Below are 69,260 nucleotides of genomic sequence, written 5' to 3'. Positions count from 1 at the left end.
CAGGCATAACAGAGATACCCTGCTGGATAATTAACATGGAGGTTTAACCAATAACTATTATACATCTAATGCGAAGCAGACCACCAGGACTTCTTAAAACAGACGATATTTCCCCATGGACGGTTAATTACTATCTAGAAGCAGTTATTCCACACGTATCTTATAATTATAACAAGAATCTTATAATTATAACAAGAATTAAGGTCATGGAATACCTTGACCTAAGGTCATAAACTTCTGGGATGCCTAGAAAAACACACCAAATTATTAAGGCCCTGAGATACCCTGAGCAAGGACCATAATACTGACACTAGGGAATGCCAGGGGATACACATACTGCATTGGTTCATAAACTTCTGGGCTGCACGGAGAAACGTACCAAATTATTACGGTGCTGGGATACCCGGGGATGGGACTATCCTACTCATACTAATGTGTATCATGGGATACCTATTCTGGCCTAAATTTCTAAAACACAGCCAATATACCTAGCAAAACATACAAATCTGAGAAACCATGGATTTTGGAAAGCTTGGCGGACAGATGTACGTAGTTTCTGCATCTTTCACAAGGATAAACCTGGGATGCCCAGAAAGCTGGGAGACCCCAAACGGATGGACACAGTTTCTGCGTCTATTGCCGGCTTTGCATCTGCTGACCCGTAATTGAAAGAGGATCCAAAGAAAGCAATCCATGACCTGGAGGCCCTTTCTTCAGGCCTCTAGCCCAAGGATCTCTATTGCTTAAACCAGACTTGTCCCACGACAGGTCCCGAAATACCAATTCACATCTGGGAGGGAGTCATGCTTCAACCCACGTACAAAGGATGTTGTGTTTAAATAAAGGAGATAAATCGATTTTGCCGCCACTTAACCAAATCTAATGAGTAAGTGTTAGCAAGCCACAACCAGACCCATAAGTGGACTCTGGCACAACGTGCTCCTACTGGTCTATCCATCAGAACAGGAGACCTGAACACATCCAAACGACCCTACACAAAACCCCTCCAAGCCGATGTTTCCATAATTGTACCATAGTGTCAGAAGCAAGGCCCATACTGTAATTGTTGTCATAACCCGACCCTTTTCCCCAAGATTGTGCACAGAAAGTGTAGTTTAAACTACCAATCTCTGAATGAAAGTATAAGTAAAAATGATCCCCAAACAAGGGCATAACAGTTTGCGACGCAGGACAAGAATCGCTCAACATATATTTGTTCCATAGTTGCTGCCATGGAGAAGGACTTGACGTACACGCACTTAGGTTGAATACGGGAAGATGGAACCCTGGTAGAGAAGGTGGTACCGAATGCAATGACACGGTTTCTAGTGGCGGCAACCACCAGGCCTGTATGCCCTCATGACCTAGGCCAAACAAGGATAAATTAACTGTTGGTTCCCAACATGATTTAAAGGCAACTGCTTATTGTGATTGAAGGGCAGCTCTTGATGTTGAATGGGGTTGCTAGTATGAGGTCCCCAAACCTTTGGAAGGAAGTGGCCTCCAAACTTCACACAAGCGGCTTCACTTTAAGTAACAATATTCCTAAATATTGTTAATTTGTCTCCGATCTTAGGTTGCCTAGAAACCATATTTGCCATCAAAAGAGTTACCTTTTTTTAAGAATTTGCCTTCAGACTGGGCAAATTTATTGTACCATTTTGCTTTTACCTACTAGAGTTACATCAATTTCACTTACAGGATATCTTACTTTGAGGCAGTTCCTATAACTATTTTCTTGAACTACCATCAATATATACAGACAGTATTACAGAAAGTCAAAGTATTCCAGTCATGACCAATAGTGGTTACCGCTTCCATAGAAGCTATATGTACATAGTATACTCCGTATCGACAGCTCTATCACGTGATCTGAAACAGCTAAACATTCTCACTACACTGCAGAGAGAATGCCTCTACAATGAGTTTACAACCATGTCAGATTAATAACCACAGTTAATCTATTTCTTATCACTTGCTAATAAATACAATATTTATTTTTAATATCTTTACAATATTTTACAGAAAATTACAGAAATGGCCTCTAGTAGTTCTCTGAATTGGAGTAAAAAATTAAATGAAATTCCAAAATTTACTATTTTACAAATTGCAGATTATATAAAAGAAAGAGGAAAAAACAGGGCATTTGAAAAAGGATACAATTTTTTTATTGAAAGTTATGTACATGATGCTTTTGTTTGTAAAACAGACAGTAAATTTCTTGTCAAAGCAAAATGTTGGCGAAGTCAGAAGAAAAATGAATTGCCACATATATTATCGACAGAGATATGTTTAAAAGAATCAAACGTTCTTGATAGACAATGCAGCTGTATTGCTGGGTGAGTGAAAATTATGTACTTTTTTAAATGATTGAAACTTAATTTGATTTTTGTGTGTGAATTATTTTGTCTTGTATTCCATTAAAACTATACTGAAGTTTTGAAACAAATGTCACTAAAAGTATAATGAATATTATCAAATAAATTCTAATTATATGATTTCATTTATGCTTTCAGAACCGGAGGAGTTTGCAACCATATAATTGCATTGTTATACAACGTAAATCACTGGAGTAGCAAGAGAATGACAGAGATCCCAGCAGATATGTCATGTACAGAAGTGAGCCAAATATGACATAAGCCACGTGGGGACAAAATTGAACCAGAACCAGTAATGAAGCTCACCTTTGCCAAAGCAGCAACTGACAGACAGCTACGTAAAAGGGAACCTGTGAAATGTTATTTGTATGACGGGCGTGCCAAAAAAGTAAAGGAACTTTGGCACAATCAAAAGAGGAGGTAGCTACTATACAAGAAATAGTTGGAGCACGCAACAGTAACATTCCTATAGTGTATTTAACTAAAGACCACTCAACAACACACTCAACTGACACATTATTTGGAGAAGTTCCTACTGGTTCCCCACTCAGCTATCAACTCCAAGACTATCACAGCTCTAAGTCTGAATTTTCAGCGTACATTCCGAGCAAAGTAGATATTGTTTTGCAAGACAACCTTCGCTTCCCTGATATACCTGTACCAAATTCAAGTCTTAACATAGACTTAACTCAACTTGATGAAACAAGCAAAACATTCTTGCAATCACTGGACGTAACTAAAGCCAGGTCTGAGGAGATTGAACAAATCACTATCGACCAGTCTCAGAATAAACTATGGCATGAGATGCGTAAAAATAGACTTACAGCATCAAAGTTTGGCGACGTTATAAATAGAAAAAGTGAACCAAGTGAAGCATTTGTCAAAAATTTATTTACATGCAAAGATTTATCAAGTGTAAAATCATTTTCACATGGCAGAGATAAAGAAGATACTGAACGGAAATTGTACACTAAAAAAATGAAAAACAATTGTAAACATAATGTTTCAGTATTTCGCACAGGACTCCTAATAAATCCAAGCTGTCCTTATCTTGGAGCTTCCCCAGACGGCAAAGTTTTAGACAGGTCATCTTATGATCACTTCGGGCTGTTGGAAATTAAGTGCCCATATAAATATAGAAATACTACACCCGCAGAAGCAGCAAGAAATACAGACTTCTGTCTTGAAATAAGAGACGAGGAGCTGCATTTAAAAAGGTCACATAGTTACTTCTACCAAGTGACTGGACAGATGGCAATAGCCGGTGTAAATTGGTGCGACTTTGTTGTTTTCACGAACAAAGGACTATTTGTAGAACGTATATTTTATGACAAAATCGTGTGGGCAAGAATTTTCCCAAAGCTTGCTCAATTTTACGTCAACTCAGCAGTGCCTTATCTTAAAAACAAGCAGACGGACGTTTAAGTGAGTACTTTAGTCATCGTCAGTTGAAGTTTTGGCAATAAGAGGGTCCTGGAAATTTGACAAAAGGCAACAATCAGTCCATATTTGGTTTACAACACCAGCAGATTTGATAGGTAATCTTCTGTCAAATATATGGAAGTTTCTAACTTTTCCTATGGCCCTTTCAACATGTATCCGATGATGAGCTATTACATGTGTATCCTGTACATTTGCAGCAGACAATCGTTTTCTTTTTCCAAGGAACGGAGGAATGTTTAGACAGAGACCTATCTCGTTCAATTCGTTTGCAATTGTAAATCCCTTATCTGCCATGATTCCGTCTCCACGTTTTAATTCGCCAGCCTCTATTTTTTGTTTTAACAAATCAAAGAGACCACTGCGTTGACAAATTACTTTGTCTGAAATTCCACCAGTGTATAAATGTGACACAAACATTATTCCTCCACGACTGTCTACTCCAACGAGGCCTTTATATATGTTTGCCGACTTGTAGTCAGAATACGTTTGTGACTTTCGTACTAACGAAGAAGGCATTTGTATTTTTAACTCAGTGCAATCAATAATTAGCATTACATTTGGATACTGCTTTTTAAAATCATGTGTCATATGTTTTGATATTATATCACGATGAGGAAACACTTTCATAGAACCTAGTCTTATGTAGATTAAATTTATCCATGTATTGAAAATTCTTGTCACCATTGATAACGAAATTTGAAAACGGTTTGCCAAGTCCTTGTTAAATAACCCCAGTCTAAGTTTCATTACAGTCAGTAAGAATTCATCCTCCAAAGAAAGTTTGTAAGTCCTGGATGCTTGAGATGCATCAAAATCTTCTTCATCACTGCTTTCACTTTCTGACATTTCATAGTCACTTTCAAAATATTCAGCTCCAGATGTGTATGAACTACTTTTGCGTCGATCCCAGTATGTTATTGAACTTCGGTCCTTCTTTGGCACAATCAGTTCTAAAACAGTATTGAAAACTGCAATAGTTGCAAAGCCTATATAAAAACGTAACAAATTCAGCTTAGGATTGGAATGTACGATGTTATACATTGAGAATCTATGAGTACACGGCATGACTATATTAGCCTGTACTTCCTAATGCACTCTCTCCTCGCCTTCTGATGCAGTGTCTGTCTCATCGCTGTCCTCAAACTTTCTCTTTTTCGGTGACTTCCGCTTTGATGTGTGAAAAAAAAAAACAAAGAAAAATATCAAACAGGGAATGCCACGCACCAAAAACGTAGCCTCCTCAAAACGAAACCACCAGCACGCAGACGCGTGCACCAAACACACACACACACACACACACACACACACACACACACACACACACACAATCCATGTGAAAACAGATGGAACTGCATCACACTTTAAACGTTTCTTTGCTGCATCTGGGCAAACATAGTCTACAGATTGGAAATGTTTCGAACAGACTCTGGTGCTGGTTGTTACTCTAAAGTCATCCTTTGTAGCCGATGACCCTGACCTACATATCCTGTCTTTCCATACCTAAAAATAAAAAGAAAACACTATTTATCAGAAGGCACTCTTAACAAATCTTCACTTTTCCTTGTAACAGCAGCTGGGATTTTTTTTGATGAATTCTGTATGTTCTTTAAACAATCAACATTTCTATCTTAATATTTTGAACACTGAACTATTTTTATAAATAAAAAGACAAATGAAATAGCTTTCTTACCTTAATTTGCCTTTCATCATTTGGAAATTTATGCATTGATACATTTTCATCAAATCCTGAAGATTTACAATTGGGAACACAGCAGTAAAACACCATGATTTCAAGATAATACTAGATAATCTTTGCAATGTGTACATGCGGTATGTATATAAACACACTGGCTGGGAAACTCTCTGTTTACCTGTTTCGGGTCACGTGATAAAAGTTGTCGATACGGAGTATATCTACTTAAAGCTACAGTCACACATACGGATATGTCCGTGTGCGTTGAGGTACGGTGCGGATAGGATTAGTCTGTGGGTGTATAACTACGGAGCAGTACGTCTTAGTACGGGAAAAATGGTGAGAAACAGGAAACAAACAAAACAATACAGGACGCGAATAAGTACGGATAGGTACGAGGTACTACGTGGAATTACGTTTTACTGCGCCTTGCAGCTTGCCCAGCGCACGGACGGGTCTGCGGTAAACTACGCTTAAGTACGAGCAGCCACGGATAGCTACGTTCAGCTACGGCGAGGTACGTAACAGCACGGATAACTACGTTTAAGAACGTTTAACTACGGATGAATAAGTTTCAGCCAAGTTGGACTAAAGTCACGCTCAAATGGCTACGGTTCGCTCAAACTTTTGTGCATGTTCAAAGTTGGAGAAACTTGCAAGTTTGGAATAAGTTTTGAATACGTTTTGACCACGTTTTGGTACGGATTAATACGAATGACTACTCTGAGGTACGGCTCAGGTACGGATCGATACGGATTACTACGTTTCTGTCCGTAGCTAGACGTAGCTGTCCGCGCCGTATGTGTGACTGGGGTATAAGGATAAAGTCGGGATTGACAACATGTTAGATGAAGTCTATGTTGATGAATGAATCTACTGCACATTCAAAAAAGTCACAGTTACAACATACAGCAGTTAACAAAATGTACAATTTGTATGCATAAACATGAACTAGATTACTAAATATAGTGATATGTCTGTTTCAAATTTAGCATCAGTATAGTGCACTGTTTCGGGCAATGTCTGTTTATATTTTAAGTATGTCACTACAATGTGCTAAAATAGCTGACATATATAGGTATATAAGTATTTAAAAAAATTATGTGCGTAGTATTCTCGTGAAGATGTAATCATAGGCCATGTAAATTAGGTTCTAGTTTCATAGTTCGATTGTTAAATGTATGTGTTTAAAACTGAATACAAAATATTTGAAAAAATGTAAGTTTGCTATTTCTTTAAGATAAAGTATGTGTTCACATTATAGAATATATGAAAATGTATAGTTTATATGTTAGGTAACGTAAATTGTAACATAGATTGTTTTTTAAATACATGTGTTTAAAGTTGCAATGCAAAGTTATGTAAAAGCATATTTTGATTGAATTGCAAATATGCTATTTCTAACTGCTAAGATACATTTAAGGTAACAGAACACAAGAGATATAGTTTATGTGTTCGATAATGTAAATTGTAACTTAGTTTGATATATAAATACATGTGTTTTAAGTTAAACCTATTGAAATGCAAAACTATACTGTTAAAAACAGAATTGTATTGTAATTTTATTTTTTTTCAAATAATAAAGTATGTTTTAAAGAAACTGAAGACATAAACTATAATTTGTATGTTTGGTAACGTAAAATGTAATGTAGAATTCAATGTAACATATCTTACAAGTTAGAGGCTTGTTGATAAATAAATAATTAGTTGTATAATATCTATCAAAGAATGTTAATATAAAATTGATATGAACATTTTTAAGAAAAACATGTTTGAATTATGTATGATTGAAAAATAGCACATTTTGGAAGAATGACGTTACATTTTAAAAATCCCTAAAAATCAGCTTTCTCTCAACTTATACTGGCAATCTATACATCATTTTCTTGTTAAAATTGTATCATTTAATGGTAACTTCATTTTTAGCTCGACTTTTCGAAGAAAATGTAGAGCTATTGCACTCGCCCCGGCGTCGACGTTGGTTAAAGTTTTTGATAAAGTCAAATATCTCTGTTACTATCAAAGCTATTGACTTGAAACTTAGAATAGTTATTTACTATCAAAGTCAGCACCAGGAGAAACAATCCCCATAACTCTGATTGAATTTTGACAGAATTATGCCCCTTTTTAACTTAGAATTTTGGTTAAAGTTTTTGATAAAGTCAAATATCTCTGTTACTGTCAAAGCTATTGACTTGAAACTTAAAATACTTATTTACCATCAAAATCTACACCAGAAGAAACAATCCCCACAACTCTGATTGAATTTTGACAGAATTATGCCCCTTTTTAACTTAGAATATTTTGTTAAAATTTTTGAAAAAGTCAAATATCTCTGTTACTATCAAAGCTTTTAACTTGAAACTTAAAATACTTATTTACCATCAAATTCTTCACCAGGAGAAACAATCCCTATAACTCTGATTTGAATTTTGACAGAATTATGCCCCTTTTTAACTTAGAATATTTTGTTAAAATTTTTGATAAAGTCAAATATCTCTGTTACTATTAAAGCTTTTGACTTGAAACTCAAAATAATTATTTACTATCAAAGTCTACACCAGGAGACATAATTCCCATAACTCTGATTTGAATTTTGACAGAATTATGCCCCTTTTTAACTTAGATTTTTTAAATTGTTTTTGATAAAGTCAAATATCTCTGTTACAATTAAAGCTTTTGACTTGAAACTCAAAATATTTATTTTCTATCAAAGTCTACACCAGGAGACACACTTCCCATAACTCTGATTTGAATTTTGACAGAATTATGTCCCTTTTTAACTTGGAATTATTTTTACTGGCAAAGCTCTAATTCAGAGTCAAGCACTGAGAAAAGTCGAGCGTGCTGTCTTATGGACAGCTCTTCTTGTTTACCTGGTCATCTAAATTTGCAATAAAATCTGTATGCAAAAATGTGTTGTTTTTAGGGTAACGTATCTTTTCCGATATTTTTCTTCTTTAACATTATATTTGAGACATTAAAATTTAATCAAATTACAGCATCTAGTAAACACGTTGAAATAACAAACTTGAAATGATTTACTAGCATAATGGTACCATTTGTCTTTAAAGATTTATGAAAAATTAAAGGTTTTCAGGGTAACGTATTCTAAAGCGTGGTAACGGAGAAAAGCCCGGCTCGCCAGTTGCAAACTTTATGCCAAAATGTTCACCATACATTGGGGTTTAAACAAGATATGGTCCACAAAATTCCCCCTGAGGGGGAGCAAAACTCCCTCTGGGTCATGGTCTAAGTGGATCAAATGTCGGGGTTGCAGCGCCTTTTAGTACAAAAAGCGTTTCAGCTTAATAACTTGAGTACGCCTTGACCTACGATCGTCTTACTTACCAGGCACATTGCCTAGGAGCAGTGCATGAAAACTTTTGATTTTAAGGAGAGTGCCAGAGATTATAGTGACTGTTAGTACAAAAGATAAAAGGAAAGGGATGATTTCTCTAAAGCACAGAGCACCACAAAGACAGCCACAGAGCGACGCATTTGCAAAGTAGGTCCAAAACAAAAAGAAGCCGTAACGGAAATATATTATAGACGGGTTGCTTCAAAAATCCAACAAGTGCATTTTAATTTTATGCAAAATATAGAAAAAGGGAGGAAGGGGTAGAAAGGGGGCGGTTGAAGGAGAAAGTGAAACAATGATGACTATTCAAAAGGGAATGCTACGTTCCTTAATCACAGTTAAATTACAAAGGAAACCACAGCAGCACAGACACTCACGTACACAAGACACACACACGCACTCGCACACGCACAAGCACACGCGCGCGCGCGCGCACACACACACACAAACACACGCGCGCACACGCACACACACGCACACACACGCAACTAACTTACATAGATAAACAAAGAGATAAGTAAGATATTACAACACTGTAGGCCACAGACGCACAAGTACACACACATAAGCAGGAAAAAACAACAACTGTTATTTCAATATTGTTTTAGCAATTTGATATATGTTCCTTAAATTTTGCATACGCATTGCAAGCCGGCAGTAAATGTTCCTGTTAATCTTGATGTCAGTGTATTGATGATCAAGGTCACAGCGAGTATAAAAAGTATGTTTTGAATTATTTAACTTACAACACACAACTTGGAAGGCCCATTGCTCACGAGTAGTGATTGACACTAGTGATTTTGAGGTCAGTGGGTCAAAAGTTAAAGATCATCGTTAGTACAAAAATAATATTCACCATGGACACCTCTTTATGTTGAGGTTCTCATGGTCAATGTCTTATGAAGTTATCAGATGCACCTATTATGCGAAGATGCTAGTCATTCATATGTTTGTTTTCAATTAAGTTCCCATTCAGTTATAATCAGAATTTTGATCAATGACTCTAAAATTTTCAAATGTGGTAGGACATGGTCAGTCCATACTTTCCTTTAAACAACATGTCTGAAACCAGTTGGTGGAAGTTGATGAAACTTGGCTTGGATGTTCTGTGGGTGGTCGTCTTCCAAAGTTCTTCAAATTGTTCCGCTTGGTTGCATAAAGAGGCCGCCAGTGCTAAGAATAGAAAAACAACATCTCCTAATCGCTGGTCTGATTTGGAAATAATTACACACAAATTGTCTTTCTGTGATCCGCTACCAAGTTTGTTCAGATTATTCCAATTAGTAAAAAAAAACAAAAACAAAACAAACGTGGCCACCAGGGGGGTGGGGAGGCGTGATCACTTTCGCTATATGATTATAGTGGAAACTTGTATGATTCTGTGGCCTGATCTTGAAATAATTTCACACAAGTAGTCCTTGTGTAACCCTCTGCCAAGATTGTTCAAATAAGTACGATTCCTAAATAACATGGACGCCAGGGGTTGTGGTCTCTTTTCCCATATATATATATATATATATATATATATATATATATATATCGGGAAAAAAGATTATTATTATTATTATATATATATATAGCTGGAAAAAAGATTGAAGGAAATGCCTTTTTTGATATTACATGGTTTAATTCAGTAAAAATATAAGTTAAAAATCTCAACCGGTTTCACCATTAATATGGATCTTCAGGAGAATGTTTATGACGTCGGCGTCAGGCAACGACGTTACCAATAATGACGTCGCTTATTCATCTTTGATGAATATTGTTAAATTGTCGTTAGCATCATTGAAAAAAGTATAAAATATGAAATAATGCATAAATTCCGTCCTTGTAGATTCTGCAAATATTAATACAAGTAGTAATAATTATTTCGCATTCAGAGACGGTTTAAATAGATTGATGAAATATGTTTCTTTCATCTTCCGAAGGGTATCATTATTTTCTTTCGGCTTGTAAAATGGGAATATGTTGAAGTTTGGTATACAGTTTTTTGCACAGTTTGCTATATGTCTGCTTATCGGAAGTATTGCCGCGTCTGCTTGTCTTATATGGTGATTATGTAGTGTTACTCTGTTTCTTAGATTGATGGTTTCTCCTATATAATCTTCTTTACAACCAGAGCAGCGTATTACATATATCGCATTCTTGATTTCGCAGTCCTCATCTTCTAGAAGGTAAAAGATATACATTCAGAAACGGTAAATATTTCAAAATAAAATTTTCAGCAACCTGCGAAATCAAGAATGTGATATATGTATTTTTATTATTTAGGTTAAAGGTAGATACATAGGGGATGCTTCATTTTGTGTGTTTTAGGCACAGACACTTGGGGGTCAGAACCTGTTCCCCCTCTCAATCCGCTCCTGCCAACCTTCAACCAATATATTTTCGCTTTTTAAATCAAACTGAGAACATGTCTCCATCATACAACAACTTCTGTTACCATTTCAATATGTTTAAAAAATCTCCCATATATTATCAATGCTCAGAAAATCTAAAGACAACTTACTCCGAGCGTTTTCAACACAAAATAGATTGTCTAAGGAATAGGAGAATAGATCCCAGCTTGATGTTGCGAGGTCAAATTTACTACACAGAGCCGGGACACAGACAATATCGTTAGTGGTTAAAATAAAAATACTCGCTCATGATGTCAACTGCCGCGGTGGCCGAGAGAGTACAGACACTGGTTCTGTGAGCGTATTTTTGGGCAAGGCCGCGGGTTCGCTCCGCGCTATGGGCGATCTTTTTTTCTTTTTTTAGATATTTTTTATATCTTGAGAATATATTGTTTAAAAAGAAAATGAAAATATTATATTTAAAAAAGAAAAACAGAATGCCCGAAGCGCGGAGCGAACACGTGGCCCTGCCCCAAAAAGTTCTTTCAGAACCAGCGTCTGTACTATCTCGACCATCGCGGCAGTTGACTTTCTAAGCAAGTATTTTTATTTTAACCGCTAACGATATCGTCTGTGTCCCGACTCTGTGTAGTAAATTTGACTGCGCAACATCAAGCTGGGATCTATTCTCCTATTCCTTGGACAAGGAAATCGTGTTTACATTGCAAAGTAAGTTGTCTTTAGCTTTTTAAGCATTGATAGAGTATGGGAATTTTTCAAACATGTTGAAATGGTAACAGAAGTCGTTGGATGATCAAGACATGTGCTCAGTTTGTTTTAAAAATCAAAAATGTATTGACAGATGGTTGTCAGGCGCGGCATGGGAGGGGGAGGGGTGCTAACCCCCAAGTGTCTGTGGTTTTAGGTGGCACGAATGAAAGTTTAAGTATTGTTTAGTGTCAGTATCTTTAAAATATATATCTGTACTAATGTCAGTGTCGTGTTTAATGATCAGTGTCAAGAAATGTTAATTTTTGATCACTTTAGTCTATGGTAAAAGTAATATCTTCATGAAGATCATTTAATATATCATGAAATCGTTTGAGTTTCTCTTTTATTTCATTCCAGAATATGAAGCAATCATCAAGGTATTTTTTACCAGTTTTCTTAATGCGCAAATTCTATGTCATATTTCTGTTCCAAATTAGTATATAAATTTTCTCCTAAATAAGCTAAAACTAAATAAAATCTGAAAAGCAGATCCCTCGGAAGCACCGAGACCAAGGCAAACAGTGAAAATTGCAGACTCGGTTTGATTGAGTCTGTTCATGAGCAGTTATAGAAAATGCAACACTGCCCACGCCCCCTAGCACCGGCTTAAGCAGTATTCAATCTTCGAATCTAAATGAGTTGAAATCAGCTGTGTAAAGTTGGTTAAACAAACAACTTATAACATACGGCATTCGAGAAAAGTTGAATGTCGTGCAGAAAACGACATTGGACATACGACAGTCGAACTTTGACAAACAAAATTGAATCTCGTTCAGTGCGCGACATACGACATTCGAAAAAAGTTGAATGTCGTACAAAAAACGACATTGGACATACGACATTCGAACTTTGACATGCAAAATTTGAATGTCGTTCAGTACGCGACATACGACAATCGGAAAAAGATGAATGTCGTGGAAAAACGACATTGGACATACGACATTCGAACTTTGATATGCATTCAACTTTTTTCGAATACGTCGCGCACTGAACGACATTCAATTTTATTGTCTAAGTTCGAATGTCGTATGTCCAATGTCGTTTTTTTGCACGACATTCAACTTTTTTCGAATGTCGTATGTCGTGCACTGATCGATATTCAAATTTTGTATGTCAAAGTTCGAACGTCGTATGTCCAATATGTTTACTGAACGACTTTCAACTTTTTTCGAATGTTGTGTGTCCAATAACACGCACTGAACAACATTCAAATTTTGCATGTCAAAGTTCGAATGTCGTATGTCCAATGTCGTTAACTGCACGACATTCAACTTTTTTCGAATGCCGTATGTTGTATTTCGCGCACTGAACGACATTCAATTTTTTGTCAAAGTTCGAATGTCGTATGTCCAATGTCGTTAATTGCACGACATTCAACTTTTTTCGATTATTGTATGTCGTATGTCGCGCAATGAACGACATTCAAATTTTTATTTGTTACAGTTCGAATGTCGTATGTCCAATGTCGTTTTTTTTGCACGACATTCAATTTTTTTCGAATGTCGTATGTCGTGCACTGAACGACATTTAAAATTTGCATGTCAAAGTTCGAATGTCGTATGTCAGATGTCGTTTTTCCACGACCATCAACTTTTTTCGAATGTCGTATGTCGTATGTCGCGCACTGAACGACATTCAAATTTTGCATGTCCAAGTTCGAATGTCGTAATGTCCAATGTCGTTTATTGCATGACATTTAACTTTTTTACGACATTCAAATTTTGCATGTCAGAGTTCGAATGTCGTTTGTCCAATGTCGTAAATTGCATTACATTCAACTTCTTTCGAATGTCGTATGTCGTGCACTGAACGACATTCAAATTTTGCATGTCAGAGTTCGAATGTCGTATGTCCAATGTCGTTTTTTTGCACGGCATTCAACTTTTCTCGAATGTCGTATGTCGTATGACGCGTACTGGACGATATTCCACAAAAATTGGATGTCGAATGTCGTTTGTTTAGCCAACTTAAATCAATGATCCCGAAGGAGCAGAAAATATAATAACATTAAGATGAAGTCGGGCGACTTTTTACGTCTGCCACACAGCACTTAACACCCGCTGTTGTGAAGTATATAAAATCTGAAAAGCAGATCCCTCGGAAGCACCGAGACCAAGGCAAACAACGAAAATTGGAAACTCGGTTTGATTGAGTTTGTTCATGAGCAGGAATGGAAAATGCAACACTGCCCATGTCCCCTAGCATGGCTTAAGCAGTATTCAATCTTCAAATCTAAATGAGTTGAAATCAATGATCCCGATGTAGCATACGTTGGTGCAAATCATGTGCCCATAGCCGTACCCTTTATTTGATTGTAAAAGATACCATTAAATACAAAGTTATTGAATAGTTTATGATTAAATTTTGGGTGTTTGTTTAACCAGTATTTGATTGCTTCTATGCCTAATGTGTGCGAGATATTTGTGTAGAGTGCTGTAACATCAAATGAGACTAATGAATTAAATGTGTCTTTTATAATTTTCTTTGGAATATAGTTTAAGAAATCGAGGTCATCTCTCACATAACTTTTTACTTTAGAAATTAATGGTTTTAACAGAATGTCGATTAAATTACTGAGTGGTCGTGTTTCACAAACTTGACCTGCTACAATTGATCTAAATTTTAAATCTGATGGATTAATTAATTCTAAATATTCGACTTTCGTTTCTTTGCATTTGTCATTTACTAGCATACTTTTGTGAAGCTTAGGCAGGTCATAAAAGTAATAGATTTAGTTTCAAAGTCCAGTAAGTAGTTTATTTCGTCTTTGGTCATGACATTGCTATTTGAAGTGACTTGCTTTTTTATCTTTCTCATTGTATCCTGTATGCATTTATCAGTCGTTAGTTTATCAATCATCACTTAACATTTTTAAGTTTTTATTTTTATAAAAATCTATATTCATAATGACTATGCCGCCACCCTTATCAGCCTCTTTGATAATTATAGTCTTCTCCTCTGTTAATGATTTTAATGCTTTGCGTTCTTTTAAAGAGATGTTATGAAAGTACATTCTTAGTTTTGTCATTTAATAGCAAAGAATTAGTTGTAGAGATATACTGTTCAAGGATTTGATTTCTTTATTTCTGGGGCTCAGAATTACTATTGTTTCTTACTGATTAATCGTCCTGTACTGTCTTTATTATGAAAAAGATCCTTTCGTTTATATCTTCGATGAAATTCTGTGATTAGCTCTTGGGTATTTTTAGTTTCTGGTGAAGGTGTAAATTTGAGACCTTTAAAATACTTTGGTTTCATTGTCAGAAAGTTGTCTGTTTAAAACTTTGAAGATATTGTATCATAATTGTCAGAGTTATCAGCTAGATTAGTCAGTGTTAAGTTAATGTGTGGTCGCTTCCGCTGTCGGGAAATCATTATCAAAGTCGGACTGAATTAACACTGGTTCTTTGCTTTTTCTGTAATTGTTTCTTTGCTTCTTGTCGCCATGTTGTTTTGGTGTTTATTTCGTTCAATATGGCTTTCAATTGTATCAATATTAATCAGTTGTGGTCCATTTGTCTCCTTGTTTAACTTTGTCTGTTGTTGACCGGGTCGACAGAAGAACATTTATTTTTGTGTGTTGTCTGGAACGATTGTTCATATTTATCCAGCCACTTCAGTTTTTCCATCCATCTTTTACAGTAGATGTTTTCATTGATGTCTGTTTGTTGTTTCCACAAAGCTTATAAGGCTTTAATAACAGCACAACTGCATTTGTAGCCAAAGGCTCATGGTGAGCTTTTGTGACCGCTCAATGTCCGTCGTCCGTCGTGTGTCGTGTGTCGTGCGACGTGTGTCGTCCGTCCGTCAACATTTTCTAAAAGAATCTTCTTCTTGAAAACCACTGGGCAGAATTACACCAATCTGCTCAAAAATGATCTTTGGGTGGTCCCCTTTCAAAATTGTTCAATGAATTTAATTCCATGCAGAACTCTGGTTGCCATGGCAACCGAAAGGGAAAACTTTAAAAATCTACTTGTCCAAAAGCGCATGGCATAGAGCCTTGATATTTGGCATGTGACATCATCTTATGGTCCTCTATCAAGATGAAAAGAGGCCCTGTCCTGGGGGTTTCAAGTTTTACATAGACTTATATAAGAAAAAAAAATTAAAAACCTTTTTGCCAGAAACTGCAAGGCCTAGGCTATTGATATTAAGTATGTTGCCTTTCCTAGTGTTGCTCTAGAAACATTTTTTAAATTTTGTCCCTAGGGTGAAAAGAGGCCCTAAACTGGGGGTACCAAGTTTAACATAGACTTATATAGGAAACAATTCTTGTCTGAAATTTGAAGGCCTAGGCCTTTGATATTTGGTATGCAGCATTACCTGGTGGATTTCTAACAAGTTTTTTTCAAATTATGCCCCTTGGGTGAAAAGAGGCCCCGCCCTGGGAGTCACTTATTATGAGTTATATAGGAAAAAGTATCAAGACTGTTTGATTATAATTACCTGATGACCCCCAGCAATTAGTGATCACTTGACTGTGACCTTGACCTACTGACCTACTTTCTTGTTTTTTAGGATACACCTACTTTCACAGCCTTGAAATTTGGATGAAATGTACAGTTTTGCACACCAATCAGTTACCATGAATGTGAACTACTGACCTATCTTCTTTATGTTTTAGCATCAGTTTGCCATTTGAATCTTGTGTCTCATATTACTCAGATGAGCGATCAAGGGTCATCATGACCCTCCTGTTTATTTCATAATCATCTCAATTTCCGAATCTATCTTCTTGAATCGTTCTTCATGGTGTCTCAAATTCTTTTTTAGCTGCTTCTTCCCTTTATTTTTTGCTGGTCAGGATGTTCTTTTTGAAATTCTTTTCTGTGTAAATATTTTGGTACTACAAAAGGGTTGTTCTGGATCCACTTGGTATACACGTCTCTGCGTCCGCTATTTTAAATCATGTTCCAATAGACCTCTTCTTCTTTTGTTTTCACATATGTTTGCAATTTTGGCTTTGACTTTCAGTGCCTCTTCCAAAATAATATAAGATGTTTCATTTCAACTTTCGTCTACATTTTCTAGACTTTTCTTTACATTTCTTAGGAAATCTGCGTTAATACTTGAGTCATTATACCCCACCAAACATGTTTGGGGGGCTATATAGGAGTCAGTTTTGTCGCGTCCCGTCCCGTCGCGTCGGGTCCCGAAATCTATTATCTTAGTTATTACTAAATAGATTTGATTCAAACTTGAAATAGATGTTCCGCCTCATCACCCACATCATGTGACACAAGATGCATAACTCTGACACCAAGATTTTATGAATTATGTCCCCTTTTACTTAGAATTTAAGGTTAATTTTGTTGTATTTTCACTATATCTCAGTCATCACTACATGGATTTGATTCAGATTTACAATAGATGTTCCATCTCATCACCCACATCATGTGACATAAGGTGCTTAACTCTGACATCAATATTTTATGAATTCTGTCCCCTTTTACTTTAAATTTAACGTTGATTTTGATGTATTTTCACTATATCTCAGACCGAATGCATAGATGGCGAGCTATCACAAACAGTGCTAATGAAGTACAGTGTACCCCAAGGGTCTGTCCTGGGGCCAAAGAACTACACAATGTACACAAAACCAGTCGGAGCTATCTGCAGAAAGCACGGACTGAACAATCATTTCCATGCGGACGATTCGCAGTTATATCAATCCTTCAAACCAATAAACAAAATGTCTGTTGAAGAGACCATTCATCGCGTTGAAAGTTGTTTAAAGGATATAGTAAGTTGGATGAATACTAACATGTTGAAACTCAATGCTGAAAAAAACAGAATTAATCATCTGAACACAAGACACAATCTGTTTCAAACATATCTGTGAAAGTGGACGGCTCTGAAATCAAACAATCAGGCAGTGTCAGGAACCTCGGTGCTTTCCTGGATTCGAACATGAGGATGGAGCAACATGTGAATAGTGTGTGTAGGAATTCCTATGCACAGTTGCGGCAAATTAGTCGTATCAGACAATATATAACCGCTAACGCAACCAAATCTCTAATCAACTCTCTTGTTACATCACGTTTGGATTATTGCAACTCTCTTCTTTATGGAATTCCAAAACAGTCAATGAACAAACTGCAATATGTTCAAAACACGGCAGCTAGAATCGTAACCAGAACATCCAGATACGACCATATAACGCCTGTTCTGCGTGAACTCCATTGGCTTCCTGTGCAATGTAGTGTAGAATACAAAATTATAACACATACATATAAGGCACTCAAAGATCTATCACCAGCTTATGTAGCGAACATGGTAGAAATATATACACCATCCAGAAATCTGAGATCGCAGAATAATGCATTAAAACTAGTGGTGCCCAAATGTCGAACAATACGATTTGGTGACAGGAGCTTTCAGACAGCTGCTGCGAGGTTATGGAATGCCCTCCCATCTGGCATAAGAGAGTGCAAGACCGTGCAAAGTTTCAAAAAAGCGCTAAAGACGCATATAAATTTCATAAAATTCTTTGGCAACTAACATCTCACTGATTATCTGATTTATAATGTAGGTACTTTGTCGGCCATTTAATTACTTTAATTAAGAACTCCAGTGTGACAGAATAATGTTGGCGGTGTTTTTTCTGTGGGATGTTCTCCGGACCGTTTAGGTGGGGATTGACCCAATCATCCGGGACGGTTTGCATGCTGTGATGCATTTCGCAGACATCACACCGTTTAATTCTGTCTGTTCAAAATATAAGATATCTTTTGTTCTATTCTGCTCTGACTTGTATCTTTGATAGGTCAGTTAATGTTTTATGATATTGTATCTTTGTTTTATGTTTTGATCTGCCTACCTTCCAATTTAAAATGCTTGGTATCTTATTACCGTAATGTAATTTTAATTTCTTCTATAATAGTTCAATTGCCATTTTTTTATTGAACATTATATAAATAATTTTATGTAAAGCACTTTTGAACGTATTTTTATATGAAAACAGTGCTATATAAATGTGGTATATGATAATAATAATTACAAAATGGATTTAATTCAAACTTAAAATAGATGTTCCACCTCATCACTCACATCATGTGACACAATGTGCATAACTCTGACACCAATTTTTCAAGTATTATGCCCTCTTTTACTTAGAATTTAAGGTTTATTTTGATGCATTTTCACTATATATCATTCTGATTGGCTTAGAGCTAAAGAGTTGTAACTTTTTTTAACATTTGTACTGAGTTTTTTCCCCTTAAATTCCAGGAATTAGTCTATTTTTAGAAATTCTTTTTTTAGATTTTCAATATTTTAGGTATTTTTCTAACTTTTTTAATATTAGTCCTATGTAAAAAGTAAATACACACTCGGTAAGACACTTTTTTGTATTCACTTTTAGTGTATCTCTAATATTAAAGATTTTTTTATAGTTATCTCACCCCTCATCCAGGGCAAATAATTATACTAGTATCACTTATATGTGAAAGCCCAGGATAAAGTACTAGACAAGTAAAAGTGTTTTAAGTATTAAGTTTTCTTTGACATTTTTCATATTATTCTAAGTATTTTTAAGATTTCTTATGGTTGCCATTCTTCTGTGACAAGACCATATGATGGGGGTATGAGTCACTCCTGTGACAGTTCTAGTTTGATCCAGGGCGGGAATGACTGTGTCGCTAATGGTTCTTTTCTGTTCTGAAAGTGCTTCCTTGACTACTTCAATTAATTTGTCTACAGATGTTATAAGTAAAGACAGTTTTCTACTTATCTATGTTAATTTTCGTCCCTCTCTTTCTTCTAGGCAGATGCGTTGCCGGAGTTCCTTCATCATCGTTTTTTCTATTTTGGGTGGCATGTTTTGTCCTCGTTCCGTTACCTTGACCTTAACGTCAGAACTGTTGAATTATTTCCCGTTCTTTTATTGTTATATATATTTAGACACACTGATGCGTCATTTACGGCGAAACAAATTTGTGACTATTTTATTAAACATTTTATTCAAACACACTGGATCCCGGAAGGATACAAGAACATAAAGATAAAATTATAGAGTATGAGAAAATATATGTTCAAACAGTGTCAAATGTTTAATTGTAAACCCGAGCGCTTTCTGCTTTTTAAAAAGCCGTTTTCAAGGGTAGCATAAATCAAAACATACAATAACGGAGTAAATACCGCCTGAATAGTTCGATATATGCTATAAAAATATAAATAGAGCGTTTTTGATTATTTCCCTGTATTTTTCCTGAGGATTTTGTTTGTTTCCCTGTATTTTTCCTGAGGATTTTGTTTGTTGGTTTTGGGTTTAACGCCGTTTTTCGACAGAGAAAGCAGCGGAAAAAGAAAATCTATGATATGATCGAGGTTAATTAAAAACTATATCCGATTGCCTGGCGTGATAAAAGAGATTTATATATCTGCTTAAAATGAAATACTAGTATACAGGGGTCGTCGGAAGATTGATTAATTTAAAAATATCATTTGTTCACTAGTTTTATAAAACACCGGTGCTTACTGAAACATTATTTATTGAAAGGATTCTGATGCAATTATTGTTAAATGCCGATAATAATTCATAGAAGAGTCCTATAAAATATTTCTTGTCTGGAAAGGGAGCTGTCTAATTTGTTGGGGGATGTTTAAATTAGCAAAACTTGCCTATATGAAATTAAAGGTTGAAAATAACACACGGCAGATAAAATGTAAATTAGAATTTACGTACATTATGTTATTACTGGTATTACGGCTTGTATTAGAATTTTATACAGTAGTTTTATCAATTGTAGGAATATACTAAACCGCTTCAAAATGAAAGTTAAATTAAACTTATATTTGTAGACGAATAAAATTAGATTAAAATCTTAATCTATGAATCTCGCTAAATGCAGATATCAATGTTAAAACTGACAATAACGCACAACGGCTTAGAAATGATATTAAGCAGATGACAAAAAATGTGTTATCTTATAAATAACATAATTAATTATGTAGTTATGTTATTTATAAGATAACATTAATTATGTAGTTATGTTATTTATAAGATAACACAATTTTTGTCATCTGTTTAATATCATTTCTAAACCGTTGTGTGTTATTTTCAATTTTTTTCAGAAGATTTAATCCATTCTATTGGCATTGAACAACATATGTCATACATCTCAGCCACTGACAAAAATTCTAGGTATTCCCTTTTGATAAATATGGTGGTTCGGTATGAATTCCGAAATTCATTGGTTATAAACCCAATAAAAGTTATTGATCAAAAGTGAGAACTGACCGTTTTTTGGACACTATTGTTTCTTTGTTTAAACACTATATATACCACTAATAAAGACTGTAAAACACTAGTCTTACACTGGAAGTACAATCAAGTATCCGAAACAAAAACTATCCGGAAATGTAAAACATACTAACATTGAGTTTGCAGCTCTTTTGGCACAGGGGCCTTTGTGGGGCATTCTGAACTATACGCTCTGGTCGGAGACCCACACCTCCCTTAACATTATGTATCAGGGACCCAGATTATCCCCGAGGTGGGCACACAGAAGTACAAAAGCGATGAATAAAAAGATATGAATTGAATAAAAAGAATGGTTCATATTTTAATATTTGGTTTTAACAGTATTTATTGATATAATTACAGTTGTTACAGTTTAACAAGTATTCAAACATAGATGATCGAGTAGGAAGCTATAAGCCTTTTTAGAAACTTTCTCCCTTTTTATGTTTGATTTATCAGGGTAAACTATGCTCTTATATTCTAATGAAAGTATGAATAAAATGACGGAATGTATATAAGATAATATAAGACTGACTGATTGAATGACTTATTGATTGTTTGAGTGAATGAATGACTCATTTTATGAATATTTCGAAAATTAATTAAATGAATATAAATAGATGATTAACTGTCTGGCGGACTGACATCTACAAATGATAGATAATGAAATCTACAAATGATGGGAAATAAAAAGTATTAAGATTGACCTAAGTACAAATCAATAATTTTCTGAATGAATATGTGATGAGTAGAATGACTGACTAATTGACTGACTGATTTATATGAATTTGGAGAGCCTTCATACAAGTAGATGTGAAGGTTATTGAACTAAATTTTACGCAATATGACTATATCGTAAAATTGAATGCCATGAAGTTATGGGAGGCGGGGTGCGGATGGTTCAGAATGCCTCACAAGGGCTCGTGCCCAGTTTCAGGTTACCCCATGGGTTAATCTCATCCAAGTCTCTTATGTGTGTTTTAGGATTGATATTCGTATATTTATGCTTACCGCTCATACGGGGTAGGTTCTTGTAAATTTGTATAGCGTACAAAACAGGTAAACTGGATAATAGAAGTAATTTTATCCATGTAATGTGTTTTTAAGAAATAAATAATCAGTCCATAAGGCTAAGAAATATATATTAGGTCTGTTATTTCATTCAAGTTCAATTAAATCAAATCATATACACAAGCTGAAGCTCAATAAAGTGTTTTCGTACATATTCTATTAGAATCACGTAATTTCTCATTCTATTTTTCTAATACTTTTCTAACTGTTTGACATCTTCCTACATAATATCTCATTTTGATATCAGTTATTCTTTGAACATATCTTCTATGGTCGTTATAAAATAAATCTATATTATTTATTATTTTCCGATCCTTATCTCAGTGTGCACATATGGCCTGAACATTTCATATAGCAACCCAGAAATAGCACTGCTGACCCAGCATGATAACTGGATTTTTATTACTATTAGTTAATTAACTTAGGTAGTGGTACTGATGCTGGATTTGTCTGTAGATCGTAGGGTTGCACATTATATAAGGCAACAAAAATGAATAACGTTGCAATATTTTGTGTGTTTAAACTATAATGACAATCAAGTCAAAAGACAACAACACCAGAAGTGCGTCTATATAGTTTAATCTACATCTCAGAAGTGTGGGCTATCAGTGGCGGGAATGTTATTATGTTATAATCAGGTATATGGAATTATGGGAAGTGTAGACTAGCTAAAGAGTACTAAATGTTACAAACGTAACTTAACATTACTTTTGACATTTTAAGGAGGAAAACAAAAGTTTAGTGCACGGATATTTAGCATTAAAATTCTCCTACACAATCTGTAGAGTGTGTTCGAAATTAATAATAATACATCGACATTACTTCTGACATTCTTACGAGAGAAATAAAATTTAGTCCATGGATATTACAAAATCTGTAGAGTTTGGCCGAAATGTACAGATTGCCGTTAACATGTATATGTTTTATTTGCCTTAAATGAATTTCATTTTCCCCTGTGCAACGTCGATCCTGTGACACCTGTCTGAGAACCAAATGAAAAAAACGATTTAAGTTTTTGAAATGATAAACCTGATAAATAAACATTCTATATGAGTTTTGGCTATAATTTATAACTTTGGGTCACATCTTATCTTTTTTCTCAATGTAAGAATTATTTATTTTTTTATGTAAAGTATCTGTTTTGTCACACAGGGTCGTGAAGAGAACTTAAAAGAATACATTTTTTTATTTAGAACTTTATATCCTGTTGGTACTTAGTTACGGAAAACTTGTGAAACACAATGGCGCCTTAGCAACAAAGATAAAGGATCGACGGATAACGCATTATAACTTTTATATACACTGTCCTGTAACTTTGTAACATGACCGGATTAAGAGCGAAGCATGTGTTTGGTTGTTTTAAATGAAATAATTTTGCATCGTTTACAGATTTGTAATCCTTGTAGGTGCTAGATGAAGAAAAGCAAAACAGTGTTGAAAACGTGTTTTTCCAAGAAATACTTTTTGAAGAAGTTTTTCTTTATCATTTTAGCTCCTGTGATTCTATGACGTCAAACGCACGAATTTGACAATTCGCAAAATGTAAAAAAAGCTTTCTGCACAAACACCCATCAAGCAAGTCGTTTAATATAACAGCTCTGGCGTCTATGAAGTTGAGTGAATGTATGGAAAACAAATCTGGAAACGGTGCAAAATTATTTCATTTAAAATTGATAAAACATTTACAAGAAATTATATACTTAACTACAGGAAAAGAAAGAAGATATGATAGATGAATTCTTCTACACACTGAGGAAATCGCTTGTAGATAAAGCATCAAACTGTCACCTCACGGACGAAGATTTCGGAATAGACAATTCTATTGTTGATACAAATATTGAAAAGCTGCGACAACACATTTTTAAAGTAGCTTCAAGGCAAAGTTACTGGGGAGAATTTATTCCTGCAAGATGGGTAACTCTGGAGAACAGTACTGACAATTTAAAAGACAAGGGTGAAAAGGTATTATACTCAAGTTTAGTTCACTAAATATCTGCTGTAAACAACGAGATCTAATATTTAATTTTATTACCTGTAGACAAATTTATTTCCAATGGTTTATACAATTACCACAGATAATACTCACAGTGGTTTTCCCCTGTTTATATATTAAACTGTGGCGTTCCTTTTTTATACACCATCTTAAGGTAAGAAAGACCTGGTGATAGGTAAAAATAAGAAAACTACTACTATTTTTAATCTTTTCTTTGTGCATATCATTTCTAAGTATTTTCATTATGACTCTGCTGCCATGTAGGACAACTCTATTTCTACCATAGTTGTTAATAAAGTTGAACAATGTCTGTTTCACACATTCCAATGAAAGTTATTTCCTTTGTATGTCCTAGTTTGTTATGTGAAATATACTGTTGATTTTAGGTTCTTCAAAAATCTGAATTCCGCGATCTGAACTACCGTTTACCTGTTCCATTAGAAACAGAGGATGAACTAGAACTGTTTTTGAGATTTCATCATGAAACTGGAAATATACTGTACTACAGGTATAGGTGAAATATCCGTCCATGTATTTTCCCTTTAAAATTTTCAATCTGGAACATGGAAAGAACATATTTGAAATTTTTTTGTTTATCATAGATATTTGAAATGTTTGAGAACAATCGATCAACAATATCAATTAAAATTGAAATTTTGACCTTGCTGGTTCCAAAATAAAGATTATACCCAGTAAAAATAATCATTACGAAGCATTTAAAACTAATCACAAATATATTTGAAGTTAAAAAGTTAATATTACCGTCTTATCATATCTTTAAAATGATGTATAATATGAATGATATTGTCTCATATGCTAAGTGACATCATGAAAAACTCGTGGTTAGACACTACTTTGATATTCTATTGGAACAAATTTCGTATGTGTGTAGAAACACATTCTTCATGTATTTGCAAGTACTGCATATACTTGTATAGGTAGGAGAATTAGCTCAGCGGGTAGAACACAGTACTGTTAATCAGGATGTTGCACGGTCACTCCTTAATTTTTTTATAAAGCATACTATTTTCTTTGCCATCATGTTACATAAAAATATGCCGCTAAATAATCTTAGGAAAGAAAGATTGCAATCGAGCAAAATGTTTCAGTCTGTTTATGATACGTAATGACAAGTGCCATACCCATATTTCCGTAGCACCAGCTTAAGTATGGGCATTGTATGGTATTAAATTGATTCAATGACGTTAAAGGACCAGAAGTAATTGTCCGGTTCATATGAACAAAAAAAACTTATTTACTTAACATTTGTTTTTGTCTGGAATGGACAGGTATTCACAGTGTTTTAAAACAGTCACGTTTTCTTCTTCCTGAATGGAAAAGTTAAAAATCGCAAATTCACCATCTGAATTGATAATTTGTCTACGGTGTTATGCTAGTTACTGAACAGTAGTTTTCCGAACTTTCTGTTTAATGTTCGTATTTGCATCACAACAGCAATTTTATTTTGCAGTATCTGTTGAAAAAGTTTTACTTTGTTTATGTATCTACTTTATTTACAGTTGCTGGGGCAATATGGAGTCACTTTTCAAAATATAATGTTTTATTGACCTATAATCTTGCTAATTACAGAGATGATAAGCTAAACGACACCATTGTCCTTGATCCTCAGTGGTTGATAGATGCTTTTAAAAGCTTGATTACTGCCAGGATGTTCTGTTGTAGAAAGTCGGCAATATTGAAGAAATGGATCGAATTTGACCAGTCAGCCATCCTAACCCACGGACTTATTGGTTTGTATTTAGCTCACCTGAGCCAAAGGCTCAGGATGCGCTTTTGTGACCGCTTAATGTCCGTCGTCCGTCGTGGGTCGTGCGACATGCGTCCGTAAAATAATTCTTAAAAAAGTCTTCTTCTTCAAAACTACTAGGCAGATTTACATCAAACGTCACAGAATGATCCTTTGGTGGCCCCCTTTCAAAATTACCAAAAGAATTTAAATCCATTTAGAACTGTGGTTGCCATAGCAACCGAAACGAAAATCTTTAAAAATCTTCTTCTTAATAACTGTAAGCCGGATTCAAAAATATTTTGTAGAAAAGATCTCTAGGTGGCCCTCTACCAAATTTGCGTCAGCCGTTCTATTTCGGTAAAATAACTTGGCCCCCAGCGGGCGGGGCTTTTTTCCGTTAATGGCTATATTGTAAATGTTATTAAGATTTTTTTCTTCAGAATCACTGGGCAGATTTACACCAAACTTCACAGAAATGACACTTCGGTGGCTCCCTTTCAAAATTGCCCAAATAATTAAAACCATTTAGAACTGTGGTTACCATGGCAACCGAAACGAAACTCTTAAAAAATCTTTTTCTCAAAAACTGTTAGACAGATTTCAAAAAAAAAACTCTTGTAGAAATAATTTCTAGGTGACTTTCTACCAAACTTGCTCAAGCCATTCTCTTTCGTTAAAAAATGACTCCCAAGGGGCGGGGTTTATTTTCCTCATATGACTATATTGTAAATTAAACAAAATCTTCTTCTCTGAAACCTGAAGACCTAGATCTAAGTTATTTGATATGTTTCATTGTCTAGTGAACTTTCACCATTATTGTTCAAGTTATGATCGTAGGATCAATAATGGTCCCACCCCGTGGTCCCTTTAATTTACATAGAGTTCTATAGAAAAGCGATTAAAGAATGTACTTCTCTGAAACCGAGAGGCATAGAGCTTAGATATTTTACATGTGGCATTGTCTAGTGGTCTTTTCCTAAGATCCAGGATCCATCTAAAGCCCCGCCCCGAGGTCACGTAATTTTCATATTAGTTATATAGGAACAAATAACTTAAAAAAATATATGATCATATTTCTTACCCAATTTAATTATAATAACCTGATGAGCCCAGATAATTAGGGGTTACTTGACTGTGACCTTGACCTACTGACATGTGACCTATTTACCTATTTTTTCCCCCATGAGGTTCTGGGACGATCTGTGTATGAAAAGAATTGTTACCACTGCCTTACCCTTGCATGATCGTAAGAGGCGACTAATAGGGTCTTAACACTTGGTTTTGCAGTAACTCTGTGATTCCAGCAGGTAAGCAAATTTTGATTCCATACCTCATGTTTTTATTTCGATGTAAATGAGATGTGGAACCAAAATTTGTAGTCCTGTTTGGCGCCATATAACCTATACTTTGTTGATGCGCCGTAAAACCCAAATAAATAAATAAATAAATTCTTAAGATTTTAACATCAGTTTGACATTTGTAACATGCAGCTCATATTACTCAGATGAGCGATCCTGGGTTATCATGACCCTCTTGTTTTACTAGTTGTACGAAGTCTCTTCAACTAAAATGTGTTTACTCACATTAAAAAGTTGGTCTAGTTGTAGCAATAAATAACTAAATAGGTATTGTTAGTGTATAGAATTTCGATATTTCTATAGATTATTTTCCATTAGAATACCCTTTCAGATGCAGTTTGGGATAAAGAGGATAACTCAGTATTTCATGAGCACAAAGAATTGTTGCTGAACTACCTGGAGAGGCTAGGATTAATTGCAAAACCCCATGAAGAGTCTGTAAGTACTGGACTGGAGTTCATTCAATTGTCCATTGTCAACTGTTGCAGTCATATGGAATATGATACATTTATTTGATTTCTTAATCAATTTAACAAACGTCAGTATAGCTTAATTTAATATCTATAACTATAATTTGCCCTTAATTACCAGGGTCATCAATATATAATGCAACAATTTCTATATATTCTTTACGGTCTTAGATAGATACAACTATGATTAACGCATATTCATTAAATATCGTTGCAGGAACACTTTCTTAATCAGTATTAATTTTGTCAAGCTTGCTTTATCGCATTGATGTGTGACATTTAGGGAAATCCATGGGAATCCCTTAAGAGTCTGATAAATCATTCATTGCCACTTTGAGATAACATAACTTCTTAAAAGTATATATGACGTTATTGCTAAAATAATATTATTTAAGAATTGCTTTAGAATAACTGCAGCCCTTCGTATTTAAAAGCATCATCATTAATGAACAAGATTAATGTCTTTCCGTTGCATATATAATATTTTGCCATGTTTTTGTAAAACAATTACTTTTTTAGTTTATCATAAACATTTGATTTAATTTACTTAGTAACATCTCTGAAATAATCTATTCTTGCAGAAGTATATTTCATTGTTGCAGAATGATATTAAAATATTGCAGTTTTACGGACACCTTGTGTTTGCCATAATCTTGTAACCATGTTTTCCTTTGCACAAATACTTATCAAACAAAGCGGTCAGTGCAGTAAAGGTCACCTATGTTGAACGCATTAAAGATATTGCAATTTCTTTGGTTTATTTTTGTGCTTATTGCCCATATTTTAATAATCATTTAATTATTTAAGTTACTTGTGGAAAAGCATTTATCAAGATCTTGGATGTATGGGACTTAGCCACCATCTGCAAGGCCACTGTTACATAATGACTTTAAATGAAATTCTTTTTTGTTTTGTTTTTGGACTGGTTCTCCAAGTGCTAATATTCTAGTTTAATATGTTTTAAATATATTACGGAAGTTGCATTATTTATTGAAAGCCCCTCGTCAGAATATAAATAATTCTTTTATCCCTTATATCAAGCTGTTCATTGTTTGTAACGTTATTATCCTTTTCATAAACACATTGAATAAGTTAGACTGAAAAGGAAAAAGAAACTTCAATTTAATAGCTAACTTGTATCATACAAATAGGTTGTAAGACTCTCGACGTAAGAAGAACTTAAAACATAAACGTTGTCATATGAAACAGTTATATTTTAGGTGACAGATTACTACTTCGCTCCATGCGTTCTTAAAACGTGCCCAATGGCGGATCTACTGTCGTGCCTTGATTGTGAAAATCAGAAATCAACCAGTAAATTGTGTTTTACGACGACATCTGGATTCCTACCTACAGCTGTTTTCAACAAACTTCTGGCGGCCTGCATCAGTAAATGGACTCTGTCAAACATAAACGGAAAGCGCCTGATATTCTGTGGGTTCGGTGTATTTGACCTTGAAAATAATCATTCACTATATGTGCATTTCTTTGACAATGTTATATAGATATGGATAACAAAACTAAGCATAGAAGATGAGCCAAACACTGATTTATGTTCAGAAGTAAATGCCTTTGTTACGGAGTTTCTCCATAACAAATATAGATGTTCAAGCGATATCAAAACACTTCTGAGATGTCAGTATGCCGAAGTTCGCTCAAATGAGAATGGATCTGGACTAGATGAGATTGTTGACAAGGAAGAGGTTGTATGTAAATGTAGAGCATCGCAACACGTATTACGGACAAAAGAGCTTACGAAATACTGGTTCTGTAGGTGTTTTTGTTTTGTAAATCTTCGCTATCGTTATGTCTAGTATAGATTGTCAAGTAATGTTTTACATTTTAAATCGCATACCTCTTTCAAAAGTAAATATCTTTTATTTAGATTATGACTATTTTCATTTCATACGAAAATAGTGATTTATTTTCTTAAAAACAATTTACTATTGTAAATTATTAGTAAAACAAAGCTACACTGTCAGTGCACAATTTAATGCAGTAATCTTGCTTGTTCTGGATTTTGGCATTGTCCTCAGTTCTGGATCTACCCCACGTTTTTAAGGATTTAAAGACAAACACATTCTTCAGTTTTCCAGTCCTTATCCTCAATGGCTGGAGATTTATTACTTGTTCCTGTGTTGTTTTCATCTTCTTGTCCAGTACGTGATATCTACAACAATATTCCTCAGGATTTTATATACCTGATGACTAGATAATTATCAAGTAGCTTCACCTACATAACAGACACTTTGGTTTACAATGATCCTTGGCTTTAATGTAATAATCTTAATATATAAACATAAATACTAGTACACTTAAAAACTTACTCAGACCCCATAATAGCCTCAACAAATGTTCACCAGACAGTGAATTTTTGCAAACTATTGCATATTAAGCCAAATTATACAAATGCATACAGCAGGGAAATATTTCGTCCCGACAATTTCGATTCATGCTACTATATCGGAAACAAAATATACCAAAGGACTACTTAAATCAGTAAAGTCAAGTGATACGACGAACCGTCTATTTTGGCTTTAAAATACTTACCGAGTCAGTAAAGCCAGTTGAGTGACAAACCGTCGTTGCTCTGTAAAAGGCCAGTAAAGTCAGTAAAGCACTTGGGGTGAAAAGCTGGCATGGGCTTCTTGTTTAAAAATATTTGCGTGTTCACCGATGGTTACAAAACATGATCACGTTTCTCACGAACCTCATTTTTACCAAATATGGTCAGTTATAAATCTTTCATATGTTTATTTTGTAATATGAGCACTTAACGACAGTCACTATAATTACGCATTACGTTCTGTTATTTTGAGATAAAATACATGTATAAATGTTTTGTGTAAATATCATTGATACAATAATCATCTTTCCTTTATTTATACAAGTTGACGTATCATCTGATATGCACTTGGACAATGCTCGTGAGCTTAATGAAAAGGAGCTGAGTACCATTGCACAAGCTATTGGAGACGGATGGCAGCTTTTAGGGTCTGAGCTTGGACTGACTGCAGTAGAAATGGAGCACATATCTGCAGATAACAAGAAAGTTGTCATGCAAATCTACTAAATGCTGTTGAAATGGCGTTCCAAAAATGCAAACGAAGCCACAGTGGGTCGCCTTCATAAAGCAATGAAGCGCTGCAGAAAAGTTACATTTGACTGGGCAGTTATTGAATCAGTATTGGCCTAAACTCACTTGACAAAACTGTTAAAGATTAGGCATCGTAGAAACATATCAGTTTTAAAATGATAACTTTCCTAAAGATAAAATGCAAACATGGCATACAACGAGTTAATATACGCATCTCAAGCGTGTATGCAGAGTCCATCTACCCGGAGTAGCAGACATTAAGATCTCTGCATACTTTGATGCCTTCAATTTAGAGCAATATGATCATATGATCCCTTTTTCAGCAGGGAATTAGTTATTTCAAAATAGTAAAAGCGCGTTTATACAAAATGGCTACATTTATACTGTATTATACAAATTTACGAAATACAGTACCAAGTTGCTTATTTTAAGCATGTGGTGAATGGCGTTGCGTTAGCTGAGTGATCAAGGGCACTGTTTTTGATACAAAATCCTGTCTGTTTTATTGAATGTTGGTAGTGTCAGAAAGATATCAGTTTGTACTTGATAGAATGCTTGGAGGAAAATCTGATGCCCTGAATAGTCTTCAAATAACTTATGTGGGTATGATTGAAAGCTCACCAGACTAACCTTAACTCATTAAATCACATCACAGTGCCTTTATTACACGATAGTTGATGTGAATATCTTTAAATGTTTTCCCATTCACCGCCGTGGGTTCAAACCCTACGCGGGTCATCAGCCAGGAAGTCATATAGCGTTTTCCGGAATGTCGGTAGTTCTGATGCATTATGTAAGGTTGGGTATCTAGAGTCTTCTTCGTATGACCTACATTGTATGTTTGCGACTTTAAAAATAAAGCTACTTTATGTCGTTGTGCCAATGTGCTAAAATCATATTTATTTTGTTAGAAAATAAAATCTTGATGAAGATCCTTTGCATACATTAAATGCAACCAAGCCTAGTAATAGCAGATTCGTTTTGATTGAGTCATCAGAGGTAATGGAAAGTGCAACCCAACTTATGGCCCCTAGCATCGGCTTAAGCGGAACTCCATAACTATAAACACAGATATGGATAATGGACTCTATGATCCCCATGGACCAGAATTTATAAAGAAAATGCTGAATGCAAGTACGAGGAGACTTTAAAGAAAAGTCAGAACTATTAGAGATAAGCGCGATCCCTTTCATTCTCATCTTCACTATTTTGACTGGTTTTCACTTGTAGATACATTTCCGTCATGAAATAAATTTAGCATTTTAAATCATATTTCAGTATATATTTTAATCTATATATAAATTATGGTTTTATAACTAAGTGTGCCATAAACATGTAAGCTAACAAAGCCACTTTGAAACTGAATACATACATGCTGAAATCTGAGGAAGATAACTGTTTGTCCTTTTTACAAGCAGTTTTATCCGGATAACACATTTTAAAACGTAAATGTAATAAAAGTAATTTTCGGAAAAACATGGTACTGTTTTCTGAATCAAAATAGCAAGTATTTGCACAACAGTTCGAGGTAATTCATTAAACGGTTTTTGTCTAGTATGTGTACTTCTTGATCTCATTGGTTAGTACATCATAAATTATGTATCGCCCAGTGTAATATTTTAAGTTGTGCATCCGAACATATATATGTATACTGAGGTCATTTAACTGTCTTAAGTTATATGTATGATAGCCTACTGTATATATACAACTTATTTTTAAGATCGAAGATATGACTAGAACACTATGTTGCAAGCAGGTGCCTTGAGAACACTAAGAATATCAACATCAAACAACCTATTTTTAACAAGTTTATTAGTACTTTGAACAATGCATGTTGATAATGACAGACATGTAATACATGTATGAAAGAATGACACTCATTGTATATGCACTTTATATATATGGAATCATGTTTCCTTGTTATACCTGTCTTTAAAATTGTTATGCACTTAGTTTATAAATAAAGGGGTTGTCATTTGACAATTCCAAAGAGAAAAACATTACTAATAGTACTTTTCCTAGAAAATAATGTACGCTAGGAATAATATGTTGTTTGTGACAATTGAAACTTTCATACCATATGTAAAAGGGTCAAAACATAGCACAGTGTCTTGCACTTAAACTCACCCCGATTGATCTCGAGATATGGCCTGTCCTGATAATCTCTACAGCAAAACTGACCTGATTTATGTCTACAACTGTAGCCCGCCTGCTTAGCTCAGTAGGGAGAGCGTTGGTCTACGGATCGCGGGGTCGCGAGTTCGATCCTCGGGCGGGGCATATGTTCTCCGTGACGATTTGATAAAAGACATTGTGTCTGAAATCATTCGTCCTCCACAGTTACTTGCGGAGAACAGGTATGTACTGGTACAGAATCCAGGAACACTGGTTAGGTTAACTGCCCGCCGTTACATGACTGAAATACTGTTAAAAAACGGCGTTAAAGCCAAAACAAACAAACAAACAAACAGCTGTAGCCAAGACCTATACCGTCAGACCTATGTAAAGTATGGGAGTATATGTCTAATCTGGACATGATCAAAATACACAATGTACTAGGGTATTATATTTTCAACTACAGTGTAAGCTCTTTAAAGCAACACCTTTTTAGAGATGGAAATATCAACTGTTATGTAGAGGTTGTTGTTCTGGAGAGGTAAATTTGATAGTATATTTCAGCTTAGGGAAATTTTGTTGTTATAGAGAGGTTTTTGCTTAAGAGAGGGCCGCTTTTGAGAGGTTAGGATTAGTAAAGGTGAGATGATATTGATCTCTCTTTCCTATGCCTAAACCTGTTAAAAATGATACAGTTAGTGTTGTTAAAATGATGCAAAATAAAAGTACATTCCTAATTTCAATAGCAAGACTAATGATTACCTTATGAACTGAGTGTTTCTAATTCTTTAAAATCTTAATATAAATAGCAACCTTGCCTAGGACTTAAACCATACTGTTAATATGCATGCCCTGAACCATCGTAAGTTATGTTGCCGATTTAATTTGTAGTTAATCCAAATGATCACCAACGGAGTTAATATAAGATAATGAAAAGTGTAGTGTAGATTGATTTGTATAAATTTTCTCTACTCAGACTAACAAACTAATTAGACCAGAAACTGTTTGCAAGCAAGCCCAGTCTGCTTTGGGCGGCCGCGGAATGCTTTCTTCTAGAAAATGTATAAAATTTGATGAAAGATTTTTTTTAATATCTGGACAAAGAAATAAAATGATGATGTCTCACGTCCAAAGCTACCATTTGATTCCTATCACATGGCAAATTTTGCCTACAGTTTCTACACTGAGATTCGCTAGAGACTTCCGGTTTATAACATGACTTCAAGGTTCGATAATTCTAACACAATTATCTCTATAATGCATTTAAAAATACGACTAACCAGATCAGTGTAGAAACACCTGTTTATAATTCCAAGGGCCATGATAGCTCCCAGGTCAGCGCCCTTATTCTGACAACTGCTGTAGGGGCTCTAGGGGAGCAGTTTGTCCCAGGTGTGTCCTTCGGCTACATTTCATGTCGTTTTGGATAAATCTCACGACGGAATTAAACTGCATGTTACTTGCAATTAAATATGGTAATCTTCTACTTTGACTTCAGAAATATGTTGACCACCACGGTAGCCTAGTAGTAGAGCGTCCGCTTTGAGTGTGGGAGGTCGTGGGTTCGATCCCCGGCCGCGTCATACCAAAGACGTTAAAAAATGTACTAGTAGCTTCCTCGCTTGGCGCTCAGCATTAAGAGGATAATGCTAGGACTGGTCAGCCCGGTGTCAGTATAATGTGACTGAGTAGGGTATCATGCCACGTGTCTACGGCGTGATATTCCAATGAAGCAGCACTATAAAGTTGGGCATTGTGCTCACTGCTACAAGAAGACACCGTCGTTTATATGACTGAAAAAATGTTAAAAAAAGACGTTAAACCGAACACACACACACACGCACGCACGCACACACAGAGACACAGACACAGACACAGAAATATGTTGTCATTACATACTGGTGACATTTGGTGAAATTCTATATTGTTCCATTGTTGACGTCAAAACAATTATGTGAAATCCGAACAACGATTTAACGCCTTTTTCATTTAAATGCAGGACAAAGTGCAAAGGGAAGTATTTTTACGTAATGATCTCATACGAATGCATAGATATTGTTGTTTTTAAAGGAAAAGGGTTCAAAGTAGTCCATGAAAAATAGGCAGATTTATTACAAATAAATGCAATATCAATCCCATTACTTTTCAATCCACATTAATATTGTGTTGAGAGCACTTGGGACAACGTCAATTTATGCATTAAAATAGTAGGTATGAATACATCTGTGGATGTTTCTAAATTAATTTTTATACATGTAGCAATTGTAAATGTCGAGTTCCGCTCAACCCGGCGACAGAGGGCGTAGACGGTAGCATGCATTTCCACTACCGTCCCTAAACAGGCCCAACCGAACCGAGCCTGCCTGCAATATTTTCGTTTCTGTCGTCGTGTTGGGCGACCTGTTGAGTTTTTCTAATTTTTAGCTGTTCATTATATCTCTATTTGAAAATTAACCAAACCATATGCTAGAATATATGGAGGATATTTGCTTGCCTTTGTGTAAGATGTAAGAAGAGATGAAACAGACACAGATTGAAGATATTTTAACAAATATTCTATCGTTCGCTCGGTCAGACGCTTCCATAGAATCAACACTTACAACACGTATTTCATTTTTAAAATATTTCTGAAATGTACAGCCCTCAAATACGTAAATATCTTACATCCGAGACATTTTTTAATGACACTTCTAGACAGCCTGCAGGATTTTTCTTTTATTACAAGTTCAAATATTTGTTCTTAGATAAAACGCTGATATATCATGCTAAAGCCCGGACATTTTCAAATTGATGAAAAAGTGCTGACAATCGACTCCCCAAGAGCGAAAATAAAAAGAAATTCCACGCGCATACATTTAGACGGAGTGACCCCTGAACGTGATCTTGACTATAGAACAATGAAAACGCGACGTTCGTTTTTAAGCTTAGCCCGTTTACATTTTGTGTTGTCAAAACGTACGTATGCCTTGCGAATTTGCATAAAAATGCACCAATAGTCTTAAGAGTATGCTACATATTCATTCATATTCATGTATCAGTAAATTAGTTTACTAAATAACTATACTGCTAATGTAAGGCCTGTGTCTAAGCTCCATTTTGGTATTATTTTGATGTGTCTAAGGATAGGGGTCCAATTTAGGCCCTATTGGCTCCCGACCTACCTAAATACCACTTGATACGCACATGAAAATAGTTTCCAATCACATTTAACATGATGATATGTATAGGGCACTGAGGACCCCGTCAATTTATGCAATCAAACAGTAGCTTTTAGATCTCAGTTTCAAAGTTAACAAGATCATTTATATGTTCCTTTTATATTTTGATTATTTTGTGGGTTTTATATTATCCGAAAGCTTTTCGTTACCAAAAAAGTGTACATTTTTAAGTTCCAAAACAACCAGACACTTGCTGAAAGACGAGTAGAAATCTACCAAAATCATAAACATTCAAGTACATTTTCACAAAGACAAGCATTAATGTTGCTGGCATATTCTTTCTGTTTCGTGCAGATAAGAAAACTGTTTATAATGATACATATCATAAAAATTGCATTTGTAAACTGTTAATATGTTGAAAACTGTTTACATATTGAAAACACATCACCTTGCACGTATTTATATTAAATGTTTAGTCTGGCAAAATGATAGTCTAAGATTACTATACTGAATAGTCTAAGAACTTGCAAGAAGGCACATACCAAAGATCAATGCAAGAACAAAACTTGTTCTTCCTCTCGGTTAGAAAAGAAATGTAAAAGTAATACTTATATTTTCACCAATACGAAACGCGTTGCAAACTTGAGTTGTCTTCTTTCTTTAACCATATTTTCACTATAATAATACTTGTACTTCGGATAAATTATAGACACAATCAGCATGTTTTTGTAAATACGGTTTGATCAATTTTTCCGAAACAAAAAATTTTCTCTTTAAATATAAGACAACACCATCGAAATTAAAGATCATTATAATGAACTCATAGGGTGGAAATAGGAAGCTATTTTATTTTTTTTCCAAATTATCTTGATTAATTTTCATTTATCATCTAAAAAGATTTTGATGGGGGTATTTTCCGCTTTAAATTTTGTCAATGTTAGACACAAAAATATTATGTAAACTTTGGCTTTATTTGTTGAAAAATTGTTATAAAACGTCAAAAATGTCTTAATTAGCATAATAACCTAAAAAAAAGTTGTCAAATGTCTTAAAATGTATCATACTTGTTATTTTGCCCGATTTTTACAATAAAAAGGTAGCAATAAAATTGACATTTTTACAGATCTTTTAGCACCCTCAGATACCTTTAGGATGATATATGGATCTTGCAAAGTAACACCGCAATTCACGAAATGTCTGTTACGGATTAGATGGATCAAACACTAATGATATTATATTATAAAGCTGAATTCGCTATTTCTTACAAACTTATTGTTTTAAAACTGAAACACATAGTTTCACTGTAACAAAATAAATATATCTTGACAGTACTATTATTATAAACTTTACATATTTGATATATCTGTTTCACTGCCAGATGTAATTGAGATAACATCATTTTGGGAAAGTTCACATAGAATTTGAGATAAGAATCCGTGAGAATAAGTGAATCAATAAATATTTATAAAATACCCATGCTGTTAATTTAATCTGATCATAGTTTTAATTTGCGTAATCTGAATTTGTGTTCATAAGCGAAATAGCAGTCTTGAGGAAAGATTCAAAATACCGGTGACGGATATTTGAAAGTATCTTAGTGCAAGATTCACACAATGAACAATATAATTTTGATCGTGTTGCTAGCTTTGCTTATGCCTTCATGGATATCGTGTGCTCCTGCACAAGACAACGAACACAGAGGTCGATTAACAGGACAGACATTGGTAGACATGGGAGACAGACTTAACAAGCCTCTGTTAAAATTAGTCGGAAAAACACTGCTTCACGGTGAAAATGAAATGTGTCGCCTTCACCCCTGCTCTGACTGGAGTGACTGGTCAAACTGTGACGCTAGGAAGCATGGAGATTTCGGAGGACAAAATCGTAGCAGAAATTGCGGATTAAATACGACTTACTGTGAGCGTCACAGTATACCAAATGTAGAATACGATACTAGAGTTTGTGAAGGCAGATGTCCAAACAATTATGTCGTCACCAAACACGGTTTCTGTTTGAAGTTCTACAACAACGACAAGAAACAGAGGGATGATGCTGAAACTGTGTGTCAAAATGATGGAGGACATCTGGTTAATGTTGATTCTATCATCAAAGTACAGGACGTGAATGAAACTATACTTGACCAAAAGTATTCTGGTAATCATCTGTGGATTGACGGACGTAGATCGGAGCAAGCTGGTCCGTGGAAGTACGGTTATCCTTCAGCTGAACCGTCGTTTACCTTCTGGGGAGACAACGATCCGGATAATGGAGTCAAAGAACTTTGTATGTTGTACCATAAGGGATCAAGCACTGGAAATTCGTGGCGTTGGTTTGACACTGACTGTGGTAACAAATTTGAGTTCATCTGCGAATTTCTATGATGTAGCACACTACTGACAAAATTGAATAACAGTATATATCTTGGCAATTCTTCTGCCGTTGCACTTGTCTAATGTGAGACAAAGATATTTAGGAAATTTGTTTTTGTTCTTGCTAAATTGAAATGTTTCAACGTGGGGAAAATATGTATATAATGTTAACGAGTGAAGCACGCATTTTGTGTTTACATATTTAACTATGTTAAAAGAAATCATAGCTTACTTTTACATTGTGCTTTGAGTAAGCGCATATATTATATTTTCATTGAGAATCAAGTACGTCAGGATCATTATTGAAGTTGATAAGTAAAAAATATTATTGATGTCCTTTCTCGTTTAACTCACTTTTTAGGATATTAGCAAGGATCAACTGATATCGTTTTATGTTTATTTTTGATTGGTATATTTCGTACGATTTAAATCATGATATCACAAGTGTATTGTACGTCAAACCACTGTTTACATTTTTTCAATCTTTTTATAGATTTTGCTGCTACAGTCGAAGAAAATGAATCGCAATTTCATTATGAGATTTTGTGTTTCATAATGTAGGATCGTAATTCAATCGTAATCTTGATGACCCGAACTTTTGCCGGGTCATTATTATTTAGATTTGACTTGAATAGTGATCTAGTGATCTACCTTAACATTTAATTCTGTATTTACACAGACATCTATTTTAGTTTATGCTTTGTTTTCTGTTTTCAATCAGATTGAGGTTTAAGTATCTGAGAAATATAAAATATTTGATACTTTAGTATTATCTGTTTTAAATTACTGCTCAGACATTTTGTGCTGAAATTAAAGTTCATTCATATAAAAGTTTGAAGAAAACTGTTTGTAGGAAATAATTTCACAAATTAACTCGGATTGTATATCGAATTTGGAAGAAATCGTCTAAAATATTGAGAAAAGAAAAATATGATAATATTACGGATGAGAATACTAAAAACAACATTACGGAAATATCAAATTAAATATAAGTATAAATAAAATGTTCATAAACGCCCTAAATCGTAATATAACATAATGATTCAGCTGATAAAATTAAATCAATCTTAGATAACTTAGAAATGTCTTATATTTGAAGAAATCAAGAAAAACAAGATTATTAAATAAAGTTTTGACCAATACTCACAAACTAGCTGTACTAAGGTATTACCTAAAGTAAATTTAAGCATTCATTTGAGCAAACTAGAAACTGAACGCGGAAGATAAAATGATATATCAAGAAACGAAAGAATACGCAAATTGTGTAATTTTAGGCTATAAAAAAGAGTATCATTTTCGTCTCACGTTTCCCTTATACTCAGATATCTGAAAAGCATCCAACTTTGAAGTGTTTGTTGCTGGAAACGAACATAAGAAGGCCCCTATCTGACTTGCTTCCAGTTTCAAGGGAATAACGCACTAGTAAATTTTCCGATGACAACGTATATTCCGTCACCTGGCCATGTTTATCCACTTTTCCTGCGACGAATTCTACATTACCACTGTAGCTATGGCAAGTGTGTTGATTGCAATAAATGGAAGATTTTCTGTAGCACTGAATCAATATGAATGTTTTACTGCTTGTTCAGATTGCTAATAAATACGACTGTAAATGGCGTTAAGCCCAAAACAAACAATTTTTTGGTTGGGTTTAAAATGTATCGGTGCGACGTTAAACTCAACCAAATAAGGTTTCTTTTGGGTTTAACGCCGTTTTTCAACAGTATTTCAGTCATGTAACGGCGGGCAGTTAACCTAACCAGTGTTCCTGGATTCTGTACCAGTACAAACCTGTTCTCCGCAAGAACTGCCAACTTCCCCACATGAATCAGAGGTCGAGGACTTATGATTTCAGACACAATGTCGTTTATCAAATAGTCACGGAGAACATACGCCCCGCCCGAGGATCGAATTCGCGACCCCGCGACCCGTAGACCGACGCTCTACCTACTGAGCTAAGCCGGCGGGCTGACTATAAATGTTGTCAAATTGGAAAATAACCTGTTTCCGTACCTCATAAAAGACTGTTATTTTGTGGTATACTACTACTTCCTAAAGATAGGATGATATCAAAATTTGTAAAATAGAGAGGTTATTTAATTGAAAAAGCTTCAGAGAAAACTGTATGGTCCTTGAGTGTAAATTGTTACACCCTCATATAATTGCCAAGTGACATTATTATTCTTCCATATGATAGTGATAAGCGGAAGGGGTATGAAAATACTATTTTGTGCTAGTCCATAAACGTAAAAAGCTCCATAATTTGATCTTGATCAATATCATTTAAATAAAATCATGTAAAATATCACAATCGTGGTGGTCGTCGTCATTATCACTGTCATCGCATTCATTATCGTCATTTTTACACCTTATCGTCATAAATCTTATCAAGCATACTGATAACCCCAGCGCTATTGAGCAAAATTAATAGCAGAAGAGTTTCGATATGTTTTTAAAACGACGAGGCGTTAACGTATATAAAGTGTTAGGCACCTCCTTGTTCGCTGTATTGTTCCCTTTGCATTCTTGATTTTTTTCTTGGATTAGTTTTGGCAATGAGGGGGCATTTCTATTGATTCCGCACAGACATTTAAAACTATAGAATGGTCATCTTAACTTTGAATTGACTCCTAGTTAATTGCGCTACGGGCGCTAACATACTGGAATGCCGAGCATTAAGTCTATGGGAAATTAAAAAAAAAAATATTTTTAGCAATTATTATTACAAAATAAATGAAACAAGACATAGTCATATTAACTGAGTTAGTTCTGCACGTTCGGATCGAAATTGTAAAAATTGATGAAACTCTGTTTTTTTAAAACTTCAGAATATACTTAGAAAGTCAGCAAACAAAAAGATAGGAACGTGTGCATGATTGTTTGCTGGACTGATTAGAAAGATTTGGACCTATGCATAGGTCCGTGTGCTTTTTTGTGATATTTGATCATAATGAAAGGAAACCGCCCATTTCGCGATAATTTTAAGACATTATTTTGAATTATTTAATGGGTCAGATATCTAAGTATGATATTTCAACAATAGAAATATAGTAACACAGTCATTGTGATAAATTTACTCACAGGTTGCCATAAATTCATAAAATGATTTTCATTTCCATGCGCCGAATCCAGGTTTTATTCTACGTTTTCCGGATAAATGACGTTACGCCATCATTTTCGGTTCAACAAACGTTTACCAAACTTGCAGAACTGCCTTAACGTACGGATTATAAAAATGCATTTTGGACAACTTAACCAACAATGATACATTAGAAACGAGGTTAACGTAATAGGTGGGACAGCCTTTAGGGTCCAAATGATTAAAATTACATCATAGAAATAAGCGAATTGCGGATTTGCGCCATTTAACGCTTTTTCAAGAACACTATCTTAGCAAGCTGAATAAATAAGGAGGGAAGTAGAATCTATCAAGAATTTTCCCATGTTATGCCACTTTGTATCTTTATCACATAAAGGATTTTAATCATCTGCCGTTAATTAAGAACGATGGTCGTGTAGAAAATAAAATTACTAAACAGTTGTTTGATGATTTATTTCAAAAATATAATGAATGTCAGGTTAGTAAATACGTAAACGATATGTAATCTTTAAAAGCATTTTATAATGAAAGTTTATTTACATTATATTGTAATTTTTGTAAGAACCCACATTAAACAGTATAAGCTGTCAGAGATAACCAAAAGAAAAAAAATATGTGTTAAAATATTTAATTCAACACAACACAACACAACTCATTTATTTAATAAAAATCGACAATAACTTGCATTTGGCTAATGAACAGAAAGTTATATCTTATAATTATCAGTTTATATCTTAACACATTGTACACAAACATGAAAATATTTAACAATATATTTAGATAATACCATCAAATATAATTATGGTAACATATATTAATTATAAAATTCATCACAAAGCTTCCTCACTATCACAGTTTTTGAAGTATAGAATGGTAAATCTGGATTCTTTACCTTATATACTTCTCTCAGGAATTTGAAAACTCCTAATTATACTTTTTCCTTCTTATTTGACATCAGTCTATTGAATAGGTTAATATTTGGCCATGATGTATTTGGTAAACGACAAGGTTGAAGTTACATACAATTTCTACATATCCTATCAGTTCTATTAAATCACACATATCATATATTTAATTGAAAGGGCATGTGGCGATAGCCTAAGAAATATAATAGCTTAGGGTAGATTTCTCAGAAGCACAGAGCACCAAAAACACAGCCTCAGAGCCACGCATTTGCAAGTGGGCCCACAACAACAAGAAGCTGCAATGGAAAAAACTTACAGACAGGTTTCTTAAAAATCTAACAAGCACAGATAGATTTAGGCCAAAAATAGATAGAAGGGGTGGGTGGGGGTGTTGGAGGGTGGGGTGGGGGGGGGGGGGGCATGGGTAAGAAAAAGTTTTCTCACATATTCATTCGCAACAATGTCAAAAATCATTCTTAAATCTAACATAATAATCAAGTTTAGACATACTGTGGTTACCACTCAAATTTTAAACAAACTGGTTTCTCAAACGACATTTTAACACATTAAAAGAAACATTTTCATCAAAATTATTCCAAAGATACCCGTAACCAAGACTCTCTAAAAGCATTTCCAGTGTTGTTTTTCCTTACGAATATGTGGATGGGACATTTTTTTCTCAAAATGTGAATCTTTGCACTAAGCAGGAAACAATATGTTCTACTGTTAATGTAATTGTAATTATGCCTATGGAAAAAAGTACAGCTGAACATTACAGGAATTGATCTCAGCAAATAGCGTTCATTCTGATTCAAACAACAAATTTATGTCGCGTAAAATGTGAAGATTAATCACAGTCTGAAATGCTCGGTGAAAAGTGTACTTTGTTGCCATAACAACTGCGGAGTGGCTTCAGAACAGTCTTACTTGTTATAACCCTACTAAATTGTATTGTACTAAAACTTAGCATATCATTTTTGTACATACCTTTGAAAAAAGTCAGCATTAATACAATGTAGGTAGGGGGCCAATAGGGTCTACCATGCGCCCCCCACCCTTTTTCATAGGTACCAAATTGTTCGGCATGACCAACCCTTTCGAAATGAAAATGTTCCCATGAAAAAACTCTTTTCAACTATATAAGATTTCACTGTTTCCATGGCAACCGTTCATTTTTGGAAAATACGGCCATATAGAGGAAAATCAGTCATATCTTGGTCAGTTTTGGTGATAAAACAATAAAAATGGTGTCAAAATGGAGCTAAGACATTGGCCTTTAAAAAACAGAATTTGTATATTAATTAACTAATTTGCATATTCATGAATATTAATGAGAATTTTACAAAATGACAAAATTTTATTAGAAAATAGTATTTTTGAAGTTTTAAATCAATTGAAATGTACCAAACAGTTTTGATCTGATCTGAAAGTCTCTCAGTGTTTTCTTAAATAGTATTTTGTAACACTGATGGTAACTTTTTTACTCCAAAATAGGTATGTTTAGCTAATTTGCATAATATTAACCATAACCACAACCAACATCTCAGGAAACAAGATACCACTAAACTTTAATAAAATTATATAATTAAAGTTATTAATGAAATAACAATTATGTGAGCTATATTGTTTTGAAATGAAGTTTGAACACCTTTTTGGAGAAGGAATCAGTATGTAACATACTTTACTATGCTACGTTACCATTTCACTAACCTTGTTTTTTTATATCAATTATTTAGAAAATATAGATCATACAGCTTTGGTCTGGTCTTAATGTCTCTCAGTGTTTTCTAGAAACGTATTTTATTACAGTGAAGGTAAATAATTGTTCTACATTAGGTATTTTAGCAAATTTGCTTAAATTAATCTATGCTGAAACAGACATCTCTGAAAACAAGATATAACTAAAACTGAACAACATGATGAATTAAACTGTGATCAGTAAACTTGTGTTATTTGAGCTGACGCACATGAAAATATAATGTGAATACTTATTTGAAGGAGGAATCTGTTTGTAACATACTTAACATATGTTTCGTTACCATTCCAGTAATCTTGTTTTATTGTTTATTTTCTCAGAAAATGGTAGAGGAATATTTAGTTATCAAGTTGTAAAATACTTCTACAAAATAGTACAGCTCCATACTTTCCAAGCAATGAGATTTTTTCCATAACGGCGCTTTAAAGTACGTTACCACTGTACTTTGCTGTATTTAGAAATATATATGAAGAAATCTGAACCACTGATTTCAATATTATGATATCATGGATTACTTAAAACTTTAAAGTATTAATTCTAACATTCTTTCTTCACTTTTGTCAACAAAGAAATTATCTGAAACATTCATTACACATTCAATGTTCCTTTTTTCATTTTGAATTAATGAATCTATCGGTTTAATTATACTAATATCTGTTTCTTAAATATGTTGTTCTTTTATTTCATGGTTTCAAAATTGTTGTCAATACTTACATTTTACATTGATTACATATTTTTATGTACATATTCTGTATATATTAATCATGAATACATCCCTGCTAACATTTTTACACTGATAATAGAGTTACAATTTGGGGCTTCCTTTCATGGAAATCGTTTTAATGAAATATTTGTCTTGTTTTGTGTTATTGTGAAGTGCATCAATGCAGTTATTTACGTGAGAAATAAAGCACTTTGTTTTTTAGTTTCAGAAACACATGAATTGTATTGAGATATTCATGGGCTTATTGATGAAATATTCACTGTTGAAAAGCTACACTGAACAAAAAAAAACTAAAAACCAAAAAAAAAAAAAAAATTTCAGGTACTTCAAGTAATCTTTAGATTTAAACATATAAAATTTGAAAAAGCAGTCAAGAATGTGAATGATATTAAGTCTATGAAAACCAAACTAACTGTTAGGAAAACAATCACATAATGCTATTTAGAACTGACAGAAAGATACTAAGTGCTGTATGAACGACACTAATGAGTTGCTGAAAACATTTTGCAATAGACTTCAAGAAGATCCTTTTGAAGCAAAGATTGCAACCAAGCAAATATATAGTAAACTCAGTTGGATCATGGCTGTTTATGAGAGGTAATGAAATGTGAAAAGCACCTTACGCCCCCTAGCACTGGCTTAAGAGGAATTCTATTTTAGTAAGTATGGTCCAAAAGGACCAGAAAATCAAATAACATTGAAAGTGAGAACGAGGATACTATTTACAACCATCATATGGCACTTAAAGGGTATTTAAGGAATAGCAAATTGTTTTTTAAACTCATCCTTTTGAAGCATAACAACACTATCGAGCAAAATAATAGCTGACTTGATTTGATTATGTCTGTTCGTTAGATGTAGAGAAATGTGAAACTGCCCTCATACCCCTAGCACTAGTTTAAATAGTGTTCTGTTATAGTGAAATTTTATAGATTACTTAAAATTTGAACTTAAAATCAGATGAAATGTCTGAAAAATATGGAATGCACAAATTATGAGGCAGTAGTGTTACAAGAATCAAATTCTGCATATCTTGATTAAGATGTTACTTACGATGTTTTCATTTTAATGTTACCAAAAAAATTTTTGTACATTCTGTCATTCTTGTAAATGTTTCAAAATGACTATTAGTCTTCTTTATTTCATATGTATAAAGTTTTATATATTTCTTATATCTTGCTCTGGTATCACTAAAACAGTTTTGTCCAGCTGATGTTTTAAATCTAAAGGCAAGTGCTAAGTTCTCCGTATTGTACAGGTGGGTGTAAGTGTACTTTTACTAAGTTGACTTCAGACACAATGTCTTTATTTAATCGTCAGGGAGAGCAAAGGCCTCATCCAGATATCTGACTCAGGACCCTATGATTCATCCTATAAAGCTAGGGTTGGGTTTGTATATGTTCTTTTAATGCTACTTTTTCTAAAATTCAAAAAGTACTTTTATAAGATTTGACTTTTACTATCAGGAAGACTGAAAATATCAGCTGTATGATCATAATATTATGGGTGCACAGATGGATATTATTGTGTGTTTTATTAAAATTCCATCTAAAATTAGAGTTACATGGATGGTGCAATATATATTTTAGGCTATTTCTGAAATCACAAAAGAAAACCTTCTTAAAACTAACAGTTAGCAGTTCAAATAAATCAGTATGTGACAATTTGGGCTTCAACTTCTAATAAAATATCTTTTTAAAAAGCAATGGTAGTGGTAACGTATTTTAATGTTTATTACGGAAAAAATATCACACTCTCTGACAAGTAAAGAAGTATATTGTTTTATTATAGTACAAAATAATTATTATTAACCATGTTTGTGGAATATTTTCTGAATAATTGATGCAATACAACAAGGTTGTTAAAATGGGAACGTAACATGTGTAATGTATGTTACATTTTTATTCTTCCTTTAATAAAGTGTTAATTCTATGTCTAAAAACATTATAGACCATTGGTTTTTCATTGATAACAATTAATTATATCATTTTATTCAGTTTTAGGGGTTTCAGAATTGTATTCGTTGTTTGTGACACTGGTTCATTTTATGCAAATTAGCTGAGCACATCCAGTTTTGAGTAAACAAATGTGCCATAAAGGTAACAAAATAATATATTACAAAACACTGAGAGACTTTAAGACCAGAACAAAGTTGATTTGTACATTTAAATTGATTTGAAACTTAGAAAAAATGTTTTTTAAACAAAATTTTGTTATTTTTTAAAATTCTCATTAATATTCATGAATATGCAAATTAGTTAATGGTAGACCTCATTTGCCCCCGTACTATAATGTAATATCAAAATTATATTCATTTCTGCAAAATTTGCATAACACAATTATTATTTTCAGATTGTTTAATGCTGTTGGAGTAAAGCTCCTTAAAGTTAAAGCAATTGTTTAGTTTCTTTCGAATAAGAAATGATGGCTGTTCTTAACTACAATTTTGAAAAAAGACAAACAGAGAGGAGATTAAACCGTTCAAGATATTTTTCAACTGTCTAGTAACTATCAAAGTCTACAGATACGTTGCTTTCACATGAAATTACACTTGAACTGTATCTAAGAGAAAAAATGTAGCAGTGTCGTATGAAGCTGATTTGACATATCTATAGATTGAAATTTTACGGCCACTGAATACTAGTAACAATGACAAAAGGATCATGATGACCCTCTACCGCTCACCAGAGTTTAAGTAGGTATAACAAGATTCTTTTCTGTCAAAAGGTTTGACAAATGACTTAAAGATTCAAAGCCTTTAGAGAAAAAACAAATGTTCTCTTCGAGCTAACTACGAAAAACTAGACCCAATCCTTGCAGCTACGTTGTTTTTACATATCTCGATGACTTTTAGCCAAGTTAGTACAGGGACACCTAAGGAACATTTTTTTTGAAGTTATCTTTAAATTAAGTTCAGTGACTTAAAAACCACGGGTGTTGTTTAATCACTCTTGATTACGGCGCCTGGTTTTTAATTTTGTCTTTTGACAAGCTCTGTGATATGCAGGCTTCATAACCACAGATCCCCTCTCTAAATTCCAGTTTGTTTAGTTCTGCCCATTGTTTTCTCGTTTAGGGCAAAGCCATTATTTTATCTGGGGACCATTCGCTGCTTTTCATGGGACTGCTTTCTGTGCATCATTGAAGGTTCCATGTGCACCGCCGTATGAATTCATTTGCGGATGTTTGTAAATTGTATTCTGGTACTTATAACATGTTTTAATGTAGAGTTCTGCTCAACCCGTGTCTAGAGGGCGTGGGCGTTAGCTTGCATTTCCTCTACCGTCCACGAACAGGCTCAATCGAACTGAGCCTGCAACATTTTCGTTTATGTCGTATTTGGCAACCTATTGTTTTCCACTTTTTAATTTTATGAGGCGATGACATTAGAAGAATGTTCTATTTTAGCTCTGGTTGCCATGTATTTTGAAAGATCTAAAAGTATGAACCCTGTTCGTAAATGGTCACACAAAGAACATTTCTGAAAAATTATATCCATTATTGATACAGGTAAAACAATGACCATTCGTTGTTGTTGACACGACTTTTTGCTGTTTGGACTTATTTAGACAATGTCGGTAGAGAATCACTTAATTATTATACTTTAATGTCTGGCTAGCAGTTTCAGACATGATGATCCTTTAAGGTTTTACTATGTACATATAAGGAAAAATAACCATGTCTGTTTTGATGAATCTAAATAACCTGAACAATCTTGGCAGAAAGTTGCTAAAGTATCAATTGTGCAAACCTATTATAAATTCGGACCATTAATATTTAACAAGAGGAGATTTTTAGTTTCCCCTACATCCATATTGGGAAAAGTGGCCATGCTCTCTGGATGGCTATATTTCTGACGAATGAGAATAATTTGTTACACCCAATAATCGTTCATGTGAAATTATTTCAAATTCTTTTTTTGAAGGTTTCTAATTAATAAAAATAGGAAGAGAGATCACGTACTCTGGTGGTCTTGTCTTTTAAAGAATCAAAATAATAAAGAATCATGGCTGTGAAATTGTTTTAGATTCATTTTGTAAAGTTTCTAATTGATAGACATAGGGATGAGAGGATGTATTCTGGTTGTCATTTGTTTTAACATACTAAAATAATTTCAGCACTCTTGGTAAATTTGTTATGAAATTATTTCAAAAGTGGGCACATGTTTTTTGACAAGAAAATTTTCTAAGTTGTCATTATTATAGAGATAGATCTACTTCTGGTGGCAACAGTTTTTGACAAATCAGAATAAGTCGTTAGCCACCTAAGGAATCATTTGTGTGAAATTGTTTTAAACTTTGGCCTACAATCTCTGACAAAAAGACAAGTATTTACTGCTGAGTTTCAACTATATCTATTTAGAGAAAGGTAAATATCTACTGTATAGAGAAACTCCATGGCAGCAATCATTTTTGACAAATCGGAATAATTTTAACAAGCTTTGTATATAGTCACCCAAGGATCTTTTGAGCGAAATAATTTAAGAAATCGGGCAAGCAACAAGAGGAAATGTTCAAACAACTTTTGAAGAAGACCACGTAAGGAACACCCTTGACACGCGTGTAATTAATTTCCGACAAATGTTTTCAAAGAAAATGTTGTTGTTGTCGTTCGACAACGGACCATGAGTAGTCACAATAACTCACTTTGAGCACTTTGTGCTCTGTCGAACTAAAAATACAAGTCAAAGTATTAAGTAGATGAGATATAAAATATTAGCGCATTTGTGCACGTTTTTTGCGCACCAGATTACACAAAACATTGGTTGTCAAGGACTATACTTCATGCAATAGTTGATACTTCTAATTAAGCTCAAAATATAATAAAATATAATACTGTTCATTTCTTACAAATCAATTATACAAATATGCACAAACTAAACGTACTCTCTTTACCATGATCCAGTACCAAATGAATTCATACACTTACTAAAAGTTCTAGTATGTCAAGTAATTTTTTGGACGTATGCTGTCAAATTACTGGACTGAAAGATATAGCTCTGATTTCAACAAATTGAAGCGTTGTATATTTATTGTATATTTATCTTAAAGTTTTTATTTTATAAATTTTATAGATACCGGCATTTGAACAAGGTAACTGTAAGACCTGAAAATTTCAAAATTGTTTGCGAACTGTAAATAAGCATCTCTATAGGCATTGGTACATTTTTGTTTAGGATATTCAATTATGAATACATATTTCTTTTCTTCAGATAAATTTAAATTTATCTGTGAAAAAGTGATTCACAGTCATTTCCAATACTTTGAAGTAATGATTTATGGTTAACATAATATACCCTTGTAGCTAGTGTAGTCAGTACAGTAATCGACAGATTGCGCAAATATGAAGAAGCTGGTACCATTTGTGTTGAAATATTTGGTGTTTGGTGTCAAATGAAATTCATATAAAAGGTAGACAATCTGAAATTTGAAGAGTAACAGAGCAAATCCATTGAAAATTCAGATATTTGAAAACGTGTTGCTTTTATATAATTTCCCTGATGGAACAATGTTATGAACTCACAAATAGTAGATTGATGTCCGGTCTATAAATGGTAAAAATACTTTTTGAAAATGTTGGTCCGTTTCTTTTTCTTTGAACGCCAATACATTTTTTAAACTCTCATAAAGATGTTACAAATCTACATCTATCTTCGGTTAAATGATGGTAATAGATATTATCATCAGAAGGTAGGGCATGGCCAGTTAGGAAGTTTGATAAGTGTTTTCGTTCAGGTTGCAATACAGTAGGATGATATTTTAGTCATTGAAGGTCAAACTCCAAGAACAATGCTCTTTAATGTTTCCAAGTTACAGCTCAAATCGGTGCAGTTTTTAATGGCACTATAAAGATTTCCAGCTTTAGCCTCTGACGGTTTCTGACGACTCCATTGTGTTAGCATGTCAACAATTTTCATTTCCAAAGTTTGGTTATTAGCTGTAATATGTTCTAGTTTAATTTTATCTAACCCTAATTCCATTCCTAGAGACTGCCAGCCGTCTCCAATCGCTTTGGATATCCTACTGAAGTCCTTTTCGGAAAGCATGCGAGTTGTGTCTTCGAAGAATTGTGGAAATTTATTGACTGTAAGGAAAATGAAATATAGTACAAATAGGTCTTGAAAACTGGTTTACATTCTGAAAATATATTTTACAATGGAGATTAAATATACGTTTTTGATTGTTACCCACTGAAATCTTTACTTTATATAATGAATGAAAGATAAACATATTATGCTTTACGGAAATTTCAAGACAATCTTTAATGGTTTCTCACTTTAAAGCTTCACTCTTAAAATAATAGATACTGATATTGTATTTAATAATTAAAAGATAAAGGAGGATATTAGTTTCAATATAAGGTCGAAATATCTTTTATGAGTGGAAGCGCAATACATGGTGTCAACGACGGAAATTTGTGTGATCTTACAGCAAAACAAATACATTCTCTTTCTGTTCAATGGTTTTAACCAACTTTATACCTATTTTGGTTGTTTCGTACAAGTTAGAAATCTATTGAACATTTTTCACTGTAAAAAAGCTATCATATATTCTCTCTAATAACTGACTTCAGTAATTCATGGAAAAATCATTATAATTTAATGAATAAAATAATTCTTATCTGTTGGAAAGAAACGGCTTAACGTAAATTTAAGTGACGTATAGTCTCTGAGAAAGATCAGAATAATGAATAATTAAGTATTAAACTGCCACGTACACAACATACAATGGGACTGAAGATGATATGGGAGGGGTTTTGTCGCTAGAATTACATATTTCATAAATTACAAGCAGAAATAGACACAAAGGAAATCGGAAAGTTTTGAAAACATACATGAGGTGCATTCATTGATATTGGTATTTGGTATTCAGAGTTGGTATAGGGAGAATAGCGTATTGCTGTATGGAGACACACCGGCAAGAAGAGTGATGTTGAAGCCCACGGCGCTCAGAATTAACCGGACTTGTTCCATCATATGAACATCTCAAAAGCTAAAAATCCTCGGTCAGCGTTTTGACATTGAAATTATTGAAAATTTAAATTATACTGTTTTCGACAGCTCCGTTAAGACGAAAACTTCTAACAAGTAAAGGCCGGACAATTTACGGTTCTTATACTGAGGTCCTGTGTCATGCCGGTATGTGTCCGAGAAATACCACACTACAGCAATTCAGATACCACCATTTGATCTCATTCATTGCCACACGACATATTTTAGAAGTAAATGCCATTGCAGCTACCACCAAATTTCTTTGCATTTATTGCTTGATGCATCTTAAACTGGTTAATTTAGCTGTCCAATATACTCAACATTTCATTATACGTACCCAGATTTTGAATCTTTTTGTAGTAATGATCAAATTTGTTCCACACAATCTGCCGGAGGTCACATGATACACTTGTTTCCTTCCCTGTAATGAGTATCAATTTAAAATCAGAAACTTTGGTTCAGAAATCCACCAAACTAAAATTAATCTAGAAAGAATATTATGTCTTAAGTCTGTTTTTGCCAATCATGATGAATAATTCTAAATTGAAGCAAGATTCGAACCAGCATGGGAACGATGACATGCCCTAGCAGTAACAGAGATCTAACCATTCTGCCAGCAGCGTTACTTAATAACCACTCTAAAGGAACACAGTGTTGCACCGCTGGAGAGCGTAACGTCAGCGTAATTCAGCGCCATCTAACGTAACGTCAAACATTATGCTTGACGACGCCACGTACTAATCGTTGACGGCAAACATCTTGTATGCTGAAGATTTCATTTCGTCATATTTGAACAACTAAATATCTACTTGTAGTTCAGAAAAGGAATGGATATAACTACTGGCTAATTTGAATATATTTTCTGATATATTCTTTTCCATCAAAGCTAGAATGAACGCCTTAAAGCCAAAACTAATTATATGTTTATTTATCTATGTTTAGAGTAAAAATATGGCTAAGATTTTGTTAGTGTTTAACCGTATTCATATCTATTACTCAGATATCAGTTTGAGTATATTTTTCAGATTTGAATAACGTGAGTATTATAGTTGGATAAAGCCGCTTAATTGCTGTCATTTTTAACTGTAGCTTTAAGCAAAACCGGGTGATATGAATGAACAAAAATATAAAATATAAAAGATCGGTGCCGTTTCCAAACATTTACGAAAAGATTTAGAACAAGTCCCTCGAAACATGATCGTTCAGAGTCTGCTTTAAAAATTGAAAATGTAAAAAAATAATATGAATAAACGGGAAGTGGGGAGAGGTGTAGTGATAACAATGACCTTTCACGTTTTAATGATTAATTGCTGACTTCATTTTTTTTATTATATTTGATGTCTCTTTGTTTCATACATAAAATAATGCAAGCATATTTTTTTTCACACAGACAAAATGGAACAGGCTACAAGTTATCTCAGCATCGACGTATACAGTCATTCCCACAGTGTTAACTTCTCTTTAAATGAACATTTAAAACCATGGTTAACAAATATGTGAAATTCAGATTTTAGAATAATTCCCGTTTTGTAAAACTTCAAATACAACTGACCCTTAGAAAATAGTCTCTTGTCTAATTCATCCAGTCAAAATTACCCCCACCCCTATGTCGGATCAAATGACACACTGGTTGGAGCATTCGCGCGTCAATCGAGCGGTCTTAGGGTTGGTGTCCGGTATAATTACTTTATCCGTGACTAATATTTTCCAATGGGATAGTTGTAAGTCACTTTGAGTTTAGTGCTTGTAAAAATAAAATGTTGACGAAAACGGGCGTAACCCCCGAAATCAAACAACATTATTCTCAATAAATAAGTTATTGCACTTATACATTTGATAACCATTAACTGTGTTGGGTTTACGCCGTTTCTTAACAACCTTCAATTATGTCACGGTGCTGTCTTTATAGTTTCTAACCAGGTGGCTCACTCCGTAAGAAATTGACGACCTTTCCCACTTCATGGAACGCTATAGCTATTCGGTCTCAAACTAACATCTCCAGATTCCGGGGAAAACTGTATTTTACTATTCATGAAACAGTTGAAACGAATTGAAACCAATCAATAATGCAACAAGCCGTTTATAAAGGCTGCAAATAATTCCTATAAATAGACAATGTGAACTTGGTTGAAAAACAAAAACGCGCGGAAAAGACGGTTAACTGTGCCTAAACTTCCCAATTTTCTTAGCATCATAGCGTGAATATGAACTCGGTAGTCAAGGAATTTTATAATCTTATTTTATTCAAAAAATTTTCAGGAACATTTTCAGAAAATTAAAAAAAGCCTATGGAGGAGAGAACAAGCAGTAAAATGTTTAGTAAGAAGTATCAGTTTTTTTCATTATGCCTTTTTGTGTGTAACATGCATTCATATACGTGTGACTATAAAAATAGGAAAGAAATCGGAAAATGGCTTACATCTGTGGAGTTTCCACTTTTTCTATTTTACAAAATTAGAATACGCTTAAAAGAAATTGATGTTGTTGTAATACTCTTTTGTGATTAACTGATTTTTCCCTAAAATACAAACACTTCTTTGTGAAATTTTGATGCGCAAATTCTGACAATTAAGACAATATAGTGAAAACAGAATCGAAGACTCCCGTATTTTTTTTTTTTTTGGTTAATTTTACATTAAAGTAAATTTACATGATAATTTGAGTCTGTAAAAAATTAGGGAACAGTTTTCACACAATACATGGTCATTCCGCACGAAAAAACAATAATTTCGTAGAATGATTCTGACATTATTTTTTCATAAAATAAGCTCTCCGTCGGCGAATAGTTGGAGAACAAATTTGAAAATTACACCACCGTATAGGATTCAACGGGCTTGTAATACGTTAAAAGAAGAAAAAAAAATGAATTAAATGGACGCCCCGAAACTAAATTAATCGCCGTAAAAATGGCAACGTCACAACTATTTAGGGTAAGGCTAACACGTGATTTTTCGACGATATATGCGTAAAAAGTATGCATTTGACCTTTTTAATAATTGTAAATCGAGAGAAGATCACCTTTAAAATTTGCTTTTATTTAAAAATGTTATGAAGGATGCAACTTGTTTTTGAAACGCCCGCTCATTACGCCTTTTTTACCTTAAACCGGTTTATGGTGCACCTAAACTCACTCTCACCCCCACCATGTTCCAAAGTCACAGGATGGTGTAAATAAAAGTTTTCACCGCCAGGTGAAACCCTCACATACGCAAAGGCAACAGAAGGCATGTAATGTAAAACAGAAAAATGCTTAAGGGTGTTTCCCTTGTTGCTCTGTCTTCTGCAAAGGCATTGAGTACTTGCGTTTTAGGTTCTTAAGAATTAATTGCATTTATATATATGGGATTTAAGCCAAGTCAAATTATTCACACACAATTTCATATCTCAAGGTAAAAATGAGGTTCAAACCAAATCTGCTTAGATAAATAGTCTATAAATTATATTGAAACAAAATTGCATAGACTGAGGAAACTATCCGTTGTTTGAATTCGAAAACATATAGAAAAACGTTTCCCAAACTTCTAAATTTGTTGTTTAACATGCTCGCCGCTAGCCTTTTGGTAACAGTAATATGAAACTAGAAATTGCTTTTGTAAAACGCATGTCTCCCCCAATGCAAAGTCCTATAGGCAAGAAATCAATAGGGGTCAGGAGCGAAAGTCAAACAGACACTGATGGTTGGCTGCAATAGAGATCATCTACTTGGCATGTCCAGTCATCCCGCTAAGTTTCAACACTCTTGGCCTACTGTCTCAAGTCACTGTTCAGGCTCCTGTGACCTTGACCTTTGATCAAATGACCCAAAAATAAATAGGGGTCATCTACTCTGCATGTCCAATGATCCTATTAAGTTTCAACATTCTGGGTCAAGTAGTTTTCAAGTTATTTTCCGGAAATGATTTTACATGACCAGGCCCTTGTGACCTTGACCTTTAATAGACTGACCAAAAAATCGATATGGGTCATCTACTTTGCATGACCAATCATCCTATGAAGTTTCAACATTCTGGGTCAAGTGGTTCTCAAGTTACTGACTGGAAATGGTTTTCGGTGTACAGGCCCCTGTGACCTTGACCTGTAACAAAGTGACCCCAAAATCAATAGGGGTCATTTTCTCTGCATGACAAATCATCCTATGAAGTTTCAACATTCTGGGTCAAGTGGTACTCAAGTTATTGATCGGAAATGGTTTTCAATGTTCAGGCCCCTGTGACCTTGACCTTTGACGGAGTGATCCCAAAAACAATAGGGGTCATCTACTTTGCATGACCAATCATCTTATGAAGTTTCAACATTCTGGGTCAAGTGGTTCTCTAGTTATTGATCAGAAATAGTTTTCAATGTTCAGGCCCCTGTGACCTTGACCTTTGACAGAGTGACCCCAAAAACAATAGGGGTCGTCTACTCTAGCAGTCCTACAACCCTATGAAGTTTGAAGGTTCTAGATCAAATGGTTCTCCAGTTATTGATCGGAAATGAAGTGGGACGGACGGACAGGGCAAAAACAATATAATGATTTATCAAGTTTAACAGGATAAGCATTATTAAGCCGATACGAAAAATGCGTGCAATGCAAAACCAGCGTGTTCTTGATTTACATTGTTTAAGCAGTGCATAGGACCGTCGCTGTGTAATGGCGCCATCTATACAGTATAGTCGCTCTGTGGTTTTCCAGTCCAAACCTTTATATTGTTCAAAGTCATATAGCGTTTATAAGAATTGATGTATCGTAAAGAGACACAGAAAGAAGCGCAAAGGAGTCTATTCAGTAGACTCTTCCACGTGTTAAATACTACATATTATCTGTATTCGATAAGACAGATCAGTGTAACAAACTATCAATTCAGCGGGTTTTATTATAAACGTCTTACATAAAAGTTAACACTCTTTCCCTTTCTATTGTTCTATAGTAGCAATATAGTTTTATATGGTAATATGAGTCACCGTAAATCTGATATGCAAGGAAATGTCGAAAAGCAAACAACATTACAAGTAGGTGAATACTAATATGAAATGAAGAACAGTTGGATTTAGTGGTTTTCAGCCTTTACATCATTTGTTTTCGTCTTAAATACCATCCTCTTTCCATTTTTGTTTTTGGCACTCCCAGTGTTGTTCATATGTAATCAAAAAGGTGCTCAAAATAAATATCCGACATGATACAGACAAAATTTGTAATATGACCCATAAATAAATTCTATACTTGGGAGAAGACATTTCATTCAAAGGAAATCGATTTATGATGAGAGAGAATGCTTAAAGCGGGATGGGAAATCTTTAACAACGTTATCTAATGCACGCTCCTCATAATGGTTACGAAGCAACACGAATTGTTCATACTTGGTTCAATTTTGAAGCAAAATGCTTCAAGACGTGTTTAGGTTTCATGCAATATTAAGCTTCTCTACACAACATCTAAATCGGCTTTCTTAATGATATTAATACTACACTCAGTACATACCTTTCCTTTTCTGGCGTAGAAGGAGGATTGATGATGTGTAGATATCATAATCTTTTAACGTTTGTTTTTCTTCAACTATTCTCCCATTACAGAATAAAACAAATTCATGTTTGGGAACCTTAGTTTTTCGTTCAATTTTGGACATCAGTGTTTCAGCGGAATCAGAAGGTGCTACTCCGTCAAACACATGTTTTTTCCCGTGAAGTTCCTCCACACAGATACTAACTTCAGTCGTTTCTGTTCGATTCCAGTCTTCGTTTGAAGAAAGAAACAAATATTAGTTATGACTGATGTCAAATAAACATTTGTCTTTAGATTTTATACCGGAATACTAATTATATTTGACTTGTTTTAACACTTTTACGTATATGCTTGCCAACATTTCAGAATAATTACCAAAGGAATTGCACAAAAGTTGGACGAAATGAAAGCCAATTCTGTGGCAACATCTTTATCTAGATCACAATTTATCACATTTCTATGGTATTAGTGGTGTAGTGGTTAGAGTGTCGGTCGGTTATTTCATCACAAGCAAGCTAAAATAATTTAGTATATTAAACTGATCGCATTTCTGTACATTTCAATTAACCATAAAATCTAATTTTTTTTATTGTATGTGACTTAATTATTTTCATTATTGTTGTGCCACACATATTTCACTTTAAATGTTTCCTTATGGATTTCAGCATCCCAAAGAAGAAATGAACACACGTTCACATAACATTTTCACAACAGATACACTGTAATGGGTATATTGCAAAATGCCAAAAATAAATTAATATATATTTTATTTCTAATGACGCAAATTATGTGTAGCTTTTTATCACTCTCGTGAGTTTGGGCACTTTGTTGTCTGTGTACAAATATAAGTAATATTTTTTCTTTTGCATTTGATTCGCCTGATTTGACCTACATATTCATAGATGTTAATATACAATTTGCAATCTAATTTCAGGAATATCAAATCAGTCAATTAACCTAACCAGTATTCAAATACTTCCCTTTTTGTCTACAGGTTACTGACAATATCCTAACAGGTAGCAGATTGATGATAGATACACGTTAATCTGGTTATAAACACTCAGCTTCCCGGGAAAGTATGAAAAGTATGGTATGGATCTTATGTCATCCACTTTTATACACAAATTGTATTATGACAGTCAAATATGCGGAAAATATATGGCATAATGCGCTGTAAACAATCGTTTAGTAATGAACTTGTGAATACAGGTTCAAATAATTCCAAAATTATAGTGTAAGGTATAAGTACCTTGTGTCATTGAAAATCTATTCTGTCTACTCTCAATTGCTGCAAAAAAAGAAATTTGAATTAATATTAAGGTATATGTATTCACTGGAAAGAAATCGTATATCTAAAATTGTATCCAATTTCAAATATTTGTAAAACAACTGATTAAATACCACATTCCCAATGATCATATTTACATACAATTTAAAATATAAGAAGTTGCATATAACGTTACTTGTGAGTACCTTTTGGGATTGTCTCTTCAAGCTTAAACCTATACCATTTGTCATGTTCTGAAAACAAAAATGAGAATACTTTGCAAAACTTTTAGAATACTCATTTCTTATCGAATAATATTAATTAGCACAAAAACATGGAATAATCGTATTCAGGATATCCATTTATGACTTAAAATTATGTTTCATTCTTCAAGACAGTTTACAAAATGATAACTGTCAAGCTGTACCGATGATAAAAGTTTTTTTTTTATACAAGTATTCACCAACTCATATTTAGGACAAAAACGTATTTGTTAGATTGAACATACTACCCTTTTTGTCTACAGGTTACTGACAATATCCTAACAAGTAGCAGATTGGTGACAGTTACACGTTAATCTGGTTTAAAACACCCAGCTTCCCGGGAAAGTATGGTAGCCTTTGAGAAGCTCGTCGTCTGTAAGGCCGGATCTTATGTCATCCACTTTTATACATAAATTGTATTATGACGGTCAAATATGCGGAAAATATATGGCATAATGCGCTGTAAACAATCGTTTAGTAATGAACTTGTGAATACAGGTTCAAATAATTCCAAAATTATAGTGTAAGGTATAAGTACCTTGTGTCATTGAAAATCTATTCTGTCTACTCTCTATGGCTGCAAAAAAAGAAATTTGAATTAATATTAAGGTATATGTATTCACTGGAAAGAAATCGTATATCTAAAATTGTATCCAATTTCAAATATTTGTAAAACAACTGATTAAATACCACATTCCCAATGATCATATTTACATACAATTTAAAATATAAGAAGTTGCATATAACGTTACTTGTGAGTACCTTTTGGGATTGTCTCTTCAAGCTTAAACCTATACCATTTGTCATGTTCTGAAAACAAAAATGAGAATACTTTGCAAAACTTTTAGAATACTCATTTCTTATCGAATAATATTAATTAGCACAAAAACATGGAATAATCGTATTCAGGATATCCATTTATGACTTAAAATTATGTTTCATTCTTCAAGACAGTTTACAAAATGATAACTGTCAAGCTGTACCGATGATAAAAGTTTTTTTTTTATACAAGTATTCACCAACTCATATTTAGGACAAAAACGTATTTGTTAGATTGAACATACTACCCTTTTTGTCTACAGGTTACTGACAATATCCTAACAAGTAGCAGATTGGTGACAGTTACACGTTAATCTGGTTTAAAACACCCAGCTTCCCGGGAAAGTATGGTAGCCTTTGAGAAGCTCGTCGTCTGTAAGGCCGGATCTTATGTCATCCACTTTTATACATAAATTGTATTATGACGGTCAAATATGCGGAAAATATATGGCATAATGCGCTGTAAACAATCGTTTAGTAATGAACTTGTGAATACAGGTTCAAATAATTCCAAAATTATAGTGTAAGGTATAAGTACCTTGTGTCATTGAAAATCTATTCTGTCTACTCTCTATGGCTGCAAAAAAAGAAATTTGAATTAATATTAAGGTATATGTATTCACTGGAAAGAAATCGTATATCTAAAATTGTATCCAATTTCAAATATTTGTAAAACAACTGATTAAATACCACATTCCCAATGATCATATTTACATACAATTTAAGATAGTAGAAGTTGCATATAACGTTACTTGTGAGTACCTTTTGGGGTCGTCTCTTCAAGCCATTTGTCATGTTCTGAAAACAAAAATGAGAATACTTTGCAAAACTTTTAAAACACTCATTTTTTATCGAATAATATTAATTAGCACAACATGGAATAATCGTATTCAGGATATCCATTCATGACTTCAAATTATGTTTCATTTTTCAAGACAGTTTACAAAATGATAACTGTCAAGGTGTACCGATGATAAAACTTTTTTATACAAGTATTCACCAACTCATATTTAGGACAAAAACGTATTTGTTAGGTTGAACATGATATATGATATCATATTGATTGAATATGATATATATATCAAAACACTGATTTTATTTGTCAGCTGCGTAGATACATTTCATTGTTTGCTTCGATATTTTTTTTTCATTTTTGAGTGTTTGATCCTGACATGTATCACATTTTTTATATTTAGCATAATCATATGTTTGTAAGTCAGCGTATAAACAGTATTGAAGCTATGAGTGCTTTTATTTTCTATCTCGTCTGCTCGACTTGATTTGATTTAGAGCTGATGTGTTTTGTTAAGAATGTCATAAACAAATGAATTGTTTTCAGTGTGGTGTCTTAACTGCGTGTTTGGTTATTTGTCAATGTATCACTACATTGCTTCTATTTCTTCGTTCGTTGCATCTTGTAGTACCCCGTGGGTACTTTGTATGTTGCTTTTTGCACTTTTATGTATACACGCATTTACATATGAGCGATTCGTACGGGTATTTAGCTTTCCCTTCCATCTTTTATGAAAAAACTTCAGCGGATGTAAATTAGGCTCCTTGACATAAAATTGATTAATTAAAGCGTATGTAGAAAACTGCTCACGTTTAACTATTATAGCATAATTATTTCATTAATATAACGGCGTGCTGTATTAACACGACTTTAAGTTACTGCAGTTATTACTTGACTTTATTTCGTAAATAAATCGTCGGTCTATACTTTGCTGCCAGCCTGTAGTTTAACATTAAAGTTTGCTAGGGTAAAGTCAAAACTTTGAAAAGCGTTTACGAAAAACTATTTTAATGTCATGTAGCCAGCACGTATTGTGTATATCAAACAACGCTAGAAATGTGTTGAATAAAAATAAAAACAGATTTAGTGTGTACTATAATTTTAATAATGCGGGTAAGATAACAAAAATAAACTTACCCTCTCTAGCTACACTTTCATATTCATTGTATATTCGTTGCAGGTTTTCTTCAACATTCTTCCAGTCAGGTGTGTCTAAAAATACAATTCATACGGAATTTGAAATAAAGAGTGTTGTTGTGCTGGTGTTTTTGTTCAAGACAGGTCGGAATAAAAGCCTATATCCTTTATCGTGAAATGTGCTTATCAGGGATTTAAAAATAAAGGTTTGATTGCCGTACAATCTAAATATATTATCAGTTGAACTGTGTCGATGTGACTCAAATGTTAACAAAAGTCATTCGCTGTTTCATATTCATGTGTACGATCTAGCTGTTACTTTTTGAGAATATGTTTGGTCTGGTACATTACACAGGAACACTGTGAGGTTAACTGGCTGCGGATATAATAAGTTACACGAACCAGGTGGACCTTTTTACATGAACGGGCGTTATCGTGATGGTTGTCTAAGTTCGCATTACTCGCACGCGTATTACTCTGTGCTTCATTTTCTATTAAAATATCGAGGTTCGATCTGTCGGTGGCAAGCCTTTTTATGTCGCGTACATTTTCATATTACAAAAATGTATCTTGTTGCAGCTTTCACTCAATTGAGCTTTGCTGGACTGGTTTACCTAATAAATTTGACAGAAGTTGATTTATATATCTGGGCACAGTTGTTTGAAGCTTTCACCTGCTGTTAAACTAACCGGCGGTTAACCTTTGATTCAAAATAAAAGTCTTGGCGGAAAAAATTAGTTAAATGTTTTAATTCTACTATAAAGAATTTTTAGTGTTGATAATACTTAACTCCTACATTTTGTTTTACCAAGTCTTTCAAAGTGTTGAATTATAACCTTTAAAGTTAATTGACTGATAGCTTAATCACCTGTCAAAGTTTCGTGTTGGGATGTTGACGGTCACTATAAAAATAAAAAAGATACGTTTTAGTTGGATGAACCTCGCACAAAAGGACATATTACGCATGTTTGAAGTTATAGAAAAGGGTTTTTTTTTTGCGATTATTCAGACCGAATTCATCAACATTTCAAATTCAAAATTGACATATTTGACTTAGTATTGCTAGAATAAATATTTGCTTATTTTATGCAGATTTTAATGAAAATTGTATTTACAAGGTTGGACATGTTCCGAATCGGCAAATTTATTATAAAGTGTACTTGAACTTGAACAGTTATGTATTCCAAGCCGACATTAATGAAAACGGTTACTGACTTAAAGCACTTTCTTTAAACAAAACTGAATATCTCCGAAATTGTAGATAGTTTTCAATAAATCATTGCAGGATTATAAAGAAGTCATTGATGTATCCTTAAAAACACGAGTTCTTGTAATGTGAAACTTTTACGGTCATTGTTTTAAGAATAACCCCGTTCATCATTCACATTTCATTGTTATGGTTAACATGACGAAAACGTTATACAAATGCAAAGAGTTATAACGTCTTTTATTATTTAAAATGTAAGTCATTTCCATAATCCACACCAATGCATACATATGCACACACGCACGCACGTGCCCACATTCTCTCAATATATTTAATCATATCTCAAATACAAAATTATATGTTATTTGTTCTTCTTATATTGTGCGACATTTAGCGTTGGTGTTGCTACTTATAGCGGCAGATGAGTTTGCGACATTAAGGTGTGGTTGCAACATTTAATGTCAACCTTACAATCTTTAATGAAGGTTGCGACATTTAGCTGTATGGCAACACTTAACGGTGTCAGAGATGTCTTTCTCCAGACGTCAATATAATTATCTGCTCGCCATGTTGACAACGCACCGATCAGTATTAAATATGAAAAACGCATTTTACAACGTCGCTATAGCAAATTATATCTGACTATCTATCCCCTATTGTGCATGAGGTCTAAAGAAATATGTATAAAATACAGTAAAAAGGCACAAATTCGAATTCAATAAGATATCTAAAGGTCTAATTAAATATATCTTAAATTCATTTTGTGATATCAAATATTCATTTACGGATAACGACAAAAGAAGTAATGATGTTATTACATTCAATTAAGGATATCATAAAATAATACTGATGTTAAGATATCAAGTAATCAAACGCTCAATTTTATGATATCTGTAAATGCGTTCAATGATATCCAGGAATGAAAATAAATACATTTGTGATATCCATATATGAATTAATGATATCACAAAAAGAATTTGTGACATCCATAAATGAATTTACTGTAACACGAAATAGTAATTGAGTAGTAAAATGACGCTATATTAAATGTTCTTAGACTGTGTATATTTCATAAGCTATTAGAATTTACCTTTGCTGCTTAACACTTGCTTGCCCAAGTCTTGGTATTTTCTCTCTAACTCTTTTCGTGAATATCTCCCTGAAACAATCATTGTTTTTAAATGTTAAACACTACCTTGGTAAACCATTTTCATTAAATGGTGCGAGTTGTGGCAACGTCCAGTATTATAATTGCCTGCTATACGTCTATAACTGCTTAACGTCAGAAACATCTCGTTAAAACTCGCGGCCGCTAATTGCCATAAAAGAACGCAATAACTGTACATGTCCACTAAAGGCCATAAAGTGTTCCGTTTAACATAATAAATCTTATCAATATTTGTATGCAGAAAAAAAGTTGCTAGTATTGTTACACTAAAAACGTCAGAATTCTTAATTTTAAATACCTGGGACCATTGTTTCAGGGAGCCGTGCAGGCCAACGTCTCCGTGTATGTTACCTTTGGTGATCATCTCAACTTGAGATATTGAATGAAATGTCACAAAAGTGTGCTGTTTTATTCTAGGACTTCACTTGCTGTAGGGTTTTAGCTAGTTGCATCGATATTAATCCCTTCGCCTTTAATGAACTTGCAATTTCCGTTGGGCATCCTTGACCGAGTAATTAGCGGCAGTCTTGTTATTGTTTGTGGTGCTCAGAAACATGGAGTAAAAGCAATGTTCTATTATAATGCATTTGATAGTGTTCCTCTTAAGCCGGTGCTTGTGTTTGTGAGGGGTGTTGGACTCTTCACGACATTTTATGGATTTACTTATTTAAACAAAGTCAGATTTAGTTTACTTTGTTACATACTTTGCTTCAATGTACCTTTCTATAGATTTTTATTTTGTAAGCAATCATGTATCCCTAACGCGGTTGGTTTGATTTCATTGGAAATGGATTGATATACTTTGAAGTAACCAGTTATCTGTGATCTGTTTGTTGTTCTACCTAGTCGGTTTCCTTCCCTAGTAGAACTAGCAACTGTGCCTTACATGGCAGAATATTCAGCTTAAGGTAATTCTGCACATGATGGCTATAACGTCCGAAAAGGGTAGAATAAAGACTGGATTCGGTGCATAAAAATAAAAATCACTCTATGAATTTATGGCAACATGTGAGTAAGACTAAATTCATTATATTGTCACTGTTACTGTCGTTCTAAAGTTAAAATATGATACTTTAACATCTGGCACGTTAAATATTTTTTCGATATTGTCTTAAACTTAGCTTGAAATCTGCGGCTCACTTTAATCATGGTAAGATATCTCAAAATATGCACACGGGCATATACATTTCATCAGATTACAGACCTACGACCCAGAAGTTGCATTAAATTCTACACTGTAGGAAAAAAAACCTATTTCACAACAAAACGTTATTAGACTGGCATCAGTCGTTAGAGTAGTTTTAAAAGTAAAGCATTTGGCCACAAAATCAATCCTCTTTGATAGCACTTTCTTGAAAAATTTACAACATCTCTTATCTTCAACTCTAACTGTTGAGATGAGCTTAGAGACAAAATGGTTTTCTAGGAAAATATCAATGTTAGTATAAAGAAAGAATAAACTGTGTTACAGATTACTTGATCTCAACAAACTTTGTAAGTCTAAAACGTTATGAAAGTTGTGATTTTCTCACAGACTACCATTATGAAAAATTTTCAAAACAGGAAAGCAAAAACATCAAACACACGATCTTTGTGATGGGCTTATCAAATTCAGTGCAGAAAATAAATCTATTTGAATGTGCAGTCATACATTTAATACTAAGACGTGCGTTCTAGAAGTATCAAAAACGGTTAAAAACACATTTGTTGCTAGAAAAACAGCTTTTCCCTCTATGAAAAGCGACGCCTAAATGTAGTTGTACAATACTGATTATAGTGTTTGTTTACATTCCTGTCAGATTAAGTTCACCTTGAATGGTCCAGTGGCATATAATTTTTTAAAATAAAAAATGTATTTCATTATTTTTGTGTGAATGACACCATTAACTAAGGAATTAATTGCGTTGAAATTGAGAAACGTTCATTCTTCTAAGGTCCCGGGTGTAATTTTATTCAAACCATAGGTTTAGAAGAAAGGGTAAAGTTTTAACGTATATTCATCAAGAACTAGAACCTGTGGTACTACATGAATCAGTACTGGTATACTTTGCTGGATGGAATGAAGAATATTTTAGATTTTGTGGATGTACTAAAAGTACAGCCAAGAAGATCATGAAAATTAATCACGTGTATCCTATATTTTAAAAACAAACAATATTGACTGTCTAAGCATGAAGCTTATATCAAGTTCGTAGCAAACTATACTAACGAACTAACGACCGGACAATAGTAGAACGAACGAACAAAGATTTCGAGGATGAATCGAACGAATAACGACCGACCAATTAAACGAATTGATGACATTGGCATGTAATAATACCTAATGAATACATTTTCGTTTTTCTGAAAGCTTTCCGCATTTGTTTGCAACATATTTATCATTTTGAACGGCTTTCGTTTAGCCTATATTGTATTTACGCATGCTACGGTTAGTGTAAATAAGAGATCATGATTGATATAGGTATTTGATTTATAATATTTGAAAATCTAAGCTTGACCAAACATAAACTGAAAATTTGCAGTATTGCAAACGGACATAAATTATAAAGAGGAATCAAGAAGGTGCTGTTGTCACAAAAATCTTATGTCTCCCCCTCCCCTAAATATACCTTTAGCTATGAAGGCTATTTTGTGCAGCGAAGCAGAACGTGCCGCCGGTATGCACAACTAGGCTTGGTACTGATCACTCCTATGGAATTACGTCGAAATTGATCCAGCTGTTTGACCTGTGAAAGCAGGGCAAGATTTTTCTATTTTTAGCTCTCTAATGGCCATTTTACGCAGCAAAGCGGAACATCCTGCGATAGCAAAACTATGGTTAGTACTGACCACTCCTGTGAAGTTTCGTCGACATTTAGCCAACAGTTTGACCTGTGAAAGCCGGACAAGAGTTTTCTATCTATAGCTCTGGTGTTTATTTTGTGCAGCAATCCGAACGTGTCTGAGATATACACAACTAGGCTTGGTACTGATAATTCCTGTGATGTGAAGTTTCGTCGAAATCCGGCCATCAGTTTGACATGTGAAATTCAGACAAGCTTAATGCGGACTGGCAGACAGCGAAGGAAAAATAATATGTGTCCCCCACCTAAGGGGGAGGCATAATGACAAATGATCTCAGGTTTCTGCATAAAACTATTTGAATACCATAATAACTTGTACTGGACATTTTAATAAAGTTTAGGTCAAGAAAGTGTAACTGGAGTAAATTTTAAAATAATGTTACGACACTGATTGTCAATTCATACGTAAACACTAATATATTCATGTCTTGTAAGAGTGTCGGAGCGGATTCGTATACGACAAATATTCAAGATAATGACGTCAGCGAAAGCAGTTTTTATTTATTTTTAGTATATATGACGTCGATGCTTCTATAGTGATTAGATTACATTATGTCCAAAAGATCTTTCATCAAATCCTGTTCTACAGTCGACATTTGGCCCGAAGCAATTTTTATTAGTAAATCTAAGATATCAGAAGAAATTTTAAAAATATGTCAATAAACATAACTTATATTTTCCTTTAGAAATTTTTGCAATAACTAACATTTGATGAAATTGCCTTCAAATTTAGCAAAATCTTTTCCTTGCGTAACCATTTTTATCTTGCATTCTCCCTTTTTTTGAACATTTTTCTGACATTCAATGTCATATGAAAATCATTTGGTAAATTAATGATATGTTTAACTTTTACGCGATAAGTCTTAGCCATTTGCTACGCGAGTTTGTTTATTAAAATGTTTCATTCTGGCTCTTTCTGAATTATTAAGTTGTAGCCACAAGTGTTCAAAAAATGACCTGAATTCGGGGCATATATTTTCTGGTCCAAAGATTTTTTATTAAAATTTACATAATTATTTCAAAGGCCTTTCTTAGCCAAATAATCGCATAAAAATGATAAAATCTCAAATGGCAGTACGGGCGGCGTTTCATATTGCGTGATTTCCCGCTTTTGACGTTATGCACAATATAATAAATCTGCTCACGTATGAAATTATGCTTGTGCACATAATAGCTATTGGGTGCAAACGTTATAAGTTATAGTATACACATGTAAGTATGTTTTATAACAATACGCGCGCACATGTTTATCACATAGACATAGACATAGACAACACTTTATTTCATCTCAAATCATATTACATGATGTATGAGCGAACAGTTGCTCTAAATACAATACAATTATACGTGACATGGTGTTATTAATTTCAATTCTAACAAATGCTAGGAAGTAGAATTACATTTTCACTGATTGGACTGTTTTGGGGGTAAGGGCACAGCCACATTACATCAAACAAGTATTTTACAGTACTGCGAATGTGTCTCCAGCCCCATCCCAGTCCTACACGCAAAACAAATACCATTTTTATGATTATGATCTTTTTGGAGCATTTCGTCAGCGGGAAAGGGAAACTATAACTTTTGAAACAGACTATATTCAACTAAGGTATTTTGTTTACTAATATAGAATACACAGGTCACGTGACAATGTGTATTGACTCGATCACTGGGTCAAAGCTATTAAACGTGTGAATGACTACACATGGGCGTGTTTATCGGTGCGTTCTCGCAATTGATTGGTTCTCTTGGTAAAAATATGTGCACCGACAGTGGAAAGGTGACCTGGTATTTGTTTTGTTAGAAGTAAGGATTATAATGATATTCAATCATTGTGGATTAATAATAATACAGATGGGAGTATCATTGGATGTCAAAAGATGCATTAGTAAGTTGATTAGAAACATTATTATGTTCATTATTTTAAACATTTTGTAACAAACGCACAAAGCACATGGGCGACAATGCTGTGCTGGGTTTCAGCTGTCATTGAGAAGCTAAATGGGCACATCTTCAAAGAGCTAGTGCAGACATGTGCTTGAAAATAGAATTTCAGTCGCATGTGCTTTGTCTGAATTAAATTACTTAATTGCAATTAACAGTTGTAGGATAGGTGCGAAATAACGCGGTCCTGTCCAAAGTTCCGGGAGCACGCACCCGAGGCCACGGCTAGGAATACCCAGCACGACATGAGT

General features: G+C 34.0%; 3 protein-coding genes and 1 long non-coding RNA gene across 4 annotated transcripts; 1 reads left to right on the top strand and 3 right to left on the bottom strand.

Annotated features, from left to right (window-relative positions):
- Window positions 1-3,390: 3,390 nt before the first annotated feature.
- LOC128554878 (uncharacterized) lies at window positions 3,391-4,886 on the bottom strand. The gene has a single exon (XM_053536198.1). It carries the CDS (start codon window positions 4,884-4,886, stop codon window positions 3,813-3,815), a length of 1,074 nt encoding a protein of 357 aa, XP_053392173.1. The 3' UTR covers window positions 3,391-3,812.
- Window positions 4,887-24,020: 19,134 nt separating this feature from the next.
- Window positions 24,021-32,963, top strand: LOC128545967 (probable serine/threonine-protein kinase roco4). Its single transcript, XM_053536196.1, has 6 exons — window positions 24,021-24,265; window positions 24,683-24,804; window positions 25,887-26,047; window positions 27,736-27,842; window positions 29,095-29,644; window positions 30,766-32,963. Exons 1-5 carry the CDS (start codon window positions 24,029-24,031, stop codon window positions 29,377-29,379), a joined length of 912 nt encoding a protein of 303 aa, XP_053392171.1. The 5' UTR covers window positions 24,021-24,028; the 3' UTR covers window positions 29,380-29,644; window positions 30,766-32,963.
- Window positions 32,964-50,047: 17,084 nt separating this feature from the next.
- On the bottom strand, window positions 50,048-58,855 carry LOC123538314 (uncharacterized). The gene is made up of 4 exons (XM_053536197.1): window positions 58,821-58,855; window positions 57,551-57,802; window positions 52,427-52,510; window positions 50,048-51,182 (listed from the first exon to the last, which is right to left on the bottom strand). The coding sequence occupies exons 1-4, from the start codon at window positions 58,828-58,830 to the stop codon at window positions 50,872-50,874; spliced, it is 657 nt and encodes a 218-aa protein (XP_053392172.1). The 5' UTR covers window positions 58,831-58,855; the 3' UTR covers window positions 50,048-50,871.
- Window positions 58,856-60,682: 1,827 nt separating this feature from the next.
- LOC123538313 (uncharacterized) lies at window positions 60,683-64,217 on the bottom strand. The gene is made up of 3 exons (XR_008369720.1): window positions 64,148-64,217; window positions 61,851-61,925; window positions 60,683-60,718 (listed from the first exon to the last, which is right to left on the bottom strand). It is a non-coding gene; the product is annotated as an uncharacterized LOC123538313 (long non-coding RNA).
- Between the last annotated feature and the right edge of the window lie 5,043 nt (window positions 64,218-69,260).

This window comes from Mercenaria mercenaria, unplaced genomic scaffold, assembly GCF_021730395.1.
Source record: "Mercenaria mercenaria strain notata unplaced genomic scaffold, MADL_Memer_1 contig_832, whole genome shotgun sequence".
NCBI classification, from domain to species: Eukaryota; Metazoa; Mollusca; class Bivalvia; order Venerida; family Veneridae; genus Mercenaria; species Mercenaria mercenaria.
The sequence above is the reverse complement of the archived record's forward strand: the minus strand, read 5'-3'. Positions and strand labels throughout refer to the sequence as shown.

What these genes read in the sequence shown, in the direction of transcription:
- LOC128554878 (XM_053536198.1), bottom strand. Translation starts at nt 4,886, where the DNA reads ATGCCGTGTACTCATAGATTCTCAATGTATAACATCGTACATTCCAAT.
- LOC128545967 (XM_053536196.1), top strand. Translation starts at nt 24,029, where the DNA reads ATGATAGATGAATTCTTCTACACACTGAGGAAATCGCTTGTAGATAAA. An exon ending in TAAAAGACAAGGGTGAAAAG is followed by an intron (nt 24,266 to 24,682) that starts GTATTATACTCA and finishes TGTTGATTTTAG; the next exon opens with GTTCTTCAAAAATCTGAATT. An exon ending in CAAAACCCCATGAAGAGTCT is followed by an intron (nt 27,843 to 29,094) that starts GTAAGTACTGGA and finishes GTTATATTTTAG; the next exon opens with GTGACAGATTACTACTTCGC.
- LOC123538314 (XM_053536197.1), bottom strand. An exon ending in TCTACGCCAGAAAAGGAAAG is followed by an intron (nt 52,511 to 57,550) that starts GTATGTACTGAG and finishes TACTCATTACAG; the next exon opens with GGAAGGAAACAAGTGTATCA. An exon ending in CAAAAAGATTCAAAATCTGG is followed by an intron (nt 51,183 to 52,426) that starts GTACGTATAATG and finishes TTTTCCTTACAG; the next exon opens with TCAATAAATTTCCACAATTC.